We start from the raw sequence: 72089 nt of genomic DNA on the forward strand, positions 1-72089 counted from the left end.
AATTCCTAGTTCCACTCTTTTTTCATTTCCAATATTACTATTAATGACTTGCCCTTAACCCTCACCCACAGAGCCACAACTGAAAAAATTGAATTCGGTAATCAATTTGAGAAAAAAATGGAAAGTTACAATCCATAAGCTGGCGTGCCAAATACTATTCTTAACAATTTATTTGCCTCACCCATGCATTCAACAGGCAACAATGTTAAAATTTATTGATTTGGCTAGACCACAATTTCATGCAAAAACGGAGGTTCGGTGGCGGGTATCAATTCCTTTTAGCAAAGCTCAATACCGCCACAGATGACATTTTAGCCCAAAGCCACATCCGAATGGAACCATCTTCCCGTGGACGCTGGCTCGGCGACATCGTGGGACGTCTTGGGAACAGTGTTGCCCCCCTTAATGGGAATAATTCAGGAAGAAATAGCAACTAAGTGTAGCAGATTCATCGGCTTGTTGATGTTGACAAGCTACAACAAAGAACTATAGTCAATAAACTCAACCTATTTTCAACTTTGTTTCACACGGCACTAGTCTTAATGCATATGCCTGCCTAATTCATGATGATTACGCCTAATTCATATGGCTGCCAAGAAACGCATAGGGAAGAGCCGAATCTATTCAAAACTTTGCGGTTCTCAATACCAGCCTTAAGGTGTTTGAATAATTTTGTGTCCAATAAATTGAGATACATTCATTCGAAAATATTAATTGTAGGAATAGAATGATGCGAGTCGAGTTGAGTGCATTTTATTTCAGTAAGGCAAAGTTAACATCGAAAGAATGCAAATTTACATAATGCTTTAAAATATATCTAAACAGGCTAACACGCAAATTAGTAACTAACATTCGTTTGTAAGATAAATAAACGTTTCATTGCACGTGATTAATACAAAATATAACAAAGAAATTTTTTTCAGAGAAATTAACTTACCTTCGAGATTTCATCCGATTTTCAAGAGTTCCAGTTAGCAGTACGGTTATCTGCGAAGACGCACAATAATTTCACACCAATAATACTGAAATCAAAACTTCACAGGTCTCGCACGAAATTAAATCCTGTCTATAAGGTAAACTTGAACCCTACTAAAATATGAGCCTACATTGAAGACGTAATACAACTCTAAGAAGTTTGAAGGTTTTCATGGCAGCTGAGCTCGCTGCCTGACTCCATAGCTTGAAACTGCGTTCATTCCTTACACATTTTTACTCGGCAAAATTTTACAACAAATTCACGATCGTTTCATTACATATTTCAAGAGCAAATCGAGATGGACGTTGAAAGAACAGCAGGGATTAATGCGTGGCAGTGGGCTGTTCCAACTGTCATATTTTTAAGAGCAGTTGTTAAGAGATAACACAAACTTAACCTCTACACACAATCAACGCTGCAAAAGCAGACAAAATTACACAATGAGGAATGTACGTCAGGCAGGGCCAACCATTTTTAATTGTCATTAAACTTTTCTTCAACAAGAAAACAGCAGGGAATTGAAATTCACGAGGGCACAGAAAATGAAATGGCAAAAATAAAAAAAACGTCAGACCTTCCAATGTACGCAAATAAACCAAAACCTTTGATGATGCAATACTCCGATGATCTCATGTTGACGTAACACGACTCGACCGCTGCACACAGCAACGCGTTAATAACCTGCAGATCAGACCAGGAAGGATTAGCCAACTTTGAAATTATCAGCTAACCATAAGAAAAGTTGCAAGATATCAGAAAAGTTTGTTTATAATCAGGAATTTCAGTCCACGTAGGTAAATCATCATTAGGTGTGAAATATGACCAGCAAATTGCAGTACAAAATCTAGCTAGCAAAATATGATAGTTCCTTTACCATTTCCATCGAAAAATTGTCATTAGATGTTTAACGAATCTCGATCCTTACGCCCTACGCACCAGAAAGGAAAGAAGAATCCGAAACCCCGAACTGCAAAGCAACGAGAATAAAGTGTAAATATCTTGTTCAAAATAAACGAGTGGTGAGAACTTAACAGAATGTTCAGTGGCAATAATTTGATATCATGGTGATCATCGGCCAACACTCTAATGGGAATCATCATAGAGAACCATATCAAGTTTAATCGAGAGATATAGACACCGGATTAGATGGGACTGGTCATCAAGACAAGAAATGGAATTGCATTCAACCTTGAAAAATGAAAATTATAAACCACATTTTAGTCTATATCATAGTTGATGAAGAGGTCTGTTCTTAATAATATTGGACGCATTTTGTAAAGAGTGACAACTTCCTCCGATCCGTCAATAGAGACGCAACAACAGCGGCCCTCACCTTGCAGTGGAGGCCGCACAACAGAGGACCAGCTTACAGTTCTGGGGAAGCAAAGTCACAAATTTTAGACGATGGTACAGAATTAAATTTACGGAAGGAATAGAGCAGAAGTCATAGAGCTGGGGGTAGTTTCATGAGGTTAGTCAATTAAAGAACTAATTGTAATCATGTGAGGATATGCCATCACCAGACAACAGGATTCATCATAATTATACGTATCTAGATGAAATGTCTTACCATCAATGAACGTTTACAGTTGATAAGAGCATAAAAGTTGCGCGAAAATTTCGCTGAGGCTCTTCTCTTGTAAGTCAAATCCAAGTTGATAACTGAATATCTGCAACAAAAAATACTTGTTACTCATTGTTCAATCGATTGGTGCACAATATCCCTAGGCTCTCAAGGTAATAAGTAAATGTAGCTCTGGTACTACGGCGTCGCCTCAGGGCGCGCCGACTCTCTCGAGCGTTTGTTCTCTCATTGTCGTAGCTCGCGTGCAGCCTCGGCCGTTACGATACCTCGACAATGAGGGACGGTACCATGTGTGATAAGTCTTAAAAATATCATCAATAAGAGGCTAAACCAGCATGATACTGAATAAATGGAGTGATATTTGTTCTCTCATTGTCGTAGCTTGCGTGCAGCCTCGGCCGCAACGATACTTCGACAATGGAAGGCGCGTGAAGAACCAATTAAAACAAGCGACCATTTACAGCGACGTAATGCATCACAGCTCAAAATGAGGGGTGAGAATGTGGTAAAAGGAAAGGCAAAGCCGTTCTCTTGAGAGTAAGTGTTCAAGTTAAAATGCAGCAGTTAATTCTAGAAGATACATTTAATGTTGAACTCTAATCCATGAAAGAAGGTAAAATATGTCCTCACCTGGCCACTTTTCAGGATTGCTAGCCAGGCCACATCCTGCAAATCAGTAAGAAAATCATCAATATCAAACGTCTTGATGAGATATAAATGTGTTGAATTCCATAATCATCCAGGCAAGAGATTCTCAGCATCGTGGTAAGATTATAAGAACCCATTTGTTATAATCATGAACGCAATCACTGCTAGTGATTATTAGCACAACATAAATCAGAAATACTCGATTAATCTCGCGCACGTGAACTTGCACGTTTTTATTTAGGTAGCAAACTGAGACGCAGACAACAATACTGTTCATATTGAATTCAAGATTTGATTTTATTATTGTGCAAGTTTGTAACAGAAGGGAAGAAGACATTTCAAACTCACTACGAAGGGAGATCAGGAGCGTCATTGTGAGGACCTGCGAGAATGAGGCAGCGTACACAACTGCGATGCAGAGCTTCCCGCAGGGCGTTGTGACGGCCGCCTTCCACCAGCTGCCCGGACGCTAACTATTAGACATGGACTCGCATTTGCTGATATCGATCTTAAAGCATTAAATCATCAGTGAACATGTTGGAATCATATGATTCATTCAAGAGGTATCAATGTGGTATTCATCATTAATACTTCAGTTTTTACAGTATGCATCGGAGCGAGGATGCGAAAATACTGGTTCAAATGAAAGAAGAATGAAATGCGTTGCTGAAGATCTGGAATTTGTTGTAATACGGAAAAAATTTTTTGAGAATAGTCTATATGCACAAACTTCATCATTCTCAATTGTTTTTGCCATCCATCAGCTGCTTTAAGGAGAACAAAACCTCATTAATATATGACTTGGCCCGAGTGAACGTCATGCAATTTAATGGATCCAAGTTTGAGGTTCTGAGATAAATAGGTAGCTGAGGAGCTGTTATGCAGCACCGCTACCTGGCACAAAACGGCACGGAAATTATTGAGAAGCAACTCGCAATAAAATCCATTACACGCAGCTGATATCGTCGCAACACCAGCCGCCTGAATTGAAAAAAAACACGCAAGCTCACGATGACCGCTATAAGTTAAAGTTTTACCAATAAGCAATTTGTAGCTGGTCCATCGTAGCTGCTTGAACATCTTGCATCCTCAAGCAGCGTTGGCTGGTTACATAACTTCGTCGTACCCTCCACCTTATCAGGACCACCACAGTAGCCATTCAGACGTCGGTCTCCGTCTGAACAGATTTACAGTATATAAGAATAAGCAATTCAACACTTCATTGAAGACAAACAAGAGAATAATACATATAAGCCCACAAGACAAGACACAGAAAATAGAACCAAAAAAGACTTATATCCATAGCACGTCAATTGTCACAGTCATCGAGCAACCTTCGGGACAAGCCGAGGCTCAACGATCAAGCAAGGACTGCAGTTAATCTCGGCATCTGGTGAGCTGCAAGCGACAGGCGCTACAGCATGGAAGTAATGCCGGGTTAGTTTAATGTCTTATGAGCCGTTGAGAACAAACAGCTTTACGGGCCGGATAGAAGAGGTAGGAGTGGAGGGAATGATTCGTAAATGCAAGTTTAGCAGGTAGTACAGAGAAAATTCATTGGTGGTAATTTAGGAAATGGTCCGTTGGACGAAAATCTTAATTAATTCATAAATTGTTCGAAGGAGACCAATTAGAAAAAGCAAATAAACCCACATGGGCACAAATTCACTCGCATAAAAATTAGATAACGCGTGGGCATTTAAAGGAGAATTTGCCGAACAAAGCAATTGTTCATCATTAATAAGTGTCACGCGAGTCTATGTATTTGACGCCATTGCATTCACTAGCTAAGTAACAGCAACTCGTCCACATATTGATTCGAGACACACATTGAGTTTCTCAGTGAGTAACATTATACACACAAACTAACAGGGTTTAGCTAGTGCGTAACAACACAAGTCTTGTCGTCAGCTTAGGAAGGCCCAGAGGGCTGTCCAAACTGTCTGTTGTTCTTGGCGCCATTGGATCACTCGAGCGAATACCAAGCGAAGGGTTTAGCGCCTCAGTATAAAACAGCTTATGTCAAGCAATGGGCTTAGCGCCACTGCATCCAGCCGCAATACTCGTCTACAATACCTACTCACGAGAACATCGCTATAAGCACATTAAATTTAGAGTAAACAAAAGTTGCAAGACAAATGTAGTCAGCGCGGACAACCCTGAGGCTACCGACGCCGTCAGTTACTCTGGGCGCGTGTGGAGCACTCGTACCGACAGCAGGTGCAGGGTTAGCGCCCTTGTATATATTCTCAGTACATTATAAATACAAATACATTACACATGATAGGTTTGGCATGGAACTGAGCTTCGAGTAACAGTTGCAGTGTTGACAGGTTAGTATGAATGTCGTCTATTGTAGTGTCTTGTATACTGTCGACAGAGCGAACACTCATATCTAACCCATTCATTCTAAGGGAAATATGTTTATTCTGTGGCAGATGCGACATAATTGTTATAATCATATGATGTCGAGGAGAGGCAACCATGTGCTGCTCGCAGCCAATGGTTCTTGTCTCCATCTTTGATCTGGCAACCAACTGAACTACAGACCTAGAGAAGGCTGAGTATGAGGAACAGTTGCCGACAACGAACCAACCAACTGAACTACAGACCTAGAGAAGGCTGAGTATGAGGAACAGTTGCCAACGACGAACTGGATGATTTATTGATGCTATTCTTAATCAGTGAACATTTGACCTCAAACAAAATATGGAGGTAGATCAATAGCACGCAAGGCTCATCGCCTTTCAGCCTAATCTCCGTTTAAATGTACACCGGGGTTCCCAAACCACTCAAGCTGAGCGATCTTATCCCTCAGTACGAGACGCTGCCAGAGCGCCGCGCTTCTCCAGCACGGAGGGCGCGACACAAAGGGCGTCTCGTTGCTCTGCCGTCACCGTAACACGACCAGCACCGCGGTGCAGGCGCTGACTAGACGAGGGCTCAAAATGTTCAACTTCAATGTCCGTGCAAAGTTTATAACAGAAGCAACAGAATTCGAATAAATAAAACTGACAAACTTCAAAATATTTGGAAGAACAGAATGCCGAGTAATCGCAATAAAATTCAGTGTCTCAAAAGATCTTTATACAATGACAATTGACACATATAACGTAAAAAATGTAGGCTTCCTCGCAACACATGGACGTTAGTCCCGCGAGCTCGGCTGCCCGGGACCGCGCGGTCCCTCGCTCTGCCACCGCGTGAACACGCGAGACCGTTAATGCCGGACTGCGATGCCTGCACGGTGAACACCCAACACGATAGTTTGTGAAATAGAAGTATAACTAAAACAACAATAGCAAACCCATGCAATGTTTTTTCTTTTCAATACTCACCATAGACTGGCATCACTCCATGCAGCCAAAGTTGCGACGCTGTCCAATCCTTCCCTCTGCCTTCCGACCCACTGCCTGCCAACGAGAATACAAGTTAGGTACAAATAATGTGCGCATCGCCTATAAAATTGAGGCATATAATCAGATACATCTTTTCCTCACTCACTGTCAGTACAGGTCTGTGATGTATTGCGTTCATCATGCATGATTGCACGTCGTATGAAGAAATGCGACCTACAGAATCTACCACAGATGTTCCGTCATACTACGACCGCTTGGTTAGCATCCAAGTTTAAAACGCTTTTAAATTCAAGCCTTTTCTTGTGTGCTTCAAATAATTAATTGATAGATCTTCGAACTTTCCACGTACCAACAAAAGCTGGCACGCCCGAAGAGCTTGGGCTGAAGTCGAGGCCCAAAATGAGCTTGGATCTGCAAAAGAATCGCACATTAGAAAGGAGCTACAACCATTGGGCAGATTTCTCGTCAATGTCAGTTTCAGAAGTTGTTTTCCACACGATCATTGAGACAGGGATAACTAGAATTCATCATAGTCAATTATTTTCAAACAAATACACAGCATTTCATTAAAAGAAATAAATAGTTAAACTCGGTATGCAATAGTTTAAAGATACGTATACAACTGAATGACTAACCACATATAAAAATCTTAGGTAGACGTAAGATGGCGATGGCCCTGAAAAGAAGATGGCTCCAAGACTGCAGCAGCAACGGCCAAAGTTCTGTATAAATGAAGACTGATGACCGGATTGCAATAAATAAAATGCACGGACAAATGAATATTATACTTCAGTTTATATGATAGAATCATTCAATTTCATTAGAGGTATCAGAAAAAATCATCATATGTGGGAAACAATTATTATTCTGCAATCTTCGTTTTTAAAAACTAATCCAAACTACCTTTCGGATCATGTTCGAGGTCGGTTACCACATTGAATAATTGGAAAGTTTGTCTCAATTTTTTCTTAATATTTGAAAGATATATTGCCAGTAAGTAACAAGAAACAGCAAAGAAAGGCATAAACACAGAGAAGTCTCGTGATTACGTTGAACATATACATGATATAGGATCTGTAATATAAAAATGGTTGCCTTACTGGAATGGCTCTTGCTAGACATCACAAGCTAACAGTACCAGCTCATGTTTGGCCCCTATTTAAAAGCCTCACCATGCAGCACTTCATAGCTTGCTGATCCTTGGAGAGGAAATTTTGTCCACTTGTGTTGCCGCAGCAGGAATATGTTGAGCCAGCACGTCTGCTGCCTACGCGCCAACACAACGGACACTCGCACGAGGATCGCCATCTGAACACAAGAGATAGCGGAATGTTGAGTATTTATAATCCAGGACAAGACGACCTCACATGACGATAAATACCATGCACAGCATACAATGAACATGATCAAATGAAAATAGAAGTGTAAGGCAAGTAATAGAGCCTGACATGTGAAGCATGGCAAGTAATAAAACCTGACTCTTAGCTGCTTTCGATATACGTCACTAAAAAATAGATAAAATATGAGCAATTACGCACTACACTAACAATTCAACTAACACATTAAAGGATCGAACTGGATTCCTAGGACAATTTCCATATTTCATTGTAGCAGTCATCATTAGAAGCTGGGCTTGACCAGAGGCTTCGTTATTACCAACAATAATAAGAACTGCTTTTATTATTGGCATCTGATGGGCTGCGAGCGACAAGCGCCACAGCATGGAAGAGATGCCGGGTAAGCCTAGTAGCTTATGAAGTAGAAAACGGCAGCAGTGGAGCTTATAATTCATAACGACATCAAAAGAATCATTCATTTAACGTTAAGATAAGTGACTAATGGTATCAATGTGTCATGAATATAGAGCGGTTATATTCAGAGAAGCAATAAGCGACACACGACAGCACATGAATCACTCTACTTTGAGGAGACCCAGGCAAAAGCTGTTGCTGTCGCATCAATTCCGTTCAGTTGCAACAGTCGATATAAATAAAATACCAAATGAAGTGTTGAGGAAAATACATCTTCAACATTTAATCGCGGAATAATTTCGAATTAGAATGATGAACTTCAAACTAGCGTAAAATTCAGAAAATATAAATCTTTACTTACAACTCAAAACCGTTCACAAGATCCATACATGGAGGAGCAGCAAGGTGAAAAATCTAGCTTATAAGTGGAGGTTCAATTTCATAATGCCCACAACCACCACCATGCAATCCTCAACGGCAAATGCCACAACGAAACATACCTTCAATAAAATAAAACTTCCAACGCAACAAAGACAAGAAAAAAAGGCAATTACGCATTGAAAGCAACTGACACCAGACAATTTGAAGAGAACGCAGAGTAGAACACAGAATGGTTTTAAAAATCGCACTGAACACCGACGATTGATGAAAAGGTAATTGAAATTTCGAGTTGTTCCAATCATCAATAACCACGAATATATCAGCGACATGAGAAAAAAATTGATCAATAACAAAAACACTTACAAGCTGCAATCGTTTTGTTAAATCATTAAGCAGGCAATTTGATTTTGAAAAAGATGTGATTTACTAACTTGCTAAAGCATTAGATGATGCAACACTTCGACGCTCTGACGTCGCATTGACGCGACGCGCCCGGCGCACAATCTGCAGGTCACAGGAAGCATTAGACAATTTAGAAATTATTAACTGACCAAAAATAAAGTATCATGATATCAGAAATGTTTGCTTCAATCAAGGATTTCAGTCCACGTAGGTAAATCATCATTGGGTGAAAGATTCAAGACCAAATCTAAGAACAAATGCACGCTTCTTGATTGCAAATAACAGGTGACAATTTGCTTCTCAGGTTTCAATGGTCAACGAATGCAAGCCGAGACAAACGCCGTTGATCACTCACTTTTGTTGCTGGTAAAATACTACTATACAAATATGACTTTTCGATTAATAATCAAAATTAAAAAGGATATTAATTGAACTTAATTCGATTCATACGCAATAGAAAAGGAAAGAATAGCCCGAAACACCGAACTGCCAAACAACGAGAATGAAGTTTAAACGTCATGTTCAAAATGAACGAGTGGTGAAAACTAACTGAATTTTCAGATGCAAGAATTTAATATCGTGGTGATCATCGGTCAACATTCCAATGCAAATCATCATAGAGAAGCATATCAGTTTTATTGAGAGGTTGGACACAATATGAGATGGGGCCAAACTATCGTACTCGAGCAGCGTCACACCGACAATTTGCGACAAATATTCTGAGACGAAGTCTAACCGTAAAAAGGACTGGTTAAATGGACCTGAGATGAATATGCATGCAACCTTGATAAACGACTTAATTACGGAGCACATTTGAGTCGAAACTATAGTTGAGAGAAGGAAAAATATTTGTTTGTTCCAGGAAACTTACGCTAAGAGTAGCAGCTTTTTCGAAACCGTCAATAGTGACAACAGCGGCCCTCTCTCACCTGGCAGTGGAGACAGCACAGCAGAGGACAGCAAGTTCAGTTCTGGGGAAACAAAGTCACAAATTTTAGACGACGGTCATGAATTAAATTTACGGAAGGAATAGAGCAGAAGTCATAGAGCTGGGGGTAGTTTCATGAGGTTAATCAATTAAAGAACTGATTGTAATCATGTGAGGATATGCCATTGCCAGACAACAGGATTCATCATAATTATACGTATCTACTTGAAATGTCTTACCATCGATGAACGTTGCCACTTGGTGTGACCAAGGAAAACTGGTAAGATTCTCGTGAAGGCCAGTAGAGGAGAAATGAAAGTAGGTATGTGAAGACCTGCAACAAAAAATAGTAGTTACTCATTGTTCAGACGATTGCTGCCAATACTTAGTTATGCAATTCGAAAAATGTCATCAATACGAGGCTAAACCAGTATGATACTGCAGCAGCATGTGGTAAAATACAAGTTAAGGCTCTGCTGACAATAATGACTCTCCTGAATTAAAAATTTGTTTTCGTGGGAATAAGTGACGAGGTTAAACGAAGGAGATAATTATAATGACACCATAGATGATAGGTCCTGATTATGAAATAAAATCAAAGTTGTTCTCACCTGGCCACTTCTCAGAAGCAATCTTCATGCCAGATTCTGTAAACAAACAAATAAATTGTCAATATCAAACTTTAAGATAAGATGATAATTATTGAATTTCAAAAATCATCCAGGCAAGAGATTCTCAGCATCGTGGTAAGATTTTCAAGAACCCATTTGTTATAATCATGAATACAAACACCGCAAGATACCAATAAGAGAACAGAAATCAGAAATTGACGACTTATCTCTAGCAAGTGAGCTGTACAATAGTCTTCCAAGGTAGCAAACTTCGTCACATACAACGATACTGTTAACAATGAATGTTAGATGGACTTTTATGTGCGTCCAAGTTAGCAACAGAAGAAAAAAAGATGGTACAATCTAACCTCGGAAAACATTCTGGGAGTTCTTTATGAGGGAGCAGCTGTATTGCTTGGCATTGCGTCGGTGAGGCAGCAGACGGGATGAGGCAGCGGATGGTATGAGGCAACGGATGGGATGAGGCAGCAGACGGAATGAGGCAGCAGACGGTATGAGGCAACGGACGAGAAGAGGGATGAGACGGGATGGTCATGCCACGCTTTCCTCAGACAATTCTGACGTCCATCTTCCACCAACTGCCCAGACGATATATTTAGACATGGACTCGTGTGAAGCTGTTGAGCTCGAAATGATAAGTCATCAGTGAACATGTCAGAATCATTCTATTCATTCAAGAGGTATCAATGTAGTATTCATCATTAATACCTACTCAAGTTTTCACATAATGAAAAATTGATCAGAGAGAGGATGTGGAAAATCACAAGTACTCCAATAGGAAGGACAGAATGCGTTTCTGGAACACTGTAAGATTAAAAAATCTCAGAAAAATTAAAAGGAAATTATATACCCACCAAATCGATGATGTGCAGCTGTTGTTCCCAAGCAGATTATCAGCAGCTGTAGAGAGAAAGAGATGTCAGCACGAACGGAGATTACATAATCTCTAAATCTATACTAATGATATCAGTAAACAAAAATTCGAATCACAACCGTGGTTCATAAGAGGTATCAAAAGTACATCATGCACAGTAATAGTAATAGCATGGTCATTTGATATGAACAGAATGTCAATCTAGCAACACGAACTATCGCACACCACATCACGAAATAGCTGCCTCTAGTACATAATATAGAATCTCGACCCTAGGCCTTTCTTAACACGTTGACTACGATTGCTTCATCTTGTACTATTATTTCATTTTTGTACCGTTTTTAAACAGGGTTGCCAGACGGTCATTTTTTCCGGACAAATTCCGAGATTTAGTTTTTCTCAATTGCGCTGGCCGGCTAAAATTTATGATAGGGGTACTTCCTAATTAAATTTTAAATACTGAAAAAAAAAAAATAAATGGAATTTTTATAGCGGAACCTACAAATAAACTAGTATATATAGTCATTTGACTTTTTTTGTTCTCGGATTTGGCCGATTTTAGGCAACCTGAATTATGTATCACTACGTCCTGGAGAAATACATTTCGTGGTACGCATATGTACCACTTCGGAGTCAACGTGTTAATGTACATCTCCATACAGCAACACAAGCGTTTCAAGGAATTCATTGAAGCGAAAATGAAGAGCGCGGCAGAACCGCTAACAGCAGCCTGTGCGTGAACCACCAAAAGCGAGACGTGCAAACGCTTCAAGACAAGCTCATCACAACAAACATTTACTCACTCTTTTGAACACACTCTATGAGCATAAAAATTCAAACTCATAAGCATCACACGTTCGCTATTGCAATCGCGTTCCAAAACTGGGCAAGGCCAACTAAGACTCGAAACAGAAGTTTGAGTGCTTGAAAAAATCATCAAGAGCCGTTGTGCCGGGCAAGATGTGGGGCACTTGGTGAATGTGGGCTGCAAGTGCGTAGGAGCAAGTGATGACAAACCAAGCTAATCATATCAAAATACTTCACACGAATTTCTACGAGCAGTCTTGGGCCGATGTAACTGACACAGCAAAGTGCGGGACAATACAAGAGGATATAGACATGTGCTTTTGCACATGTCTAAAAGTTTTGGCATATTTTAGACATAAACAACAGAAATATGCTTTCGCTTGTGCCCATTATCTTCTTCAGTTCAAAGTCAATCTTATCTTGTTGGTTTTAATCAAAGGTAGTGATCGGGTGATAAAAGCACCATTGCGTCAGAATGAAGCCAACAAAGAAAAGCTAATATTGGCCTCAACCCTGAATGCCTCACCACAAAGCTCCATGTAGTTGGTTCATCCTTGGTGCTTCATCATTAGTATCGTCAAGTCAATCAACTTGTGTTGATTCTGCGTAACTTTGTTGAAGCTCCAGACGGTAACCTGGGCGACAGAAGTTGACATTGAGACGTCGACCTCCACCTGAATAGAATGGAAAAGTTAATAACGAGGCTAAGCATTGTAATTCAGCATGACGATCTCACTCGACCAACAAAATCGTAAATTGCACAGCATAAGGCAAAGGAGCTCCAGGAGAATTGCATGCACAGCACTTCAATAATCTGAATTATGCAAATAACCAGATGGTTGATAGACAAAAGAAAAATGAAAGCGAACAAGAAACAATCAATGTGATCAACAAATATAAAGAAAATCGTGATAGGACGTTTAAGTACTCAAGTGTCCCAGTCATGAGTAACATATCGCGACAAGCCGCGGCTCAACGATCATCAAACAAAGACTGCAGTTAATTTCGGCATCTTGTGAGCTGCAAGCGACGGGCGCTACAGAATGGAAGTAATGCCGGGTTAGTTTAATGTCTTAGGAATAGGAGCTGCTAAAAACCAACAGCTTCACGAAGATGAGGTGGGAGTGGAGGGAATGATTCATAACTGCGTGTTTAGCAGGTACAGAGAAAAATCCGTTTAAGGTAATTGAGGAAATGGACCGTCGGACAAATATCTTGATTCATAAATTATTTGAATGAGAGCAATTAGAGAAAGCAAATGATCCCACATGGTCACAGGTTCACTCGCATAAAAATTAGAAAAGGCATGGGCATTTAACGGAGAATTGTCTGAATACAGCAATTATTCATCATGAATAAGTATCAGGCGACTCATATTTGAAGCCATTGCAGTCACTCGCTAAGTAACCAACTCGTCCACATATTGATTTCGTTTCAAAATGAGGTAAGTGACTAACATTATTAGCAATAATTAGCACACATAACAAAGTGTAGCTAGTGCGTAACAACACACGTCTTGTCGTCAGCTTGAGGTGGCCCAGAGGGCAGCCCAAACTGTCTGTTGTTCTTGGCGCTATTGGATCACTTGAGCAAATACCAAGCGAAGGGTTTAGCGCCTCAGAATAAACCAGTTTATACCAGGCAATGGGCTTAGCGCCACTGCATCCCGCATCAAAACACGCTTACAATACTCACGAGAACATCGCTATAAGCACATTAAATTTAAAGTAAAGAAAAATTACAAGACAAATGTAGTCAGCGCGGACAACCCTGAGGCTACCAACGCCGTCAGTTACTCTGGGCGCGTGTGGAGCACTCGTACCGACAGCAGGTGCAGGGTTAGCGCCCTTGTATACATTCTCAGTACATTATGAATACAAATACATTACACACGATAGGTTTGGCATGGAACTGAGCTTCGAGTAACAGTTGCAGTGTTGACAGGTTAGTATGAATGTCGTCTATTGTAGCGTCTTGTATACTGTCGACAGAGCGAACACTCATATCTAACCCATTCATTCTAAGGGAAATATGTTTATTCTGTGGCCGATGCGACATAATTGTTATAATCATATGATGTCGAGGAGAGGCAACCATGTGCTGCTCGCAGCCAATGGTTCTTGTCTCCATCTTTGATCTGGCAACAACTGAACTACAGACCTAGAGAAGGCTGAGTATGAGGAACAGTTGCCAACAACGAACTGGATGATTTATTAATGCTATTCTTAATCAGTGAACATTTGACCTCAAACAAAATATGGAGGTAGATCAATAGCACGCAAGGCTCATCGCCTTTCAGTCTAATCTCCGTTCAAATGTACACCGGGGTTCCCAAACCACTCAAGCTGAGCGATCTTATCCCCCAGTACGAGACGCTGCCAGAGCACCGCGCTTCTCCAGCACGGAGGGCGCAACACAAAGGGCGTCTCGTTGCTCTGCCGTCGCCGTAACACGACCAGCACCGCGGTGCAGGCGCTGACTAGACGAGGGCTCAAAATATTCAACTTCAATGTCCGTGCAAAGTTTATAACAGAAGCAACAGAATTCGAACAAATAAAACTGACAAACTTCAACCTATTTGGAAGAACAGAATGCCGAGTAATCGTAATAAAATTTAGTGTCTCAAAAGATCTTTATACAATGACAATTGACAAATATAACGTCAAAAAATGTAAGCTTCCTCGCAACACATGGACGTTAGTCCCGCGAGCTCGGCAGCCCGGAACCGCGCGGTCCCTCGCTCTGCCACCGCGTGAACACGCGAGACCGTTAATGCCGGACTGCGATGCCAGCACGGTGAACACCCAACACGATAGTTTGTGAAATAGAAGTATAACTAAAACAACAATAGCAAACCCATGCAATGTTTTTTCTTTTCAATACTCACCATAGACTGGCATCACTCCATGCAGCCAAAGTTGCGACGCTGTCCAATCCTTTCCTCCGCCTTCCGACCCACTGCCTGCCAACGAGAATACAAGTTAGGTACAAATAATGTGCGCACCGCCTACAAAATTGTAGCATATATTCAGATACATCTTTTCCTCACTCACTGTCAGTACAGGTCTGTGATGTATTGCGTTCATCATGCAAGATTGCACGTCGTATGAAGAAATGCGAACTGCCGAATCTACCACAGATGTTCAATCATACTACGACCGCTTGGTTAGCATCCTAGTTTAAAACGATTTTAAATTTAGCCTTTCCTTCTGTGGTTAAAAGAATTCATCGAAAATTTTTTCAACTTTAGACATACCAACAAAAGCTGGCACGCCCGCAGAGCTTAAGCTGAAGTCGACGCCCAAAATAAGCTTGGATCTGCAAAAGAATCGCACCTTCTTAGAAAGAAGCTACAACCATTGGGCAGATTTCTCGTTAATGTCAGCATCAGAAGTTGTTTTCCACACGATCATTGAGACAGGGATAACTAGAATTCATCATAGAAAATTATTTCTAAGCAAATACACAGCATTTCTTCAAAAGTACCAATATAATCTCAACTCGGTTTGCACTAGTTCTATGGTATACAATTAGTGACTCACAGCATAAATATTTCAGGTCGACAGCAGATTGCAATGGCCCTGTAAAGATAAAGAAAAAGATAGTTAATGGAACCATACATAATTCGCTTCTCGACAGATACATGGAGCTGGGTTTAGTTTCAGTTAGGTCAACAATAAGATAATTCATTCATACTTATCTGCAATAGCTAAATCGAAATTTGAAAATTCGAACCCGTGAATCTAAAGGCTATTCATTCTATTATCAATCCCCACAATCACGACCAACATTGCATTAAAACAAAAAAGCTTGTGGCAACAGAAGTTCCAGTAAATGTAGCTCTGGTACTACGGCGTCGCCTCAGGGCGCGCCAACTCTCTCGAGCGTTTGTTCTCTCATTGTCGTAGCTCGCGTGCAGCCTCGGCCGTTACGATACCTCGACAATGAGGGACGGTACCATGTGTGATAAGTCTTAAAAATGTCATCAATAAGAGGCTAACCCAGCATGATACTGGATAGATAGTTATTTTGAATGGTAAGGTGGAAGGTAAACAGCTATCCTTTCAAATCATGTTAACCTCCTTGATAACAAATCATGCACGATCATGTTTAGGAGAAATTGAATGCAATACTTTGCATATTAATTTGTATGTAGGGCATGTACAATATAGAAGTTAAAACTTTCATCTCACCGTATCAAAATCCTCCAAGATTGTAGCAGCAACGACCCAAGTTCTGTATAAATAAAGACCAATTACCGCATTGCAATAACTAAATCTAACTGGTAGATGGATACTACTTTCAGTGGTTATATGATGGAATCATTCGATATCATTAGAGGTATCAGAGAAATCATCATTTGTTCAAACCATTAGCAGTACTGTATCTCTAAAAACCAATGTGAACAACCTTTCAATTCAGCACGTATCGCTGAGCATTTCCATTCTAATAATTTTTTTAATAAATTTGTATTAACTACGGGTTATTACTCGTGTCGGTCGACCCTATCACAGTGATGACGTTCACTCTTGGAAACTTCGCTACGAAACAAGACTATTTTCGCAAATGATATACTAGCTCACGACATAAAAGTTATAATTTTCAGAAGTTTCATATGCATCCCGAATCATGATCTATGGCAAGTTCGCACTAAGAGTTTCTTCCACGCAACTCACCAGAACGCTACTCGATGTCGATGCTGACCTCCTCTGCAGAAGTCGACACGGGAGCTCTAGTCGAGCTGCGTTAAAGCCACTAGTTAAAAACGCGTAATATATTCATTGAAAACCGTTCAAACGTTTCAAGATTCAGATATCTACAAGATCGGTCATGGGAATCGTACCTACGAATTTTGTCATCAGTAATTATTCACTTTAATAATAGTCGCTCGATGCTATAGGTGAATTTGCTCTATATTCATCGCTCAGCTCACCATATATATTCCACGTTAACTGTTCCGCCACCTCCGAACTAGCGCCGCTCCTGTCTTAAGATATTTTCACATGGGTGGCGCAAGGGCAGGACTACGGCTTCGTGCCACAGCTTCTCCAGTGGGGAGCTGCGTTAGAGCAATGACTTATAAAAATCGATCCACAAATTAAAAAGTACTGATCGAAGTAGAGCATTCAGATATCTACAAAGTTATTCATTAGGATCATACGTAGGTAAGTGTTCATCATTAATGCAGTTACAAGTAGACGAAAAATGAAACCTATCCTTTTCAATTAGTCCATTTCGCTTAGGTACTCACCGTTGACTAACGTCAGGGATCATCTTGCAGGAACCATTTGATTGATGCGACTTTCTCGACGCGTGTTAACCAAAAGGGTATAATTTCAACAGAGTTACGAGATTTCAAAACCAACTCTTGTGCAAATAACATAAGACCAACACTCATACTGTAGGAACTCAACACAAAGTATGAACAGCTGGCAACTAACAGGAGCGCAAGCACACCTGCTGTACGTTACCAACTGCAAGTGCAATGTAGCCCAGAGCATGGGCGGGATGAAAGCATATGAACAGCAACCAATATGATCATTACAACAAAGCTATGACGGCACTAGATGTTTAATATGATATCGGTGTATTAATATACAAAATTTCAATTCAGAGAAATCACCAGACAGATGCACAACCAAATGAATATCTGGAAAATAAATGGAGATCAAGTAGTGAGAGGAGCAAATCTGAATCATGTCGCTAAATAAGCAGGAAGTTGACAACCATTCATGATACCACATGCTTACAAAAAGGATAAATGAAAGACGCAGCTCATCGTCCGGCATTTATTGCAAAGTTACTGCTTGCCGCCTTCCTTCTTGGGAGCTTTTTCGGTTTTCTTCTTTGGGGCTGCCTTATCAGCAGGCTTCTTCTTCTTCTGCACCTTACCGTCCTTGGTCCTGGGGGTGGTAGCCTTCTTGCCAGCAGGCTTCGTCTGAGCGCCCTTCTTCTTAGGCTTACCAGCCACAGCAACTGACGTATCTCCCTTCTGAGCTGCAGCTGCAAGGGCGGCAGCAGCCTTACGCTTCTTAGCAGAATACGTGGTCTTGTGTGTCTTGACCTTTTTGGGCTTCCACGAGGTTGACAGACGCTTCCTCTTCTGTGACGCCAGCCTGAGCTTCTTCTTCAGTCCAGGTTTCTCGACGTGTTCAGGCTTCTCCTCGGCGATGATCTCGACGTGGCAAGGCGAGCTCATGTAGGGGTTGATGCGACCGTGGGCACGGTAAGTGCGACGCCTCATCTGGCAGGCGCGTTGCACAACGATGTGGCGGATGTATAAATTCTCGGCGTCAAGACCCTGAAAATAAAATTAGGTCCATTAGGAGTTAGCAGATGAACTTTATACAGCTAGAAGCTTGCAGTCAAATTATGTTCTACAATTTCTTAACCGTGACGCCGGCGGGAGTTAATCCTTTATTAACATGCTAAGCTACGGCACCAAACTTAGGTTAGCGAGTCCCTAGATTGGATTACTGGCTTACTGAATGGTGTGAATAGTGTATAGAAAAAACCCTATGACTCAGATCTATGAAATTAAGTGATATTTAGAGTTAATACATCAATCGAACAGAAGTTAAAAGCAAGGATTCATCGAGGCAACTTAGAAAACGGCCCTGGCAAAATGAGACCTTGAAACCCACCTTGAATTGAGCGTTGCTCTCAAGATTCTTCAGGAGATCGAGAAGGTAATGGACGCTTTTTGTGGGCCAGCGACCCTGAGTCATTTTCCATTGCTTTGCCTGTGGACAGAAAAATTCATCATATTACTATATAAATAGATAATATGAAAATCATAAGCTTACAACACTTGGAAGATTACTTAGTTTATATTATAATTGTATTTACCACAATAATCTTAGAAGCGCACAAATGCAATCACATTCGCAACTTCTTGAATCAATACCTACTTGAAGAATTCAAGTTTTAAAAGCTTGAGAACTGAAGCTTTATCAGAAGTAGTCGCACTATTAACCAAAAAGAGAAAAATAAAGCTATTACAATATGGAGAACACCTCAGCAGTTTAAATTTAATATGAATCCTACATTACCATGGATATCTGCTATAATTTATGATCAAGAAAACGATGGTTGTTCAGATGAGTAGTTAGATCACAGTCGGCAACTCGACCTTTATTATTATTACACAAAGCATTTATCGTGGCATCTGGTTCAAACAAACTTCGAGGGCAAACAAGATTAATAACCAGCAAAAAATATATAGACACAAGGCCTAACCCTCATACATCAAAATTCCACACCAAGTCTAACGTATGGGGGGAATAACAGTACAAATATATAGGCTCAATGGTAATAATATCCAGATGCAGTGCAACAAACCTGAGCACATCGCCCAATGCCTCCGTTGAAGCGTCTGAAGGGAACGCACTCCTTGTGTTTCAGGACATTGTTGAGGAAGGCCTTAGCCCGCGTCAGTGACATGCGCCTCAGCACAGCCGCTGTCTCGAACGTGTTCTGTAAATAATTGTATTATTTCATTACGAGTGTTAACAGAACATATGGGTGAATATGCATTTTACATTGTTGATTCAACTAATAGAAAATAACCTCCTGTTGTTACTCAGAGAGTCAAGCAAGTTGATAAAAATCAATGAGAAAGTTAGAAGAGCTGTCACTTACAAGAAAAAAAAAATTCTTGAACATAACCTCAACTATCAATTCAAAGCTGGAAATTTTGAAAAAAAATTGATCATCTGTTATCTTCAGCCTAAATTTCACTGAAGTGAGAAAATATATTTACGTGTATGAAAATCATGTATAATAAATACGGATACCGTAAAATGGGGTAACTTAGACCGGCGGGGTAACTTAGACCACTTTTCGTTTTTTTAACAAAAACCCATGTTTTTGTTAAATTTTTTTGTTAAATTAATTTTTAAACAAAAACCAAAAACACAACTCAAAAACTATTTGACATAGAAAAATTTTGTCAATGGGCATTAAAGGCCTAATACTGAGGCTACATAACACAATAGAAAGATTTGAAAAGTTTGCATATCTAATAGGTTAAAAAATTAAAAATGTGACCCACGAAAAAAAGCTATTATTTAAAACCTGTCAGAGTACCCCCTCCAATTTTTTCATTTTTTGGTTAAATAACTCCAGGTTTTGATGCATTGTAGTAGAACTCTTCTAGTTACATGTGCAAATGACAAATTTTAGGAAAGTGTCCTAGTTTGCAAATGGGGGGTGCCGCCTCCAAATGGGGTAACTTAGACCACCTAATGTCAGCCCTGACGGGGTAACATAGACCGGCTTGGAAGTTAATATAAAATTACCATATATAACAAATATGTAACTAGAAGAGTTCTACTACAATGCACCAAAACCTGGAGTTATTTGGAGTTATTTTACCAAAAAATATAATTGATTTTTCCACCCGGTCTAAGTTACCCCAAGAGCTGGGGTAACAAAGACCATCACTTTTTTTTAAATTACATAAAGACTATGAGAGACAGGAGCCAGCAATTTATTGCGAGTGAAGCTCGAGTATAGACCTGTATTTTACATGTTTCAATTCAAGTTTAATTTAGTTAGTAAAAAAATGGCATCATTTATAAAAAAAAAGTGGTCTAAGTTACCCCATTTTACGGTACAGCATAAAAAGTGAAATTCCATAAGCTTACTGAACATAAAATATTTGGGCAATTTATGTTGTAGATGACCTTATAGTTTCCTTAACTAGGCAGATAAATTTATTTCATATACCTATAAAACATCCTTTTTGCTTACCTTAAAGCTAACCCTGAGGTCAGCCCCCTTTGCCTTGCAGGACTTGGTGGGGTTCTGCGGTTGAGCCGTGTACTTCACCATCGTGCCTGAAAAAAATAGTAATGAGTATGATAAGGCCTAAAATTTATCCCTTGAGATATTGTAATGCTTGTAACATTCATCACTCAAGCACAAAGCCTGAAAGAAAAGCATTGCCATTAAACAAACCTGCACTGCTGCCAGTAATTTTTGACAACAACCAATCCAAACATCTAATTGCTAACAATTTCAATTTACACAAGATTGAGATAACTGATTTTTACTGAAGTATTACAGTCTGAACAAACAATATTGAAATTTTACTGAATTTATAATGTATCTTTATATTGCCTTGTTGAATCAAAATCTTGCAAAAAATGTTCATAAAAGAAAATGAGGAATTCTCTTCAGTAACATGATGCTGTTGTATCACAGGCCCAACACATTTTCATTGAAGTTTTTCATAGTTAGAGAAGCAAGAGAGCTTGTATCCAGTTACTAAGATACATGCAATGTATCAAACAAAAACAAAATAAAAAAGTCAGATCCAAAATTGTCTACAAATTAAAGGAGAATATTTGTGTTGCAATTGGCAGGGTAAGTGTAAGATTTGATATAAAACCAATGGCCAGGCAACTTAGCTTGCACAAATAAATTTAAAAATAAAATTTACTCAGTGGATATTTTTCACACTTGACTGAAGAGCCAGCAAACCTAACCAGTCGCAGAATTCATACATACCGTAAAATGGGGTAACTTAGACCACTTTTTTTATTATAAATGCTGCCATTTTTTTACTAGCTAAATTAAACTTGAATTGAAACATGCAAAATACAGGTCTATACTCTAGCTTCACTCACCATAAATTGCTGGCTCCTGCCTCTCATAGTCTTTATGTAATTTCAAAAAAAGTGGTGGTCTTTGTTACCCCAACTCTTGGGGTAACTTAGACCGGGTGGTAAAATCAATTATATTTTTTGGTAAAATAACTCCAAATAACTCCAGGTTTTGGTGCATTGTAGTAGAACTCTTCTAGTTACATATGCAAATGACAAACTTGAGGAAAGTGTCATAGTTTGCAAATGGGGGGCACTGCCCCATAATGAGGGAAATGTGACTACCTAATGGCAGCCCTGATGGGGTAATATTGACTGGCTTGGAAATTAAGTTAAAATTACCATATATAAGACTCTGTAGAGTCTGAAACATAAAGAAAAAACATAAGTAGGCTGTCAAACATAAAATATGTTATATATAGTAATTTTATATTAACTTCCAAGCTGGTCTATGTTACTCTGTCAGGGCTGACATTAGGTGGTCTAAGTTACCCCATTTGGGGGCGGCGCCCCCCATTTGCAAACTATGACACTTTCCTAAAATTTGTCATTTGCATATGTAACTAGAAGAGTTCTACTACAATGCATCAAAACCTGGAGTTATTTATTCAAAAAATAAAAAAATTGGAGGGGGTACTCTGACAGGCTTTAAATAATAGCTTTTTTTCGTGGGTCACATTTTTAATTTTTTAACCTATTAGATATGCAAACTTTTCAAATCTTTCTATTGTGTTATGTAGCCCCAGTATTAGGACTATTGTGTTATGTAGCCTCAGTATTAGGCCTTCAATGCCCATTGACAAAATTTTTCTATGTCAAATAGTTTTTGAGTTGTGGGGGTTTTTGTTAAAAAAACGAAAAGTGGTCTAAGTTACCCCGCCGGTCTAAGTTACCCCATTTTACGGTAATTATTTTGTGAAACTTCTATTGGAATATCTTGTATACATGCACTACAATACAGGAGTAAAACACTGCCACTCATTACTGAAATATCATTGCAACAAAGTACAATATAATGTAAATTTAGAATCTCATTGCTCAACCATCAGTTCTTTTTGTCCTATTTAAAATCTCATAGCTCAACCATCAGTTCCTTTTGTCCTATCTAAAATCTCATGGCTCAACCATCAGTTCCTTTTGTCCTATCTAAATACTCAAGGCTCAAGTCTACACATGTCAGCTGAACTAACTGAAACTTTCACTCTGGAAATGACAAGAGTTTGCACTGATGGCATATATAAAGTATAAAATCAGTCATGACTCATAGTTGCAGTTGAAAATGAAGACAATACATATTCTGTTATCAAAGTTTGATTTTAAAATCAGAATTAAAAAATTAGTTTTAGGTGACAAATTACCTAGTAACCATGAAGCTAGAAGATTTATATAATTAGAAAGAATTTTCCAGTCTTTGAAGTGAGCTAAAATGGAAAGTATCTTCTCTCCAAGCAACAAATAAGGTTTTTTTTTGAAGCTATAAATTTATAGATTTTTGAGCGGCAACTCCATATTTTTGATTCATGAATCCTTTTTCAAACTGTGGGAAGCAATTTCAGAGCTGCCAACTCAATTACCAAGATATTAGGCATATATCATGCCTAATTTCTTATTTTAGGCATTAAAACGCATTTTTCCTTCAATTCAGAGAAAATTAGTTGAATGATACTCCAATTCAGATTTTTTAAAAGAAGCAACAGTTTTAATGCAGTCTGATATAACTGCAACTATCACTGGATAACTGCAATCATCGCAGATGCAATCACCGGATATTATGGTAGGAGTGTGGTACTGATCAGTGGCATAGTGTTGAAGTAGAGATTTTGTAGAATTAGTTTATTCCTTACTTATATAATTATCTACTTTAAGATTTTTTAATCACTTTTGTTTGCCATATGAACTAAAGAAGTCAAAAATTTCATAGAATGACTGTCTGAACAAGGTTGAATTCAAGATGGTAAATGTAGGTACATGATAGGTAAACAATTCACATTTGATCTTAAAATGTGCAAATTGACCATTATTTAAAAATTTGGGTAATATTTAGGATATAAACCAGTGGCACATAAAAATCTGAAATATCTGGCTGAATTTTCCAAAAAATTTTGGCAAACGCCATTTCATTAGTAATTTTTGAAAATTGTAGGTAAATGTTTTTTCTCCATATCTCACCCAGTTTGCATGTGTTGTAAATACTATTTTAATTTTTTTGTGATTACTATTTTTTATTTTTGGCATTGGCAACTGGAATGAGGTAGCCGTATATCAGGTAATTGTGCGAGTGCTTCCATGTATTTCCATTTACATGATTCTGCTCGCTCAAAGCTCAAACAGCCTCTGCAGCCTAGTGGCAAGCCAGAGATTTTTTATAATGTTCATTTTTAATATCCTCATATAATCAAGATTTAAACCAATATCTTATGTATGATGATACTGGTGTGTGGTGCCCCAGGTTGGGAAAAGTCATACTTTATTCTGAAATATCGTGGCTAGGGTAAGTGCGGTATATTCCGACATCATGGGTAATTCCAACACTTCTCAACTTTTTTCCTTCATATTAAGCTTTGTCTTAGTTCCACGCATTCATTGATGGTAGAAATAGTGACATCATAATAATGCATGCCATACTATTGCCAAAACACTAGGTCTGAGCCATCTGGCGGGAAAATGTCAAGATCCAAAGAGAGACAGTGCAAGTCACCCGGCGAAACATCAAAAAACGTGACAAAGTTGATAGTTGACCTTGCTCTACCAAATAGTGATAAACTGTTTGTGTAGAAAGACTATTATGGTTTGAGACTTTTAAATAAGTCTGTGAATATATTAGGAATCCTTTAAGTATACTTGTATTTGCTGATTTCAAGTGGTAAATAAATTAATAGATGATTAAGTTAAGAGACAGTTTTAGACAAATAAAAAGTTAAAAACTAATTCCAACACAGCTTGGAATTAGACACACACAGCTCATTCCGAGCTGTGTGCAAAAATTAAAATTTTCTTAATTAAAAGCTTAATAGCTCGTAATTAAAAGCCTAATTAAGTAGTGTTCAATATTCAATAGTGTTCTAATTCCGAGCTGTCATATTCCAATACAGCTCACACTCACACAGTGATCAGAATTCAAACACAAGAGGATCGGAATTAGGAATTAGTAGTTTGATGCGCGACCAGAATTAGTCTCACAAAATGCCGAATTTAGTCACACAGTGTCGGAATATATGGATTTGGTAGGATTGCATTCTAAAGGCTTTTAAATAAATACGGCAACAGTTTGTGAGGTTTCATTGTTGCTGGCGTGTAGTGCAGTGTGTTTTGCGAGTGACGTAAAGCAAACAGAACTCGAGTTGCGCATACAGTGATTTTTTTATAGCCATTCATTTTTTGCTATGCCCTTTATGTGTCGGAATATACCGCGTTAACCCTATTGTATAATTTTATTAGGTATAAAATCTCACAGTTCAAATGTCATGTATTTTTGTTTGATTGAAAAAAATCAACAGTTAGCACTTTGCATAACAAGTTTTATAAAATTTTAAACTTCCACAACATGCAGTACTTCAATTCCATGCTCCTCGCAAAAATATCCTTCAGAACATAATAACAAGTCAATCCAACACGTTTCTTTGAAGTTTGCGTAGCTGCGGTCACGTCAGAGTGGTTTGCATAGTAGGACTTTATAAGTAACTTAGTAAGTTTGCAGCTCGTGAATGGCTTTTCATGGCCAAGATATGGAATTCATGGCTCAAAAAAATGGGATCACGGCTCAAAGTCAAAGCCCATAAGAAATAGAATCACAGCTGGCAAACCCATAAAACCATGGCTCAAAGAATTTAGTTGCAGCTTGCCAAGTAGATATAGGTATTTCATGCCTGTGGTATCCATGACACCTACTTTGAGCTGGTCTACTATAACTATTCTATCTAAAAATTTTAAACCAAAAAACTGGCAGAGGTGGCTCAAAAGTAATATATTGACCATCATTTCTAGAATTTTATCCTGCCTGAGCCAGGTTTGATAACATTGGTGCAGTGGTACCAAATCAATTACACTTGCTTGCAATATATTCACTGCATTTCACAAGTTAACAGGCTCTTGTAAGCTTATTCTATGAAAAAACAAACAATACATATTTGACTGTAAATGGAGTGAAAAAAATTACCAAAGAACATTACCAGTAAGATGTTAGCAGCTTAGATTTCTTTACTATCACAGTACCACGCAGCACTCAAAGCAATTTCATGTGTTTATTTGGCAACTAGGTATCGACATGGCTGTTCATATTAGCTACCTAGTAGCCTACACACAAAACTGATGGAGGTGAAAACGTCGGCTAAAATAATTGTGAAATTATCACTATTCAAGTAGTATTCACTTTTGATGAAACAAAACAGCTACTTGCAAGAATGACGGAATACCTAATAAATTCAAGTACCTAGCCTACTCAATTTCATAGATTATACCTAGCTATTGACCAAAAAAGATACCTAACTCAGTACTAACTGAACGTAGAGACGGTAGAGCCTGAGCACGAGCAATAGTTAGGTTAGGTAATTGAGTAATAGCAAAGGGATTAATTTTTTGGATGGGTCAATTTTACGACCAGAAAATAAGAAGACAGACTGAAGACTTTCCTATCATAGAAATAAAAAACGCACAGCATATCTAATAAGTTGTACAGCTCACGAAAAAATCTAAATTCTGGCTAGGTACTCGCCGATGACAACGAACAGGCTCTGTGACGAATGGTCCGGAACGGACAAAACTAGGCAGTGAGATAGAATTGAAAATTACCTTATAGACAATGATAACGCCCAATTTATATAAAAATTTCAATTATAAGGAAACGACATGACTAGACAAATATTCGATACATAAAGATCACCCACCTCACTAACAACGGCAAACACGGTGTACATAAACTGAACTAGGAATGTTGCCACAACTGCAGCGTGAAGTAAACACAACTCCTACTCTCAGAAAGTAGCTCATTAAACTTTTCAACACACTTTTGGTGCACCCAATTTACAAATGTCGTAAACACTATTTTAATTTTCGAATGATGAACTAAGATGAAATTTTAATTATTGATCGCGATTCCATGAATTATATGTTTTGAGCATAATACATATGATAAATTTTTGCTTCGACCAAGTCATAGACATTAATTCCAATGCCCAAGGACTCGTAAAAAATGAATAGACGTTTAGATTATACATCTTCGCATTTATTTCTTGATATTTGCAGCAATTTGAGCGAAATAAATAAGATTCCGCTTAAACAGGTTATGTTTGGATTTGAAACGAAGCATGTTCAATTTCGAGTGCTCAAAATCAAAGTTCTCCTTGAAATATATGCAGTAAAAAATATTTATAAAGTAATTTATTGATATAAAGCAGATAAGCATGCATTTGAGAACTATAATTATTTCAGGTTGAAATTAAGCGATGAATTAGAAAACTTATATTGTATTTACACTTCAAACATGGATTTCCTCATTTCTCTATAGGTAGAATGCTAATTGTTCATGTCTATTCCTAGACATGCGTACTTAATACTTATTACCATTATTTAGATCCTATCTAATAATTACCTTGGACAGCTTCAGTAATTCAAATCAGCACTCTAACCTCAGAGCATCTAGTAAAAAAATGCTGGCAGCAGCAAAAGCAATCTAGCAGCAGAGATGTGGGCCCAAAGTTGACCAGCGTTTCAGCTATCAAGGCGCACCGCACCAAAAGCCAATTATTCACTGCGTCTAAACTATGTTTTTAATTTCCTAATTATTGGTCACGAACTGAGGGACAGGAGCGTGCCAAAGCTACTGCCAAAGCTACATCTTCAAAAACAGACTAGACGAAGCTATGCAGGAGCATATGTTCAGTCTTAAAATGCCTAGCAAATTACGGACCAGGCAATAAGACTAGACGAAGCTATGCAGGAGCATATGTTCAGTCTTAAAATGCCTAGCAAATTACGGACCAGGCAATAAGTCCAGCAGCTATCTCAATCAATCGTCAGCTATGGAAAGATCGGATTCCAAAGGCCGGATCCCTTGTGAATCAAGTCACGAAAAATTTAAGAATCGGCAACAGGCCATGGGCCTATTTCTTCAGCGCCGACAATTCTATTCTATTCTACTGAATCGACACGTTTTTCCGTGTTAATTGAGAACGCGAGGAGGTAAAAATAATAAAAAAATCCTCGCCATAGCCTAATGGGAATTGAAATGTGTTCATTCAATTTCATAATTATTGGTTACGAATTATATGAATGGGGCGTGTCGAAGAGGAATAGCCCAAGAGTAGTCGACGGTAATACCCACGCACTTTTGTCGAAATGGGAGTTATTCATTAATATTTCAATAAATTTTTAAGTGGCCACATTAGACGCTGGACCTCAGCTTACGGCTAGTCAGTGTGTAAATGAGTGTCAGCAAGAGACTAACAAGGCAAGGAGTTACACCAGCAAGGAGTCGAGGTGCTCTGACTGCATGTCAGTGGCAGCTGCATTTTCAGAGGTATTTCGGTCAACAACTGACCATAATACGTCCCATAACTTCCAGTGACGCCTACAACTATTTTAAGAGTTACCTGGTCACATTTTTGATGAGACGGTCAATTGCTGACGAAACCGCGTCGATTTTCGATAATGGATAGCACATAAAGGTTTTCTTTATTATACGTTTTAAATTATTATAAGTTGTTTGTGACTGATCGCTCCTATTACTATAGTCGGCAAGGTGCGCACAATAATACTAACGGGTAAAATGAGTTTTAAGCATATTGGGCGTCTTTAGAAACCATATATCTTTACCGCTCCAAGTACCTACCTATACAGCGATAATAATAGAGCGAAGTCCAGACGTAGCTGCAATAGAGGGGAAGAAGACGAAAATAAAATAAGTTTTAAGTGGCTTTTTTGTCGTTTTTGCTGCCGCTCGAAGCTGCAGCTTTGACGACTGCTCTGCGGTAGGCTTTCCATTCTACCACGCAGAAAGCCAAGGTGCCTGCTGCGCAGAGAATCACCAAGATGGCTGCAAAGTGAGAAGACATATTGAATGTGAGAGACGAATATTTTTCCCCATTCTAATATTCCTTACATTTAATATGGTGCTTTCAAGCGTGCCTTTTTTATGGAGCGTGCCTAATCATAAAAAATGAATGCAGGGCGAATTTTGGAGCACCTTCGGAATTTTGGACCACAAGAAACTTTGGATACCAAGATTCGTATAGTACCGAGATGCCAGTGCAGGCTGATGTATGTGGAATAGAAGAAGCCGCAGGCGGCACTGAAGCTCTGCACGAACTTGAATACGGCAAAAGCAGGGCCAGAGTTGTCAGAGTACACGGAGCCCAGCAGCGAGTAGACTTGAGTGTTGAAACATGCGTCGCCGAAACCCAGCAAGAAGCTGCATAGCAGCGCAATCCAAACTCTGCCACAAGCAACGTAGAGGTCAATTGAAATTAACAAATACGTTAACATACAGTTGAATACTGGTGAACGTTTTTCGTGAATCAATTGAAAATTTGCAATACGTCATAATTAGAGTTTTGCAAGTTGCCTCACATGGGCTGGCCGTCAGAAAATTTAGAAGGTCCATAAGTGTCGCCTAGGGGGGAGTCCTTGGGGAGGTTCAGGAAGATGAGGTAAAAGCAGACCATGTGGATCAGGAAACCCAGCAACACAATTGGGTCCCGCCCGAACTTGATTGTCTTGCTACCGAAGATCCCGAACGTAGCGCCGGCTGAGGAAGTGAAGTAGATCGTAGAGAATCAGGCTTTTTGTGGCACAAACAACAGTTAAAATCTTCAAGTCGTTTTGATTTTTTAGTGAACTTGTGCAGTCAGCCGTTATGGGGTGGATACAATCAATGCTCTGGGGAAGTGTCTACAAGTGTCACAATTGGAAGTGGAAGCTATCTGTTCCACATTGACTGGGTTAAAATCAGCCAGTTACAAATTACAAAAGAAGAAAGAAAAAACAAGCAGTAATGAAGGCAGGAAGACAGTTTGGATGGACAAGAAGCGTAAAAAAAGCTCATACCAAGGATCTCTCCAACTCCAATTGAGATGCCGGAGAGTCCGACCAACATCTTGGGGTCAGGGAAACGTTGCGTGAAACTCAGGCAAGCGCTGTACACCCCGCTGAAGAAACTCAGCTCCAGGCCTGCACAGTAACATTACTATTAGTACCTAAAATGTTGTATTTGTATATATTGTAAGATGTTGTATTTGAATATGAGAGTTTACAATTATCATAGGGCATAAATATTCATTATCAATCTTACAAAGGGCTAGATCGCTACATATATTTTGAGAAATTGCATGTAAAATAAAAAAAGTGTTTGGCTCTTATAAAAGAAAATAGGACAAACCCGTGTAAAAGAACGTGACGGACAACAGAAGCATGTCTTTGGTAACAAAAAGCTTAAAACTTTTCATAAGCTCTTTAGCAGGGGAACTCGTGGCATCAGATCTGCCTGATTGTGATCCCGGTTTGGGCAGTAGGAGCAGCACGAGAGTCCCTGCCACAGACACGGCCGTCAGGGAAATGAAGACCACGAAGCGGGTGTCGGCACTTATAACTTCCTGGCCTCGGAACTTCACGAACACGAAGATGTTGCCGAACACCATGCTGCGTGACATAGATTTGGTTAGAACACCATGCTGCGTGACACAGTTTTGGTTAGAACACCATGCTGCATTCGAATTTGCAAAATTTTACTGGCCATATTACTATAATCTCAGACTGAACACAAACGAAATCTGCTTGTGAACACGATCAAACGATAGGAGACTTAAATATATTATATCATACAATTTGCAAAATTTTACTGGGCATATTACTATAATCTTGAACTGAACACTTGCGAAATCAGCTTGTGGACACGACCAAATGATGGGAGACTCAAATATATTATACCTTGAAATTTGCAAAAAATTCACTGGGCATATTACTATAATCTCAGACTGAACACAAGCGATATCTGCTAGTGAACACGATCTAACGATTAGAGACTTGAATATATTATCCGCAAAAATTTACTGGGCATATTACTATAATCTTGAACTGAACACATGCGAAATCAGCTTGTGAACACGATCTAACGATAGAAGACTTGAATCTCTTATACCTTCGAACTTATAAAATTTTACTGGGCATATTACTATATACTCAGACTGAACACAAGCGATATATGCTTGTGAACACGATCAAACGATAGGAGGCTTAAATATATAATGCCATAGAATATACAAAAATATTCTGAGCATATATTACTTTAATCTCAATCTGAACACAAGCGATATCTACTTCTGCAAACGGTCAAGCGACGAGGGACAACCCGCAAATTAAAATGATATAGACATAATAAATAAAATTAAGATAAAAATAAATCAAATATGAGATAAACATAATTTTTTACTATTACGGCTCTGGTAATCGGGCTACATGCCTGCAGCACTCTCTGTATCATGTGTGATACATACCAAGTGACATTACATTTCAATTTACATCGGTGTTTTTTGGCGGTAAACATTAACTCCAATGACAGACAAGGCGTTCTCTCTATAAAAATGCGAACAATTGCCTTTCAAATAATTAAACAGCTTAAATTTTAACGTAATAAACTGAGCTATTAATATAGTTACAAATTGAATACAAGCGACATCTACGTCTGATGACGAACTAACGATGGGGACTTGAATAATATATCACATCTTTTGAAATTTAAAAAAATTTCCGAAATTAAAAATTACGTCTGTAGACGACCGAACGATGAGGACTTCAACATTATATTACACCATATAAAAGAGAAATATACTACTGATATTACTACCACACATAGAACACAACCGATGGCTACGCATGAAGTCGAACAAGCGACGACAGAATCAAGTAATAATCAAATCATTTATAAAACAATCAACAATTGAACAAAATATCGTCACAAAATAAACACGAGCACTGGCTATGTCTGTATAGGAAAGCAAACAATGGAATACTCAAGTAACATATCACAGCACACAAGAGGAAGAAAAATTAACATCATATCATCACGAACTGATGACAAAAAAAATAGCAACGCCCCAACAGACGATGAGGACTCGAGTATCATATCTATAAACACAGTGCAGATACTCTGCACATCTGCAGCAGCCCGGATAACACTACAAATTCTCACAGATGGCAACGTTACATCAGACCGCGAAAACAACGCAAATTTAAGCAATTTATATACATCGGCTAGGAATTATAACAATCTTTAATGAAACATAAGAATGCATATCAGCAGCAGCAGCAGCAAAAACATCAGCTGTGAAAATTAAATGTTATTACAATAAAAAAATTCTGCGCCTACAGAGTACAGAGTTTAATTTGAACATCGTATAACGATTGGCATTAACATTAAGGTTACAGCCACGACACTGCTATCTCATAAGGTTGGAAGCACGACACTTCTGTCTCATAAGGCTAAAGGCACGACACTTTTATCTCATAAGGTTGGAGGCACGACACTTCTGTCTCATAAGGCTAAAGGCACGACACNTAAGGTTAAAGGCACGACACTTCTGTCTCATAAGGTTGGAGGCACGACACTTCTGTCTCATAAGGTTAAAGGCACGACACTTCTGTCTCATAAGGTTAAAGGCACGACACTTCTGTCTCATAAGGTTAAAGGCACGACGTTTTGTCACATGAATGGCAAGACAGGTGGTCTTGTAATTGTGTGGGTGACAGATTGAACATTCTGAACAACCTGGCTCGCTTACAATGACCACTGTACTTCCTGATTATCAGGACCGAAAATATTGTTAGCTAGATTGATTAACAATAATTTCAAATGATAGTCCGCTGGAGATAGCGCAGCTATCCTGGCAAGACGGATCCATGTGTTTCGGGGCGACTGTAGCTCGATAAGATAAGGATAAAAGGTCAAATAGTAGCAGAGGTTGAGCGTAATAGAGAAAGGAGAAATAGGCAAAACAAAGGTCTAGCTGGACCTTAAAAATTTTTCTTCTGATAGGAAGACAGGATCGCTATAATTATAATATAAATTAATAGTAATAAACACTGATGGACTTACGGTGGCGCCTAAGTCTACCTGTGTTTGCCAGCAATGCAAGGAAAATTAATAGGACAGTCTCGGCAATATAGCTCAATTTAAAATACAGTGTACCCCAAACTGAACTCCACAGACTACTAATGAAGGCCCATGATGGATGAGGACCAAGAAGATACTGTGCAGTCAAGTCCAGTAATCGTAGAGACGAAACTTTTGTAGGCATTAGACAATCTTTGTAGGTATTAATCTAGCTTAGACCCAAGCAGCGAGAGACGATCACGCTATAGAGGACGCCGATACGGGCGTAGAGGCACGGTAGACATTTCGATCCGAGAGCGCTCGGGTACAAGTTTAGTAGCCGGATGTTGGCAGAGTGGCCCAGTGGTTACAGTTCAGCAGAGTACCAAGATTGGAGCAGAGAGGCGTGGGTTCGATCCCAGCTCTGTGCGCCAGTTTCTGGTCAGAAGCGGCCAGGAGGCCGGGCGGTTAAGCACAGCAGAATTGTAGCAGCGAGTTGCGAGTTCGAGACCACAAAATGCTGTAAATGTTCTGCGGTGTTAGTAATCGGCGGCAGGCCTACGGCCTACTAAACGCTGACACCGATATTATTTTTATTATATATAAATAAAAAGCTTATCTAAGACTATAACTAGGGCAAGGAATTGAGGTCGAGCGAAACCGTTTACAGGCCAAAAAAAGCGTGATGAAGCTCAAGTAGCAATGGTATAATGGTTTGCTAGCTCTTCAGCTATCAAGCTATTTCGCACCGAAGGTCAAAATATAACATCGCCAAAGAGGCAAAAGGTCTCAATTATTCAAAATCTAAAGTTAATCATCACCCACAATTAAGGGACGGAAAGTCTCAATTGTCCAGCCCGCTGAAGCTGGCTCGAAAGAAGCAGCGTTAGCATCTCAAAGAGACGAAGTGACAAGGAGGGACAGGTAAAAAGCAAAGGAACGAAGACACTCGAACAAGAGGTCGTTTACACGGGACGTCGGCCGCCCGCACGAGAGAGACAGAGAAGGGAAATGCAAGGAATCCTGCCTACATAATAGCTTAACCTCACAACTGAGATCTGCAGTCTGACAATGCGAGCTCAGCGGTGGGATGCTCAGGAACAATTCCCCTCAAAGATGAAGCTCAACTTAATAATTTTTTGTCGAGGACAAAGAAACGCGTACTCAAAAATATATTCAAGTACACCGGACTAGCTTCAAGTGGCTTAATAGTCGCTCGACACACGGGAGGCACGGAAGCACATCAACGGTCAATGATGGTCACTACCATACATGGCATGCAGCACTCGTTTGAACACATGCAAGTTATTCGAAGAGAAGGCTAGCTCCGGCACCCATGATTTTACAGATTAGATTGCTAATTCCGCCTAGGCTCCCGTGTCGTGGTGGTATAGTTGACCATTTACTTGAAACTGATTCACAGTTTCTAAATTTTTCGTGATTACATCATACCAGACGTGATGGAGACAAGTGTGTACAAGAATGAATGGGGCTACGTTTTGGTTCGTTAACCTTTCGGGCTTGATAGGTAAAACTCTGAAGGCTGGATAACAGTTGCACTGTGACAGTTCTGTTCAATGGTCAATTGCGCAATCAGGGCCTCAAGTGGTCTCGGAGAATAGATGGATGGGGACTCTGGTATTAGAACTATTGGCTGACGCTTCGGTTCAATAGTTTCTGCTAGACTATGAATGATAGGCTTTATCTTCCAAGTTGCCTATCACCTAAAACAATAAAAGGGATCGTGTCTCATTTAGTACACTGACCTTTACGCCGGTTGTTTGGAGATCTAAGTGCTATTCACGATCATGCAACGATGCCTTCCTCGACAGTCTCAATACTCGGTTAGGGCCAATCGGCCGAAGTTTACTCTTCTAAAGAGTCCCCAAAAACGTGGCCCCGAACAAGATTGCTGTTCTACATTCCACTACATTAAACTCCACAAAAACTGTTAATAATCCTTTACAACTTCCCATATACCATCTGTCTACATCACGACTTCACCTCACTTGCAGCTGAGGTCAGCAGTCAAATGCAGCGATTTACATATGGGTTATAAAGTAGCCGCCATGTAAAAGTAGCCGCCATGTGCATAAAGTAGCCGCCATGTGCACAACCTTCAACGTATATGACTACACGCCAACCTTCAACGTATCTGACCACACGCCAACCTTCAACGTATATGACCAAACGCCAACCTTCAACGTATCTGACCACACGCCAACCTTCAACGTATCTGACCACACGTCAGCCTTCAACGTATCTGACCACACGTCAACCTTCAACGTATCTGACCACACGTCAACCTTCAACGTATCTGACCAACAAAGGCCGGGTCCCTTGTGAATCAAGTCACGAAAAATTTAAGAATCGGCAACAGGCCATGGGCCTATTTCTTCAGCGCCGACAATTCTATTCTATTCTACTGAATCGACACGTTTTTCCGTGTTAATTGAGAACGCGAGGAGGTAAAAATAATAAAAAAATCCTCGCCATAGCCTAATGGGAATTGAAATGTGTTCATTCAATTTCATAATTATTGGTTACGAATTATATGAATGGGGCGTGTCGAAGAGGAATAGCCCAAGAGTAGTCGACGGTAATACCCACGCACTTTTGTCGAAATGGGAGTTATTCATTAATATTTCAATAAATTTTTAAGTGGCCACATTAGACGCTGGACCTCAGCTTACGGCTAGTCAGTGTGTAAATGAGTGTCAGCAAGAGACTAACAAGGCAAGGAGTTACACCAGCAAGGAGTCGAGGTGCTCTGACTGCATGTCAGTGGCAGCTGCATTTTCAGAGGTATTTCGGTCAACAACTGACCATAATACGTCCCATAACTTCCAGTGACGCCTACAACTATTTTAAGAGTTACCTGGTCACATTTTTGATGAGACGGTCAATTGCTGACGAAACCGCGTCGATTTTCGATAATGGATAGCACATAAAGGTTTTCTTTATTATACGTTTTAAATTATTATAAGTTGTTTGTGACTGATCGCTCCTATTACTATAGTCGGCAAGGTGCGCACAATAATACTAACGGGTAAAATGAGTTTTAAGCATATTGGGCGTCTTTAGAAACCATATATCTTTACCGCTCCAAGTACCTACCTATACAGCGATAATAATAGAGCGAAGTCCAGACGTAGCTGCAATAGAGGGGAAGAAGACGAAAATAAAATAAGTTTTAAGTGGCTTTTTTGTCGTTTTTGCTGCCGCTCGAAGCTGCAGCTTTGACGACTGCTCTGCGGTAGGCTTTCCATTCTACCACGCAGAAAGCCAAGGTGCCTGCTGCGCAGAGAATCACCAAGATGGCTGCAAAGTGAGAAGACATATTGAATGTGAGAGACGAATATTTTTCCCCATTCTAATATTCCTTACATTTAATATGGTGCTTTCAAGCGTGCCTTTTTTATGGAGCGTGCCTAATCATAAAAAATGAATGCAGGGCGAATTTTGGAGCACCTTCGGAATTTTGGACCACAAGAAACTTTGGATACCAAGATTCGTATAGTACCGAGATGCCAGTGCAGGCTGATGTATGTGGAATAGAAGAAGCCGCAGGCGGCACTGAAGCTCTGCACGAACTTGAATACGGCAAAAGCAGGGCCAGAGTTGTCAGAGTACACGGAGCCCAGCAGCGAGTAGACTTGAGTGTTGAAACATGCGTCGCCGAAACCCAGCAAGAAGCTGCATAGCAGCGCAATCCAAACTCTGCCACAAGCAACGTAGAGGTCAATTGAAATTAACAAATACGTTAACATACAGTTGAATACTGGTGAACGTTTTTCGTGAATCAATTGAAAATTTGCAATACGTCATAATTAGAGTTTTGCAAGTTGCCTCACATGGGCTGGCCGTCAGAAAATTTAGAAGGTCCATAAGTGTCGCCTAGGGGGGAGTCCTTGGGGAGGTTCAGGAAGATGAGGTAAAAGCAGACCATGTGGATCAGGAAACCCAGCAACACAATTGGGTCCCGCCCGAACTTGATTGTCTTGCTACCGAAGATCCCGAACGTAGCGCCGGCTGAGGAAGTGAAGTAGATCGTAGAGAATCAGGCTTTTTGTGGCACAAACAACAGTTAAAATCTTCAAGTCGTTTTGATTTTTTAGTGAACTTGTGCAGTCAGCCGTTATGGGGTGGATACAATCAATGCTCTGGGGAAGTGTCTACAAGTGTCACAATTGGAAGTGGAAGCTATCTGTTCCACATTGACTGGGTTAAAATCAGCCAGTTACAAATTACAAAAGAAGAAAGAAAAAACAAGCAGTAATGAAGGCAGGAAGACAGTTTGGATGGACAAGAAGCGTAAAAAAAGCTCATACCAAGGATCTCTCCAACTCCAATTGAGATGCCGGAGAGTCCGACCAACATCTTGGGGTCAGGGAAACGTTGCGTGAAACTCAGGCAAGCGCTGTACACCCCGCTGAAGAAACTCAGCTCCAGGCCTGCACAGTAACATTACTATTAGTACCTAAAATGTTGTATTTGTATATATTGTAAGATGTTGTATTTGAATATGAGAGTTTACAATTATCATAGGGCATAAATATTCATTATCAATCTTACAAAGGGCTAGATCGCTACATATATTTTGAGAAATTGCATGTAAAATAAAAAAAGTGTTTGGCTCTTATAAAAGAAAATAGGACAAACCCGTGTAAAAGAACGTGACGGACAACAGAAGCATGTCTTTGGTAACAAAAAGCTTAAAACTTTTCATAAGCTCTTTAGCAGGGGAACTCGTGGCATCAGATCTGCCTGATTGTGATCCCGGTTTGGGCAGTAGGAGCAGCACGAGAGTCCCTGCCACAGACACGGCCGTCAGGGAAATGAAGACCACGAAGCGGGTGTCGGCACTTATAACTTCCTGGCCTCGGAACTTCACGAACACGAAGATGTTGCCGAACACCATGCTGCGTGACATAGATTTGGTTAGAACACCATGCTGCGTGACACAGTTTTGGTTAGAACACCATGCTGCGTGACACAGTTTTGGTTAGAACACCATGCTGCGTGACACAGTTTTGGTTGGACACCATGCTGCGTGACACAGTTTTGGTTAGAACACCATGCTGCTTGGCACAGTTTTAGTTAGAACTCCATGCTGCGTGACAGTATTTGTACGAAGGCTATGCTGCACCATACGTTATTTTTTAGAACACCGTACTGTACTACATATTTTTGGTAGGAACATATGGGGGCTCGTGGCCCAAGCTGATTTGGAGTTTTAGATGGTGAGGTTGGTCGCGTCGCCAAGTCAATTAAGATTCTCAGCTCGGAGGCTGTGGGTAGATATAGGGTGGGGTTGGACTGCATTAGTAACAACTCTTGTCGACCTGCTTAGGCTAAACAATACACGCACTCGGTACGATTACAAAGTTGTACAAATCATACAGTCAAATAAGGGTTAAGAATTAAATTTGTGACCCAGGAAAAAGCTTCCTAATAAATAACTCCCGATGTGACTTCTGAAAATGAATAAATGATATATTAATTCTAATTCATAAGTACAAGTTATCGTGAACATGCCAATTAATACACTGAAATGTATTCTGTTTATGATTTATTTTATCTAATTTACTTTATAAAAAATCTGGCAAGGAAACGAAATGCTGTTGATCTGTCGCATGTCAAGAATTTCAGAGCAAACGAAGGCTCAAAAGTAATTTGCCGCAGCAACTTCTGAAGTTGCCGCAGCATCTGCTGGTGGGATTAATTTTTTTCTTTTCACTGCAGCACTTGCCTGCACTGCAGCATAGACCAAAATATGCCAGAGTTCCTGGTTATGGTGGCGTCGTCGGACATGAGGGTGAGGTAGTTGCCCTGGCCGGTCCAGATGAGGGCAGCTCCGAGACCCACGACCACCGACACCAGGTACAGCAGCCACGTGTGCGGCCACAGGAACGACGCGATGAACAAACTAGCCATGAACAAACCGAGCGTCATGACAAATAAAACTTTGGCATGGTCACTTATTTATGTCGGGGCTATAAGTCCCAACACAATACCCAAGAGCCGTGGTGTTGGGACTTGTCATCCCGGACAGGGTGGTCTTGGAGTTACAGTTCAGAGTTCCACTGTTCCAGAAAATGTATAACAGCTCAGAAAAATTCAGAAATTTGAACTACTTATTAGTAAGCTTGCGGAAGATTCCTGTATTCGAATGAAGATCGGTAGGAACAGTGATGGAGATAGCAAGCCATTTTATGCCATTTAGAGCAATGCACCACAATCTCATATGTAATCGGCATTGGAGCAAAATGAATTAAGACCAAATAAAAGAAAGAAATTTATTGGCGGTATTTGATCGGGTGGTATTCGAAACGATATGGTTAGTCCATGTTTAAGAGAATAGCAATTGAAGGGCTTGCCGTGACATCTTTTAATTTATACTCCTACGTATGGCACGTGTACCAACGGACCGATACGAGGTACCGCGGAGGAAGTAAACTTAAGGATTGGTTAAATGTGCGAGTATAAGAAGAGTTAACTCCTTATAGGATAGGTACACACGTGTAAGGGATGGCCCCGGCCACCATGGTAAGTTTAGGCCCCAGGATGGCAATGAAGGATGGAGCAAACCAGTTGGTGATGGCAACCACGGTGTAGATGATGGCCAGGGACACGTAGCCTGAGCCTGTGAAGCTCGGGTCCTCCTTCTGGATGCTGTCGATCACCACTTGCTGAAACGGACGACAGTTGCTAACGAGGCTCGTTGCTCAATCCCATCATTTTCATAACGTGTATCAATGCAAAAACAGTAAAATGTTTCAGAATCAATACTTGTTCATGTTGTTTTACGATTATAAAGTTAATTGCAATGAAGATTACAAAAATTGTGAGCATTGAAAACGCTTCAAAGGCCAGCTACTAGTTAAAATTTTCAAGCAAGATTTTAAAGAATTTTCTTCTCTGACAAGACAAATGACATAACCGATAAGAGCCACGTTCAACATCCTGAACGATGGATATCGTGACCAGTCAGGCCTGCAAACAACACACCACACTGACAATGGCCAAACACCCTGGATGACGGAAGCAATGACCAGTGAGGCCTGGAAACAACACACTACACTGACAATGGCCAAACACCCTGGATGACGGAAACAATGTCCAGAGAGGCCTGGAAACAACACGCCACACTGACAATGGCCAAACACCCTGGATGACGGAAACAATGCCCAGGGAGACCTGCAAAAACACAACACACTGACAATGGCCAAACACCCTGGATGACGGAAACAATGACCAGGGAGGCCTGGAAACAACACGCCACACAGACAATGGCCAAACACCCTGGATGACGGAAATAATGACCAGTGAGGCCTGGAAACAAAGGGCAGCTGCTGGACCTGCATATTTCCCTGCGTCTGGAAGGACGTGAAGATCAGCATGAAGGCGAAGCCGAGCACCACCACCCCCAGCGTGCGTCGCTCCAACGCCATGGCTGCGGCGTCGAGTACTCTGCTAACTCGAAATTTCTTTTATTTCTTATGTTGGGAGCATAGATTAGAAACCAAACTAGCAAGTAAAGAATTGATTGTAAATGTTCAATATTTAGCAAATGCTATAATAATGCATAGAAGGGGCCAATAAAATTTTACTCTAGCTGTACCAGAAGATTTAAAAATAAATAAGCAAGAATTAGATGGCGGAATAAGCTTATTTGAACACAGGCGGTAATGGCGAGAGGATTCATTGATTTAAGAATATTATTCGACCCTGAAAATGAAGAAATATACTTCTCTGTAAATTTAGAGTTGAACTGTATAACCTGAAATATTTATTGGGAAATTGAATCAACTCTTTGAAAAAACTATATAAAGTTTGAGTGGAAGTGAAAAATTCCGGTATTTCGAGGCATATCATGCCTCAACGATAAATAAGGCTGTAGTAAATGAATCACTATCGTGCAAAATATTATTCATTGATTAATTTATTGATTACTATTGATTCATTGATTGATTTGAACTGATTGATGTTACAATGCTCTTGTGTGGCAATGCACGTTACTTTAAAATCCTATTTATACATAAATTTAAATAAGTTGTATCTTTTAAACAAGTAAATTAATAATTCTCTATACATTACGAAGTATAGTACTGTCATCATCACATAACTCAGCGTCTGGAAATTTCCGGCTAGAAAGGCATTGCACGGTTGATGAATTCCGGCTAATAATCACCAATCATCATAGAAAGCCTCTCGTATTAATCCATATTCTCGATGCATTTCAGAACCCAGAGGACAAAGAGGACAGGATTTACTTTGAGAAATTTGACGTGTTGTGATTGGCACCGTTTGCCAACACTACGAATCTGTTGACTGCTCACCATCTCCTATCAGATTGTCAACATGGTTTTATTGCCGGTAGATCCTGCACCGGCCACTAACTTATTATCTACGTTGAACGAGTGGACTCGCCTGCTGGACGAAAGGGAACCAGTGGATGCATTGTACCTCGATTTTGCCAAGGCATTTGACAGTGTTACGCATGAGCGGCTGTTACGTAAAGTGAAGTTTTTGGGAATTGAGGGAAACGTACTCCAATGGATCAGAGAGTTTCTAGTAGGTAGACGAAAACGTGTCAGTATTAACGGAACTGTGTCAGACTGGGCATCAGTGCGCAGTGGCGTGCCACAAGGAAGCGTTATTGGGCCTATTTTGTTCGTTGCTTTTATAAACGATCTGCCAGAAGCAGTGTCCAGCGTGTGCTCCATGTATGCCTACGACACAAAAGTTTATAATTCAGTGAAGAATGCGTCAAATAAAGCGCAATTGCAAGATGATCTTGACAGCTTAGTTAACTGGGCTGATACGCGGCAGCTGTGGTTTAATGCTGACAAGTGTAAAGTACAGTGCTTCACCTCGGGAAGAACAATGAACAGCAAGGTTACAGTATGAGAAGACATGGTTGCAACGAGAGGGTAATAGTTGAACAGTCTAGTGTGGAAAAAGATCTCGGAGTTTATGTCGACAAGGAGCTAAAATTTTCTAAGCATGTTGAAACGCAAGCTAACACATCCAACAAACTTCTTGGATTAATCAGACGCTCATACGAGTTCCTAGATGCAGAAGCGATGAAGCAGTTGTTTGTTGCTGTTGTGCGCCCGAATCTAGAGTTTGGAAACGTTGTATGGTCACCGAGATTTGAAAAGGACAAAAATTTAATAGAGAATGTTCAAAGGCGCGTAACAAGGATAATTCCAGGCTTGAAGGGCAAGTCCTATGAAGAAAGATTGAAGATTATGAAGCTTCCAAGCCTCAGTTATCGACGTCTGCGTGGGGACCTCATTGAAGTATATAAGTATACTCATGGTTTATCCAAGGTCCCCGAAGGATTACTAGAATTTGAAACAAGAACCAACACCAAGAGCCACAGCTATATACTAAAAAAATTGCGCTGCAACTTCTCCACGCGACAAAATTTCTTCTCGCTTCGAATCACCGACATGTGGAACAGCCTCCCCGATGACATCGTTGGCGCTCCAGGTATGAACGCGTTCAAGAACAGACTAGATAAAGCTATGGAATAATATATGTTCAGATTTGAAATGCCTAGCACCATATCGAACCCGGTGGAAGTCGAGTAGCTACTTCAAACTATCGCCAGTCATGAAAAAATCCGGTCAAATGACACGATTTTAGATCTTCAGTGAACAAGGCACGAAGAGGAAAAGAATCGGCGACAAGCCACATCAGGCCTACACTGCAGCGCCGAGATCACTATGTTATGTCATGTTATGTTACCGAACGCAAGCGATTGCTACGTCTGAATACGAGCCAATGATGGGCACTATCTATTTAAAAGGAAAATTTCTGAGCATATTACTTTAGTCACCTACTGAAAACATGCGATATTTACGTCTGTAGAAATCTAAACTTTAGATGACTTGAGAAATATATCACACCTTAAGATTTAAAAAAAGATTACTGAGCATACTAATATAGTCAAAAACTAAATAAAGAGATATCTACGTCTGGAGACGAATAAACGATAAAGTAATTAAGTAAATATCTCACAATGGAATATTGACAAATTTACTGAGCATTCAGACATGATCACCTACTGATGTCTACGTCTGTAGACTAGCGATGTATAGGGACTCAAGATATAGACTAGTATATCACACCTTAGAATATAAAGTAAAAACTAAGCATACTATGATAATCATAAATTGAACACAAGCTATATTCAAGTCTGAAGACGAACATACGATGGAGACTCAAGTATTGTACATTTTTGAATATAGAAAGATTTGCGGCACATACAACTACAGTCGCAAACTGAAAGCAGGCGATGTCTGTCTGGAGACCACCAAACAATTGTGGACTTAGGTTATATGTCACACTATTTAGTACAGAAATATGTCTTAAGTGATACGCGTACTATAATCTTAAACTGAACACAAGCGATACGAAACCCAAATTTATCATAGATTAAATTATAGAGAAATTTACTGAGCTTATTAGTATAATTTTAAACTGGACACAAGCGAAATCTGCTTTGAACACGATCAAACGATAGGAGACTTAAATATATTATACCTTAGAATCTACAAAATTTACTGGGCATATTACTATAAACTCAGACTGTACACAAGCGATATCAGCTTTTGAACACGATCAGTCGATAGGAGACTTAAATATATTATTTCTTAGAACATATAACAATTTACTGAGCATATTACTATAATCTTAAACTGAACACAAACGACATCTGCTTGTGAACACGATCAAACGATAGGAGACTGAAACATATTATACCATAGAATTTGCAAAAATTTACTGGTCATAATACTATAATCTCGGACTGACACAAACGATATCTGCTTCTGAACACGATCTCACATTAAGAGACTTCAATATCTTATACCTTAGAATTTACAAATATTGACTGGGCATATTACTATAATCTTAAACTGAACACAAGCGAAATATGCTTTTGAACACGATCGAACGATAGGAGACTAAAATATATAATACCTTATTATTTGCAAAAATTTACTGGGCATAATACCATAATATCAGACTGAACACAAGCGATATGGGCTTGCGAACAGGATAAAACGTTAGGAGACTTCATTATATCTTACCTTAGACCTTGCAAAAATTTACTGGGCATATTACTATAAACTCAGACTGAACACAAGCGATATCTGCTTGTGAACACGACCTAACGATTAGAGACTTAAATATATTATACCGCGAAAATTTACTGAGCATATTACTATAATCTTGAACTGAACACATGCGAAATTAGCATGTGAACACGATCAAATGATAGGAGACTTAAATATATTTACCGCAAATATTGCTGGGCATATTACTATAATCTTGAACTGAACACATGCGATACCTGCTTGTGAACACGATCAAACGATAGGAGACTTAAATATATTATACCTTAAAATCTGCAAACAATTCACTGGGCATATTACTATAATCTCAGACTAAACACAAGCGATATCGGCTTGTGTACAGGAAAACACGTTAGGAGACTTCAATATATTATCTCTTAGAATTTACAAAGACATACTGGGCATATTACTATAAACTCAGACTGAACACAAACGATATCTGCTTGTGAACACGATCAAACGATAGGAGACTCAAATATATTATACCTTCGAATTTGCAAAATTTTACTGGTCATATTACTATAATCTCAGACTGAACACAAACGAAATCTGCTTGTGAACACGGTCAAACGATAGGAGACTTAAATATATTATACCATACAATTTGCAAAATTTTACTGGGCATATTACTATAAACTCAGACTGAACACAAGCGATATCTGCTTCTGAACACGATGTAACGATAGGAGACTTAAATATATTATACCGCAAAAATTTACTGGGCATATTACTATAATCTTGAACTGAACACATGCGAAATCAGCTTGTGAACACGATCAAATGATGGGAGACTCAAATATATTATACCTTAAAATGCGCAAAAAATTCACTGGGCATATTACTATAATCTCAGACTGAACACAAGCGATATCTGCTTGTGAACACGACCAAACGATAGGAGACTTAAATATATTATATCATACAATTTGCAAAATTGTACTGGGCATATTACTATAATCTTGAACTGAACACATGCGAAATCAGCTTGTGGACACGATCAAATGATGGGAGACTCAAATATATTATACCCTGAAATTTGCAAACAATTCACTGGGCATATTACTGTAATCTCAGACTGAACACAAGCGATATCTGCTTGTGAACACGATCAAACGATAGGAGACTCAAATATATTATACCTTCGAATTTGCAAAATTTTACTGGCCATATTACTATAATCTCAGACTGAACACAAACGAAATCTGCTTGTGAACACGATCAAACGATAGGAGACTTAAATATATTATATCATACAATTTGCAAAATTTTACTGGGCATATTACTATAAACTCAGACTGAACACAAGCGATATCTGCTTCTGAACACGATCTAACGATAGGAGACTTCAATATATTATACCTTCGAATTTGCAAAATTTTACTGGCCATATAACTATAATCTCAGACTGAACACAAACGATATCTACTTGTGAACACGATCAAACGATAGCAGACTTAAATATATTATACCTCAGAAAATACAAAAACTTACAGAGCATATAACTATAATCTTAAACTGAACACAAGCGATATCTGCTTCAGAACACGATCAAACGATAGAAGACTTCAATATCTTATACCTTAGAATTTGCAAAAATTTACTGGGCATATTACTATAATCTTGAACTGAACACATGCGACACCTGCTTGTGAACACGATCAAACGATAGGAGACTAAAATATATTATACCTTGAAATTTGCAAAAAATTCACTGGGCATATTACTATAATCTCATACTGAACACAAGCGATATCGGCTTGTGAACAGAATAAAACGTTAGAAGACTTATTAAACGTTAGGAAACTTGAATATATTATACCTTAGAATTTGCACAAAAATATTCAGGGCATATTACTATAAACTCAGACTGAACACAAGCGATATCTGCTTCTGAACACGATCAAACGATAGGAGACTTCAATATCTTATACCTTAGAATTTGCAAAAATTTACTGGGCATATTACTATAAACTCAGACTGAACACAAGCGAAATGTGTTCTGAACACAAGTTGGGTGTTCAGTCGGGTGACTGAAATCCCCGACAATCACCCGACAGATAATCGAATTTATAGAACGTAGTAATGAAGAATTACGATTAAACAGATGATTCATGGCTTTACAGAATTGAACGCTAACCTTGAAAGCCGTGGGAGGCACTTGCGTCTCTGACGCAGAGTCTGGCAAGAAGTCGAACATTTGCTCGACAAGTTGGGAATCGTCCACCGGCTCGTCTCGTCGTCTCTCGACATCGTGGACGAGCTGACGTTTCTTTTCTAGGAGCTCTCGCTCCTTCTGCGTCCTGAGAACTTCTTCTTGCTCCATTTGCACCATTCGCTCCTGCGAAAAAGCGGTAGTTTGAAGTTAAAAATGTGGCTTGCGACAAAAATTAAGGAACTAAAATGAAGAACGCTATTTTTGATCGTCAAGTGCGACGCCTTTTTCTTTCGTATTTTTCGTCCGAATCCGCACATAACGTAGTAGCATTGGGCTTAGTGAGCAACTCTTTAAAGAAACCGAACATAATTCATTCATTCTCAGAATTAATTCCTGATTGATCTAGCCTTATGACAGGCCTGGTCAACACAACTAGCAAAACATCAAATTCACTGTTTCCAGTAAAGTCGAAAATTATGCAAGAAAATTCATGTAAAACACTCACCCTGTACTGAATTTCAGCTATTTCTTTGGCTTTCTTTTTGTTCATTTGTTTCCTGAGCGCCTGTTCCTCCTCTTCCTTGAGTCTCGCGGCTTCTACGCGTTTCTTGAGTCGCCGGTACTGCCGGCGCGCGATCAGCCCGCGCACCTGCGCCTGTATTCTCGTCGCCGCCCACATGCGGTGCGCCACTTCACGACGTACCAGGAAGCCTCGACAGCGGGCCTGGGACGCAACATTTGCGTTACCAATTCGTATTAGTTTTTACTCGACAGTGCTACAGCTGAATTTCATTCCCCTTAAATACAATTTATCAAAATTTTAAACTTTCTCAATCACAAGGATAATTATAGCAGTTATATTTTTATGAATTGTTTATGTTCAGTGGCTTGTATTTTTTCTTTAATATATTCGCACAGCTGATTTGCACTTATTCTAGATGAATCACTTCTTCAATTTCCTGTCATATGTCCCCAGATAAATTCTCCTAACAAATCATGTTTTCTTCAATCGACTGTAAACGTCTCCCTAATAAAACAAGACATGGTCCAAAATATTATAGTGATGATAAATTGTGCTCGAAATTAGTGCAAGACCCTTAGAATTATTATTTTGTGTACATTATAATATAATAATTTTTCCTCGGACAATAAACTTGGTACTGGCAATAAATTACTTTCAAGTGACATCTGATCACAAAACGAACTAAAGTTCACTTTATGTTGTACACAGAAGCCACCATGCAATTGAAGCTACCTGCAGGGCGACGACGTGGCCGCGCAAGTGTCTGAAGCGATGAGACACAACCCGCGACCTGATGAGCGCCTGCAGGCGCATGTAGCCAACACGCATGTTCTTGTAGCGCCTCTTCTGCGCCCAGGCTCGCCAGTTCTTCTGGATTATTATGACACTCTCACGCATTTTCTTGTACCTGTCAAACATAAAAGTATTTATTTTAAAGATATTTGCATAAAATATGGTTACGAACAAAATGTATGAAACGGGAGCGGGAGAGATTGTGCACTAGGTTGAGGAAATATTTTAATAAATATAATTTTCCACCAAACAAGAATTTTGATACTGGGGATAAGTGGTTCTTACTAGAATTCAAAATCTGTCCAGAACATAAAGATGTGATGAGGCTGCAAGTTTGCATTATAACGAAATTTTCTGTTGGGGATCGAAAACAATGAAAATCCGTGATGTAACTTCATCTGTAAGGTAAATCGTATTATTTTCTCATGAATAAATTCTTTTGGCTATAACTTATTTATTAAGTTCAAAAGCGTTAAAAAATGAGGAATAGGTTCCTCTTAAAAACTGACCTCCTCCTGTAGTACCAGCCTCGAACACATCGCTGCAGGATGGTAATCTTCCTCGTCAGGACTCTGTCCCTCTCCTGCTCCAGGAACAGATCGTGGGCATCCTTCAGGAAAACTTTAGTGTGGCCCAACTGATAGTCCGACTTTCCCAGCACCTCCCGGCAAATTTTTGTGGTCGCAGCAAAACAGTCAACCTGATTATTGTATTAAAATAGATAAGCTTGAATACAAAGATCGTCACAAGTTTTGCAATATTAGGGGAAACGCAGTCAACCTGAGGGTTCAATAATAGCTAGCTCGATATATAATAGAATAGAAGTGTCGGCACTGAAAAATAGGCCCATGGCCTGTTGTAAAATAAATCCTTAATTATTGGCTCTAATGATCAAAATCTATGAATTAATACCATGAAATTAAAGGTCAACGCAAATTACTCTGTGAGCGGGCGGGCATCCGTGGATGAGGAACCTGTAGCGCTCGACGAACTCCCTGAAGGTGTGGCGGATGGGGTAGCCCGCCCTGCGGATCCTGATGGTCTCCATCATGCCGGAGTAACGCAGCTGGCGGCAGCACAGCTCGCGGTCGAACAACTGAGATGAAACAGCAAAGTTACGAATCTCATTGTGAGATTCGATGACTGATACGACAAAAATCGAAGTACGCAAGATTATTGAAGAGAATGTGGACGGCTAATTTTGGCAAGTAAAAGGATCGAAGGAATAGTATCATGATTGAAGAATTGCTACTTGAATGGAAGATACAGCGTAACTTAATGTGTTCTTAAACGACTTTGGCTGGTAAGAAACTGAAAAAATATAACTCAGTACTCACTGCAGTGAGTGACAGCTAGAGAGCGCATTTTCTCGTCGACGAAAACGTGAAGTTACGGATGGACAGACAGACGGACGGAAAGACAGACGGACGGACATTCGAGCACAATAGTGAATTTTTTCCATGAATGAGAAAATGCGCTAAAAATATATCTTTGCATTTATCGAGATTTACAAACAGATTTGGCGATATAAATCGTTGCGGGAAAACCGTAAAAGAAGTTATATTGCTAATTTAAAATTTTATAAGCATGGATTTTAGATAAATAGGACATGGCAGATTATACGAGAAAAACTAAACGGAAGAAAACGCACAGTAAACGGAAGTAAAAGTAATGCAGATCATGAGGAGTGTGCTCACCATGGGCTTCTTGTACTCGTTGGGCTTGATACAGCGGATGAAGAAGGGCTGGCAGTTGGACAAGGTCTTCATGAGGGCGTCTAGAGACTTTTTGAACTGAGCCGACAACGTAGGAGCTCGCTTCCTCGTCTCTGAACCCATGCCTGTTAAAGCAAACCCATTAAATGTATTCCAATTTCATCACCTAATAAAATTTTTCCGAGTCTAACTTAGTAATATCAAATAACTTGGTAAATGGTAGCTAAAAAACGCAAATGAAGCTCTTTTCATTCTCTACCAATTTCAACGAAATCGATGGACCTGCGGAAGATCAAAACGCAAGAATTATTCACTGTGAAAGACTCACTGATGTCATCGATGAATAAATGCTGGAGAAATTTGTTGCTCGTGTTGTGGATTAGCTGCAGCAAGTCGGCGCTGAACGTGTCACGGTTCTTCTCTAGGAAACCTTTTTTAAAAACAAACGGTAAAACAGAAGCATTCGATCTTCCAGAAAATATATCTAAATCACACTAAAGTAAATATCGTAAAATATTCTACTACTACTATTTTAATAGATAGAAATTTGATGGGCGGATTAGGAGATTAAGGGTACGGATTGCAGACGGTAGGGATTAAATCTCACCTCTGGTATCGTAGAACACAACCCCGGCAAAATGATTGATGCCGAAGGAGTGATTCAAGTCAGACTTTGGTTTCAGGTATTGCTTGTTCCAGCCTTGCTGCTTGTGCAGCTTCAGCAACATCGTGTGATCAGTTCCCTGTTCATGAGATACAATTTACATACCGTAATGAGTGTAGTAAAACACATTTCTGGAACCTCCTATATTTTCATATTTATAGCATAAATTTCAAAATATATCAACAATTTGAACCAAGAGAAAGATTGTTAAAGAATATAGAAAGAATAGAGAAAGAAAGATTGGTAAAGAATAGAGAAAGAAATATTGTTAAAGATCAAATAGCGAAAGAATAGAGAAAGAAAGATTGTAATAGATATTACATGTAATATTACCTTGGGGAACTTTGATTCTTCGTCTATGAGAGCCATGATATTGAGCTGCTTGATGGCGATCATGTCGAGAGTGTCTTGGTTGTCGACAAACTCGATGTGCTGCCAGTTGATGTTCTCCGCGTTGTACTCCTCCTGCTCCAGCTTGAAGATGTGCTGCACGAAGAACTGCTGCAAGTTCTCGTTTGCGTAGTTGATGCAGAACTGTTCAAAACTGAAAAACCAGGAATTATTATGATTATTTTTATAACATTCTATAAAAAGTCAATCAATCTGGCGTAAAACATTTTATGGACTTTAAAACTTTCACTGTTAAAACATTTAAAACTTTCAATCATAACGGAGGTATTCGCATTGTAAAAACCGAATCGGGGCTCGTTTCTGGTCACAGGAATTGTTCCAAACACACCTGTTTATTTTGAAGTTTTCAAAGCCAAAGATGTCGAGAATACCAATTGACGTCCTAGTCTGAGAATGAGGTTTATAAATTGCGGCGTTGACTTTAGTGACGATCCAAATGAAGAGTCGTCCGTAGATACCTTTGACGAACGCATCTCTTACGTCCATCGCATGGCGATGGCTCAGAGTGGAGACCTGACAGAAATGTAGGAAATACGCTGTTCTACAATTTACTTCCTAGCATTCATTTTCGTCACATTTGAGTGAGCATTGCGAATTATCCAATAAACGATTATATAAACAGAAAGGTTTAATCATAATTTATTTTTGAGAAAAGATCTATGAAACAGAGCATATACAAAAAATACACAAATGAAATATCAAACGTAATCTTAGTTAATTACCCAAGTAACAAACTTTTTTTAAAAGCTCAACCTCAGATCACTACCCATGCACCTGGCACAGACGAATGTGAAATATCTTATAATTAAAAATGTAAATGCAGCACAGAGCGTGAACTCACGACAGTCTCGCCCTGAGCGAAGATGGTCTTCAGTGTGAGGGCCTCCTTCAGGTTACGGGAGTCCAAACCGAGGAATTTGGCGACTCGGATCAGGGATGTCATGTCTGGCACTTCCGTCGCGTCCAGGTTGTCTGCGAAGAAACATTTTAAAAAATCAACCGTATTTCCATGGAACTAAAATAGTTTACTTTCATAGCGAATGTTCACATTTTGACCTTGACGATTTTATTTATTAAATTCGTTTGGCTTAGACGAAGAATTTAGGCGATTAGTATAATGAGGTAAACTGTAAAATTGTACATTTGTAATCAAAGAGCATGACAAATGCCTTTGCTATTTACAAATTGACTCCTATTTTTAACAAGCTTCATAATTATTACGACTAAGCAGACTAAAAAATGTCCAGGTGCATCTGTCTAACTGAAAACATAAAATATTTCCGATTTAAGGACTTGACATTAAACATCAATTAATATAAATGATAGTTTTTGCATTTCTCAAAGGTCCAAGACAAATTTGGACTTTTAATTTATTCTAAACAGAACTTCTGGCAGTTTAAATGAATAATTTGCAATGACAGCATTATTTGGATTAAAAGAACGCAAATGACTGACCACAAGCATAGAATTGCTCATTCAGATCCCGATCTGTCAAAACTCACCGACAACCTTGCCCCTGAATTTGATGTTGCCCATGTGGAGGATAGACGCGAGCAGCTTAAGGATCTCCCAGACTTCAGAGTCGCTGAACATGAGGACCTTCATGGCAGATCTGATGTCGGCGAACTCCCTGGCATCGTCACGGCCGTCGCACGTGATGCTTCCGCCCTGAATAGGCGCACATAGGCACATTATTCTCGGATTGCCTCGAACATTAACCGATAGTTTAATATGTTAAATTGTATAATAATTATTATGATTCAGAAATTATTATGAATCGATCGTTTTTGAATTAGCTGCGGTTATTTTGAATTGATATTCATGTATGTCCAAGTCGTGCTTGAGCAGAGCGCACCGCGCAATCCTTTCCAACGAAGAAATCATCACAAATTCAAGTTGGTGAATGGACAGCACGACTGCGTCCAGCCCGCACTCTCTTCATGCTGTCAAAATTAGCGTAGTGACTACAGACGACGAAATTTATTACACTGTTCGAGAAACATATCTAATTTCATGAAGTTTGTTTTTGTTTTCAAACTAAATATTGTTTTCTCACAGCTTTTGGGCAATGTTGGCATCAAGCACCCAACACACAACACCGTGGCAATAATTCAATTCCACAAAGTGTAAGGAAATTGCACTTCTTTCCCACATTAATACGGAGAGTGCATCCGAGAAGAAGTCTTAACATTCTTGGCAACACACAGATGAATCTAGAAGTCAGCTGCAAAAGATACGCCGTTTATCTCAAAACATTACCGCATACATCAAAATATTACATCATACGCACAAAATGGCCCAATTAACTAATTTTATGCTCACCCCAGTCAAGTAGCTGTAGTTGGAAGCATCTGAAAGTTCCAGTTTCTGTCTTTCCTCCCTCGTCATGCCGGCAAGCATGCAGTAGAAGATGTGATAGTTTCTTTCATCAGAACCTTGGGACACAAGTCGGGACTTCTCAAGAAGGTATTGTTCTATTCTAGCGCCTTCTATTACACCTTCTTTCGAGAAGTGGATGTCGACGTACTTGCCAAATCTTGAAGAGTTGTCGTTTCGGATGGTCTTGGCGTTACCAAAAGCTGAATAGAAGAAGAAATTCATTAATTAATAATTTTGTGTACAATTCGTTCATTTTTGCTCACCCTAGGTAATTTGAGCAATGCAGCATTATTCAAAACTTTCTGCGTCCATCATATCAAGAAATACATGAAATGTCAATAATATTCAAGTAATTATAAGATGAACCAAAATACTCGCCTTCCAGAATAGGATTCGCTTCTAAAATTTGTTGTTCAATCCAAGAGTGTTTGCCGGAAATGGCGGCGAGGTATTGTAGGATGAGCTTCGTGCTCTCAGTCTTGCCGGCTCCAGACTCACCACTGGAAAAGTTGCCAAAAAACTCAATTGTTAATGTAGCACAAGAATCGAATTTATTGCTACGGAATACTTAATGAGCTTTGGACTACAAGACACCAAATACAAAACAATTGGTTGCTGCCTAGAAGAAAAAATGTAACAAAAATCGAAGTCAGTCAAATGCAAAGATTTATCGTCTTCTAGATATCCGAAAGCGACATTCTGCAGGCATTCCCTGACTCTCATTCAAATTACTATTGGACTCGAAGAATGAGTAAACGGAATATTTTACCTGATAACGATGCATTGGTCTTGTCTGAATCTCTTCATGTTGTTGTAGCAGCTGTCGCCAATTGCAAAGATGTGTGGCGGGAGCTCTCCGATCTTCTTGCCCCTGTACAGCTTGATTTGCTCGACGGTGTAAATTGGCAGAATTTGGTATGGGTTGACTGCAACCAAAATCGAGCCCGTGTAGGTCTGGAAAAATTTACGCACGCCTTACGAGTCTGAAGTTATGCATGAAATGCATGATGATCATATTCGTAATATGACACGTGGATGAATTTTTTGTTGAATACGACAAGCAAGCTATGAAGGCTGCCCACCTGTAGCGGACATGATTCACGTATGTCAATTGTCCATGTGTCTAATGAGCAGGTTATGAAGGATGCTAGTCTCGTGCCGTTTCCACCATTCCAAAGAATAACTCACATATATGAGGTTTTCGTTGTATCTGATGAGCAGGTTGTGCAGGATGTACACCTCATAAGAACCCTTAACATGACTCACATATATGAGGTTTTCGTTGTATCTGATGAGTAAGTTATGCAGGATGTGCGCCTCATAAGAACCCTTAACATGACTCACATATATGAGGTTTTCGTTGTATCTGATGAGCAGGTTATGCAGGATGTACGCCTCATAAGAACCCTTAACATGACTCACATATATGAGGTTTTCGTTGTATCTGATGAGCAAGTTACGCAAGATGCCAGCCTCGTGCAGGTCGCCCAGGCTGATCATGTCCTCGACGCCCTGAACAGACGTCGGGTGCATCGCCTTGATGCGACGCTCCGGCGTAAGCCATAACTCCTGAAATAAAACACGAAGCGCAAAATTGTTGTTTTTTCTTAGTTCTAAAAATATTAATTACATATCTACTTATTAATGATGGATGCATATGGATTTTTTAATATAGCTTCGTCGAGCTATATCATAGCCGAGTATATATGTGCACACTTCGTTTCATTAAAATGGCTACAAAATATTCATCTAAACAAAGAATTTTTAAATTTATTAATTTTTATTTTATTTTAAAGTTTTGTGCAACTCAAGACTCACATTATCATCGTCATCCTTGACTTGTATTCTGCGTCCTTCGGCGCTGACGACGCGAGCTCCGATGGCCACGTCGAACTCCCGGCGAGAGGTGGGCTCGATCCAGATGTAGTCTCCCTGCGCACAAACGCATCAGTCATAACAAAGCTTGTGTGCGAAGATTTTATGTGTCCTCTTGATAAACATTTTCGAAAGAAATCCGACCTGCCTTACTGAGTACTCGTGTCATCTTAGTAAATCAGTACCCAGTTTAAAATCCCAGATCTTCGTATTCGTGTCATTCATGTCGCGTAACAATTCCCCGCCGTTCACGTAATCGCTTACATGCAAAAATTTGGTATGCAGCTACAAACCCGGCTTTTTTGAGCAATTTTTATGTGCATATTTGGGCTTCAAGGTGCGTTACTTCAATGAATTTTTCCTTGGCTGAAACCATTTTTCAGAGGCACAAACGCGAGTCGATTAAATTCTTAAGAAATACCACGAGCAATAAATTTATTTGGTGTGATCACCTCTTAATAGATAGTCGTAGAAAGTTTTTGATGCATCGGTCAATCTACATTTGATTGAATGGGGAAATAAGGTTTAAAGCGCGGACCAAATCAGCAATCGTTCGTACTGTAAATTATTTAATTTGAGGAATACAAAATTTTTTAAATGCTTCCAGAACAAAAAATGTATCAGCTGATGTGTGTCTTAGGGGTTTCTATAACGACGCGAATGGTAAAGCTAATAAATCATAAACGCTCATTATGCATAGACTTACAATCGACGCGAATTCATCTTGTGGATATATATTTTCCTTCATGTTCTTTTCACACTTCAACTGTCAAACTTCATTATGTTAATTTGGAAATCAACGCGTTTCCCAACCGAGTCATGGGACCAAACCAAATATTTGATTTATAATTATCGGGATTAATCCTGGCGCTCTAAGCGATTAAAGCAATTCCTAACGAGCACCATGCAGGAGGGACAAATGAACTAGGGTCAGGGGCGATGTAACAGCAACAGCAAATAGAGATAACACTCACAGCGTGATCCCGTATCTTATTCGACGGCAATTTTTTTCCGATAAAGAGATAAATTTGTTAACAATGGTTTTGATCTGTGATTATTCGCATACAGCCAGCGAATATATATTTGGTGCAGACCCTGCTGACAAGCAAAGACTGATTTCATATGTATATGTGCATTTAACGTGAAGCTACCTATTCGAATTTCAAGTTTCATTTTAAGATTACAATTTTCAAATTTTACATAATTTCAATCAGAAAACGACTAGTCAACGGCCAAAATATCGGCAGAAACCATGGTAAACCTTTATTTTCTGATGAAAGACCAAAGATTAAAACTACAGAATGAACCGGAAATAGTTTTTGGAACTAAACAATAATTCCAGCAGGTAAGAAACGCACCGCGGTGGCCGTGATAAACTCAACGCTCTTGCCATCCGAGTGTCGATTATCTCTCCAGTTACCGTCGTGTACTCCTGCCTCTGGGTCCACAACAAGAACCCTGGAGTCAGACGCTGCAGTGAAGTACCTGAAGGCTTTATTCTTCTTTAGCTCCTCAGTCTCATAAATATTACACAGCGCGCTTACGCTCGCTCGTTCTCGAATGCTCGAATAATGAGGCATCGCTAGTTCTACTGTCAACGATTCTCCTTAATTTTCATACTAAAGCGTTGCTCTTCATCAGCACAGCTGTCCAGAATTTTTAATGACGTTGAAATATTTGATTCACTAACAATAAATCTTAAGTCATGACCAAAATCGTTCACTTTGAAAACACTGCATGAGATTATAATGGCACGTCTTCCTTACTTCGCGGCTCCAATTTTGGACATATATAATTTGTTACTTGCTATATTCCTATGTAATTCACTAGAACACACTCATCTGAACATGTCAACAATCGACATAGTAAAAGCACTAAATAACCCACGATAACAAACCGATCAATTTTTGCGAGCACATATGAAAACACATACAACCAATTTTCGTTATGCACATCGAGACATGAATTTATTTTGAATTTGTAGCTAAACATCACGGAATTTTCTAACACAAGTTAACTGGAGGCAGCTTCCTAAGTCCATTGTTTAGAAGTCGCGTTATAGCGAGGTATGCCATGGGATAAAGTCAAGGCTTGCGATGCAGCTCAAGGACCGTTCACGTGACTGGGCATGCGAGCGACCACCAAACAACTTCTTCAGCATATATTGCCCTGAATACGTGGAAACCAAGTGAAGCTCACATATTACGAGTTAATTTTCACATTAACGATGAAGATGGTCTCCCGATTGTTATCAGTGAACAAGTGGTGAATATTGTGAGAATTTTCATCTGTATTAAATTATTTATATATTTGCATTTACTGTATAGCAATCAAATAAATACTAATGATTGTTTCTCCCTTTAACCTATTAATTATAAATTAAATCACCAGCATTGAACCATGATTACAAATGGAAACGAACTCGTACCCTAAACGAAGTAGGTGCGACAGGATTCATGAGTGAATTCATCATTAATTCACCACACGAACCAAAAACTCGAATCGAATCATATTCCCGAAGCAGCCAGATAATAGTATTAGGAAAGTTATGGGCGTATGTGTTGCGGAATTTATAGCTCACTTCTAAGCCATGTTATATTTTAGTTTCAAACTAGCAGCTAGTGTCCGTTTTTGCTACGTGTACGATCAATATCTGAGCTCGACGCTGCGTCTACTGCAGCAAAACAGAGGTAGATCGCGTGATCAAGAATCAACCCTACAGAATTACCCCTACAACTGATCCACGCGCAGATTCCGGGCGGTCACGAACATTAAGGGCCAATTCTTGCACATTAGATGAAAAAGACAAAACTTTTCAAAAAAATTTCTATAACTATACGCTCGAAAGGTTTGATAACACAGTGTCTGCATATAGAGTCGTATAAGAAAGGTGTTAGGATACTCGGAAAGGTGAATCCTCTCATTACCGAGAGGATACTTGGAACATAATGTCAAAGAGAAAAACTATGTTTAATCTCTTCATACAAACTCTGAGCTACCAGCTGCAGACAGGAACAAAAGCCATCTATGATTGGGTCACACAGGTTAACAAAGAGAAACAAAGAGTGAACGCAGCTATCGACATGAACCGTATCTCCTAAATATTTAGTAGCTTCCTGTGCTGACAGGAAGGACATCTATCAATTGCACGACAAAAGGAAGAGGAAGCAAAATGTTTCAAGACAGTTATTAACACGATAAAAAGAGAAAATATATAGGATTTCTTAGAAAAAGTCGAGACATTAGGCAGCTATCGGACAATCCTAATAAGTCTATCATCGCTGCTTTGAAAATAGTTCGAAACACTCACTCACTTGAAGTCCTCAATTTTTAAAACTATAATAACACACTCGAATAGTTAACAATCTGCAATATTTATTAATTGAAAACTGATCCGCGAACGATGTTGGACATCGGTACTAATTTAATAATAAAATTATTCAATCACGAGATCTGCACAAAACCTGATAATAACAGTTACACAAGACCAAGTTTTCAGTCATTTACGTGCTGGCCTAGTTTCACCGCAGCTTTTCCAATAAAGCAGAGTTTTATACAACATTGTTCTACAGGATATAGTGCGTACACAATTCTTTTGAACAATTTATGCGCCTGAAAGTAGCTGATATTACACATATCGTGTTTTCAGTGATGATTACTTCGCACCAGGTCCGACAAGACCTACCATGACGACGGCGCTACTATGACTACCTCAGGGCCCGGTGGGTGTAGCCGGGAAGCTTCACGTCGCCCTCTCGAGCATCCGGTCACCTGCGAGCTACGCTAGGACAGATACTTTCACGCTCAAGGCCTCTTAGATAATCATTTTATTTTTACGCAATAATTTTATTTTATAACCTTTTCGAAAATTATGGGTAGGTAATTTCTAAGTTTGACCAAAGACAAGCTTCGGCGTCATAATGAAAAGTTCTGTTCACCTTCATGCTCATCGCTGAATTGTTTCATCGATTGCATAATACATTTATACACTTCATTTTCGATGCAAAGAAGTTATCGTAAATGCATTACTAAATTTCTGTTCGTGAGTTGAAGTCGTGGCGTTTTCCACAGTATTTCGTAATTGGTTATTTATTGAGCTTCTCGATGAAGTATTAATAATCAGGCGTAAAATTTGCAAAGTCTGTTCAAAAACATTTTACGTCTTTTGGTGCGGGGAATGGAGGATTAATACAGCCTGCTTCCTGATGCAATGCATGAATGTTTAAGGCCATTCAACATAATATTTTTTATTTCATTGTAAATTATTCTTCATTATTATGCTGTGAGAAGATAAGATTCTACAGACTTCTGCAAAAATTACCCAAAAGATAACGAATTCCCTAAAAATTTTTCATATCAAGTTTGCAGACCCTCTGCAGATGGCAGAAATTTGACTTTTCTTGATAAAATTCTCAATTAATTTTATTCAGTACAAACTCGGGCAAATCTTTCATAGTTGAACGGACGAACACTAATTTTATTGTCGCAATAGTTTTAATATTTTGTTAAGAAATTTATTACAGTAGTATAACTTTGAATCATGATCACCATTCCCAGCTCATCACGTCTGAGACGAGGCGTCGTGCACAGATGTAATCATGAGATTACGCTATATAGTCTGTTTTTCCAAAAAAAAAAAAAAATTCAGCATCATTCACGAAGCATATGGAAATAATTATAAAAAAAAACTTGTATTTGTTAAATATATGTGAATATTTCAACTTCAAATTGAAAATTACAGAACTGAAACAAATACTTGCTGCAGAGATTGGGGCCGCCTATTAATTAGTATTCTGATGTAATTCGACCGAGACGTGCGTTGGGCAGGACAGTTGCTCAAGTAGCTAAGCAAAATGTTGCCTAAGTAGCTAAGCAAAATAGCTCCGTAAATAGTGCCAAAAGCTTGCTAAAAGTGAAAGATGGCTGTGAAGATCAACCTGGTGCAAGCTAGAAAACTAAACAAAATATTTTGTTATTGATGATGGACATTTTGCGCAAAATATCGCACCATCTTCGGAAAAAAAATAAAATTTTGGTCAATATGACGGAGCAAAAACAAAACTGCTAATGAAATTAATTGTTGTTTTACCATTTATCCAGGAAAATATGAGCACACATGTAGCGGCTCGCCGGCACTAAAATAGCTTTTCCATAACCTATACAATGCATATGCACACACTAACTAAAAAATCCTTAATTTATTCGCAGAGGCGCAAAAACGTAATGCGCTCATCAGTGCAATAAGCACCTCATAATTGTGAGCGGTTTTTACGGCAGCGCTGCGTAACAACAACAAACAAGCGGCCGTGCGAGCGCGAGTTGCGGAGATCACGAACGCTGTACGCAACCATCGGAAGTGGGCGGGGCTCTGAACCTTCAAATGTGATTATACATTAGAGCCATCACTGGCTAACTGCACGACCGAAACTAGAATGACTACGCGCAAAAATTATGGTTTCACGCGGAAAAATTAGTAGTATACTGTCTAAAAATGGTTTCACGCGTAAAAATTAGTAGTATACTGTCTAAAAATGATTTCACGCGTAAAAATTAGTAATAAACTGTCTATTATTACCGAAATTAATTTTAAAACTTTTTATTAATCACTTTTGTATCAGTGCGTGTTGCAAGACAAACAATGTTCGCTTGAAGTGAATGTTTTGTTAGTAACTACATAAATTAAATTCCCGTTAGCAAATGAACTATACGTAAATTCTAACTGACTCAGCTCATGTCGACACGGCTCAAATGAGGCTAAAGGATCGAAAGTTTTCGGGTTAATCGTACATTCGGATTCGCGTTCATTGACAAGTAAAAATCGCTACATTATGGCCGAAAATCGTGATTATTTATAATTATCCGATCACCGGCAGCGCCCGAATCTGTTTAAAGGTGGTTGATAATACGCCCGCTGGATCTCGACAAGTTGTGGTCAACCGAGCATAGCCCGTAGCACAACAAGGAGCGATAGCAAATAGTTGAGAATACAACAGGTTTAGTCTGGTTTAAATGTGATCATTAGAGTGTTAAGCTATTTGCATAACTTCAGGAGAAGGCGAGTTGGACTAGCACAACCGGTTTAAGCGGCGATCACTATATCGACTTGCGTGAAAACGATGTCAGATGAAAGCGATTAGTTAAGTGAAATTATTCAGTTAAAGGTATAAATTGAATGAAAATAATTTACATTAAATCATACCAGGGTTTTCAGTTTTCTTGGTAATTTAAAAGTCACGGACGAATAATATGAAGGGTTATTTCCTTATTCCTAAATAAATCCCTTCACAACATGAGGAAATCAGATAATTAATCAGATTAGATAAATAATAGATGTTATCAGTTAATTTGCATTACAAGGAGGGGACCTTCAATGAACGCCTGATCTAGAATTTCTAAATTATGTTGAGCGAGTCAAATCACGTAACGTCAACGATCAGAAAGTTTGAAAATCGAAGCCAGACTACGAACTGAATTAATTAGAAAACTTGAGGATACTTCTAATTCAGGCACCGAAATTTATCGTGAGTTTCGACATAATTAATTTTCCATATTTTACCGACACTTTGCCGACCATTATTGTTGGACATCCAAATTGTAAAAGCAATTATTACAATGAGTAATACATCTAAATTACTCGGTTAGGTAAATAAATCTGAAGCTTTACTCACCCTGGTGACGATAACCATGATGGCGACGAGGCAGGAAGATCAGGGACAGCGATGCGTAGGTAAGTGGGACCTGAAAAACAAGTAGCTTCTATAAAGCAATTCCACGTGATTTGTGATTGAATTTGAATGGCAATGATATAAAAGTGAGTTAAATCATCTGTAGCCTATAGGCAGCTTTATAGCCTATAGGCAGAGCTGGGCAGCGCTACTTTGAAATGTAGCACCGCTACCGCTACATGCTCTAAATGCAGCGGGCGGTACCGTTCCCGCTACACCCACTAGATTGTAGCGAGCGCTATCGCTACTGCTACAGTAAAATGTAGCGCCGCTACATTAGCCGCAACAATGGCCAAAATAATTGGAAATCTCTAAATATTTATTGTTCTGCTATTGGGATTTACTCATAAACTTTTAATGATATTAAAACATTTTCAAAACATATCAATGCAACTTTATTGCAATTAACCTAACCGAACTAGTACGGGTTAGATACAGTAAATAAAAGTTACAGTTATTTTTATGTTTTACCTTCCCTACATGGTTGTCTACTTTAATCTACCAATCTCAAAAATTATCCACATATACATATAAAAAATCAGTCATTTATTTGTATATACAGTGTGACCCAAAAAAAGTTGCTAAAAGTAAAGGCTTATAACTCGAAAAGTATTAAACGTAGAAAGATGAAATAAAAACCACATGAAAGAGTATAACTTCAAGTTTTATTTGATATCCATGTTACTAAAGTTCTCTATATGTTTCATATTTAAAACTCATTATTTTTTCAAGATCAAGATTCCCCTACAATGCAGCTAAATTCTGAGCAACGAGTTTTCATTGTCGAACAATTTTACCTGAAAACTTCACCAATCAAAATAAAGAGAGGTTATTCCACCAAATACAGACAAGAAGTTAGTCTCAATACAATCAAGGAGTGGATATGTCAGTGGAAAGATAAAGGAACGATCTTGAATCAAAATAAAGGTCATTCTGGACGGCAAAGAACTAAAAGATCAGAAAAAAACATTGCCATGATTGAAGAAAGAATTAATGAATCGCCTTTGGATTTCTTCCTATGGAGTTACGTGAAAGAAAAAGTATTCAGTACAAGACCAAGCAGCATTGACAATCTGAAGATAGCAATTAGTGAAGCTCTCGCACTTATTGACCAGGATACCTTGTCTGCACTAACCGTAAATTTTGAAAAACGTATTAAGCTGCGTATTCAACAGCAAGGTCATTTTGAACATTTCTTGTAATCTGAATAAAACTTGAAGTTATATTCTTTCATGTGGTTTTTTATTTATTGTTTCTACGTTTAATACTTTTCGAGTTATAAGCCTTTACCTTTAGCAAATTTTTTTGGGGTCATCCTGTATATGTGAATTATTTTTTGAGATTGGTACATTAAAGTAGACATCCATGTAGGGAAGGTGAAACATAAAAATAACTATGTGAAAATAATTGTAAGCAAACTGAAACATGAAAAAAATACCTGTAAGTGGTAACTGGTAACAACTTAACAAGTAACAACTAACATATTGACACTAGTAACAGGCTTAGGTTGACAACATTACGCCGAAATCTTTCGTACAGCTTTATTCTGTAATTTATATTATGTATGTATCATGCTGGTTTTTAAATAATATTTAATACTGTTAAGTAAAATCAAAAGGCTTTATCTATAAATGTAGCGGTAGCGCTGTAGCGGCAAAACCTCGTATTGCTACTTAAATATGTAGCGGGCACTACCGCTACCGCTACAATAGCTTAAATGTAGCGCCGCTACATGTAGCGCGCTACTGCCCACCTCTGCCTATAGAAGTTGAGAACTACTCTGTAATTTCTTGACTCACGAAAAACAAAATTGGTCGTTAACGTAAACATGATATTGAACACATTTTACGTGAAGCCTCAAATTTTTCGATTCTTATAAACAAAAGGCGTTCCTAGTCTAATTCACATCTTGAATAATTTTGTTAAATATATCTACCCCCAAAGTAAATTAATTGATGACATTACTCGCACTCCCTATATAGTTGCAACATGAACTGGCCTATCGGCTCAGTGCAGTTGAGGCTTGTAGCTTCACGTTCTTTACAACCGAAGAATTTTCTATCCAGTCAATCAACCAAAGAGCTACCTAAATGTTTATTTTGTGCTCAGGCTGGGGGGTGTGTTATTTGCATGTGCCCAAAGCCTTCAAATTGTTGGGAAAAATTCCCAGACCGGCCTCTTGAAGAGCGATGATTAGGAAGTAGTGCTGCCACGTCTACGTAAGACCGGGCCGTAGCTCTCGTCGAACTTACATTACATTATTTGAGTCCTTAACATGCGGTAATGGCACTTGATTAAGCCTTAAAATTCGCGCCTACTTACCAGTTTCACTGATAACTCTTGTTGTCCCGAAGCTACCATATTTTTCCTTCTCTGCTAACATTAGTATTTCAATTTCTGTAACTCTCTACCCTTGATAATTTATACTTTAATTTTGGAATGCTTGCGTTTTTTCACTCTTATGAACGCTTTGACTCGCCCGTCAATCGTGAACATAAGTTTCCTAAGTTCAACCTCAAATTAAGCTTAATTCTCCTTGCTAATATAAGCATCAATAAGTGCTATTTAAACGGCACATCTCTCCATTATCTTTTGGAAACTTTATTCAGTTGACGGGTCACGATTCTTGCCTTAATTGCCGAAGTGTTGGAGCCTATTTCTGTGGTGACCTTTAAATTCCGGAACTGTGGCGACTTTTAAATAAGTGAACTATCGTTTCAGATGATCGAAGTGTGGCCGCAATTGTTTACTGTGTATTATTTTTTCTTGCGATCTCACAAGTATGTATCGCCTCAGAAAGCATTCCACTGAGGATGTGCAATTAGTTTTGGTTAAATAAAGTAAGCAGCTTTCTTGAAATTTATGTGTTAAATTTCCTTAATTGAATATACAGTATGAGCAGTGTTCGATCTTGACACGTTCGTAATTCAGTCCATTTCTCGTACAGTATATCGTCTCCTGGTCGGCTTCCGTCCTGCGTGCCCACCTGGACCTTTAAATCGTTCTAATCGACCTACGTTAAAATCTGGGATCTTAAAAGCTGAAGAACTTCATGTAACCATTAGGGGCGGGGCGACCTGCCTAGCGACGACTGGGAGACGGCGGACGACGAAGGCGGCGCATCAGCGTGACCGGGGACGAGGAAGTCCCGAACTCATCATAAGGTCATAAGTTCATTAAATCTGATTAAATTACTTGAATCATCCTCGATCTGTTTTGATCCATGTGAAAGAATAGCAGTTGTTAAATTCTAGGAGAAGTTTACCTACAGAATTGGGAATAATGCCCTGCAAAATCAAATTATAAATAAGCAAAATGTACCCGTTATCTTCAAGTAAGCTCGAAAGACCACATGTAAGCAAAAAATGTAGCAATTTTTCAAATGCATATTATATTATAAATTAAAAAATTCACTCGCGTTCTTGAATTAGCAATCAATTTTCATCAAATCATGTTTCTTAATTAAGCTAACATTTCTGAAAGCAACCCATAATGCATTTGCATCAATATTCTTTTATGATTACTGTAGATCTCAAAAAAACTATCAGCTGGATTCACCATTTCTACAGTGATAAGGAGACCTGCAAATTCGTCCTTTAGATTCCCAAACTTACAAGAAATAGTAAAAATTTTCATACTTAGAAGTACATAATCTGTGGAATGACATGGATTTTATTGAGAAGAATAATTATAAAAAAATTTGTGAAGAATATATTCAGAAATTATCTCAAAATATAATTTCCTCAGGATAAACATTAATTTTCATATTATAGTAAACTATATTAGAATCTAGGCTAGAGCCATGCCACGCAGACTATATAAAAAATTTTTCAAGAAGCTGTCCAATTGAATAGCTCATAAAGAGTAGGCTTCTCGATGGACTCACATTTCTCTTTCATCTTGTAAATCAGAAGATTGAAAAATAAATTTGCAATTTTTCTCAATCGCTTCAAGCCAATCGGGGGTGTTGCAAAGCACTCGTTTCGAAGAGTGTCCGGAGGTAACGACCTGTTAGTTGCTCAATGATCTCGATGATAGAAGAAGAGAGAAATTGTACTTCCAAAGACACATAATCCAATTACAGTGTCTACACATGCAAATGTTGTTGTTTCAATCCCAATTGTAGGCCTCAAACTTGATCATACCAAGAGCATTCTATATTGAAACGAAAGTAAGCATTTAATTCAAATAATGAAAATCTCATCACGCGGTTATTGACAAGAGAAAGTATTGCTCTGTGAGCAGTGGACACGTACGAAGCGTTTGTGTGATTCACTGCACGTTCTAACACGTACGAAAGCAAATAAATCATAGGACTCTTCTCAAAACGAGTGAACACTGGTCTACGACCGCCCGCAATAATAAACATCACTTGCTTTCAGATGTTTTTCTTAAAATAAAATTACATATTGGTAACCATTTTATGAAGGGACAACAAATAGACATGAATCAGCAACGTTATATCAATAAAAAAAACACGATGTCTGAATCATGTGCAATCATCAATGAGTATATGTTGTAGCTTCAAACTAAATTAATCCTCTGTTTAATTAAGCAGGCGGAATTTGGTCCCATTATCTTGATTGTTCATCACAAATAGCAAAGAGTAAGAATAATGTATTATTGGGATTATTGTTCATCGATCTGTAGGGAATGGATTTCAGACCATCTCTCTTCAATTACTAAGCGTTTACGCTGCTTTCGTAATGGATGTAATGTTTTGGTCGAAACTTTCATTTCATCATTCAGAAGCCGTTGTGCTGAAACAACACGATGAATATAATGCAGCGTTATACGATGCGAGCAATGCGTACAATGCGAGGGAAAGTGAAGCACGATGAATGTGGGACGCCGAAAGCGTTTCCAGAATGAGACAGTCACGCTGGACGGAGCAGCTGCTGTCTATCAAGATATATCACCAGACTCGTGTTGTAGATCGAATACAAAACCAAATTGTGCCACTGTGATCATCAATGAACTCTCATTTAATATGTTTTATACTCTTAAATATGTTTTGCAATGAATAACTCTGTGATTAATAGAAGACACTGCAGAATCGAAGCATGTATCACAATTGGAAACTCGAGACTCAAATGCAAGAAGTAAGAATCAATCAACAGTTAACATTTAATTCAATCAATTCGAAAGAGTCACTTGACGTTTTAAAAATCAAGATGAATACCTTGAATAAATCAGCACCACTATAACACACTAAATTTTTGTAGAAAATGCAACACACACACACACACTACAATGAGTTGATTTTAATGACTGCATTTATCTCGAAGAGACACGCTAACGGAACCAGGCTTTGCAATCATTCCATTTAAAATTCAATATCTCAGAGCGATGGTCACGGAGAAAAAGAATAGAACAAAACCGAAACCGCATACATTTTTTGGTAATGCGTAACTCAGGTACGGAGAGAGCTCGAAATAAAATTTTAGCTCTTGTCAAATTTGAAAGCACGGAATGCTAACTCACGATATTAACTTAGTTAGTGATTAAATTTGTAACGCATCAAGCGAGGAATTTTAATCTAAACATGAAAATATCAACAAACCGTCTCAGGAAAACACTAAATAGGCAGCAGGACCGACTAGCCCGCGTAGTCGCAGCGCGTCAGTAATTCATCAGTCTTGTAGCAGATCGATACCAAATGCGTGCAATGGGTTTAAATAATCAATGAATGCGATATGCCGAATAACAGGGCAATTTATTACTTGATTCATTTCACTTATCAAGTAATAATGCCAAACGAAAGACAGGTTTAGTTTATTTTCCGTTTGTAAAGTAAGCAATTATTACAAGCAGGGCCAAGTCTTAACTTTAAAATTTGTTTCATTGTGATATTGAAATGCCGTAACACGTGCAAATCAGGCTCATCAAAAGCGTTATAGTGAAACTAGTTATGGTCATAAACTATGTAGAGCATTTAACTGTTTCAAATAATCACGTGCGAAAATGAAAAGACCGAGCCCAAATCTTGTGGTTCTCAACGATTAAATCCACTCTGGTAATCGAATTATAGATATCACTTTTCTATTGCGTTTTTACCTCTAATTTTACTATAAAAGGGCAACATTCAAAGACTATTACATTCTAACTCCCAATTCTTTTTTTGGAGATTACGATATTCATGAAGTGTAATATTATACGTGAGACGTAAGATGATGCTGTAATTTTAAAATATCACAATAAAATTAACACAAAGATAGCGCTTAATCATGGAGCATAATAAGATTTTTTTATTCAACTAAATGAAGTTAGTGGATGAAGCATTACAAAATCCAAACCGACCGAAGAATTCCTTAAGCTATCATTAATAATGTGTTAAATTACCTCTACTTTCGCAACCACAAGAAAACTTTTCCGCCCCAAGTACAGCTGATACCAACCTTTGTTCATCGATATTTTAGCCTTCTTTCTTCGAGTGTAGGTATCGAGTAGAAACTCGTCGATATCCAGTTTCGTTGCAACAATTTCATCATATCCCGTTTCATACTACAAAATAATTTAAATAAATAAGAATTAGAAGTGGATACAGAAGCTTCAACATTGATGCGTCATTATAGCAAGTGGCTATTCTCATTGAAATTCTGTCCGTATAAGGTGGTATATTCTCGGAATGACCAACAGTCAGTCATTAGTGAAATTTTTCTGTGGACAATTGTTCGAGATGCAGGCAAGTAAGCATTTAGTTCTTGAATGGGCGGGTAGTAAATTAGTTCATTTATGAGCATGCTCCATACAACAGAGCATACTCTCTATATCAACAAAAGAGAGTATTCTCTTTCAGAGAATATTCTCATCATCATCAAAATTTTTACCGGAATGACACATTTTTGTTCCAAATTAAATATTGATCACGCGGTAAAGAACGCAGGCTGAAAATGGCGCAGGAAGGATGTGGCGCGTCGAGTTCATCATGCAGCCAAGGAAGTCGTCGAGTCAGTCACCCTGGCTGCCAACAAGGTGTGCATGCAGCGGCGCAACACCAGCGACGGCCGTCGGCAAAAACTCGTTACCGGCTGCGTGTGGCACGACTCGAGTCAGCTGCTGCGCTCGCTGCCCTGCAAACGGGACTCGTCTCCCCCAAGCAGAGGAAGAATGGCGTGCGTGTTTGCCTAAGACGACCGAAAACTTATGTAAACGGAGGAGGATGCTGTTCAGTTTCACACAAGGGCTGTGGGTAATAAAACTAAAAAAATCGCATTCGGGTATATTTGTAATACAATGAGGTACTTGGACAAAAAGTCACGTAGAAGAACAATGCTGCGAAAATTATTTCATTAGAAAAATATATTTTAATTTTAATGAATGAAAAAATGTTGATAATAATGCAGTAAACAGCAACTACAGGTGAACCTTCTATAATCACCTATTTTTGCTTTATAATATAATCTCAACTTGTCTGGTAAGTGACATTTATGCCAGAAGAAATTGCAAAGTTATGCTATACATGGAAGATATTATTGTGAAGCATTATTACTGAGTATCCTCAAGTCAGCACTCCAGCACAGATAAAGTATCTCTTGGACGTGACCGCAAGGAAAAATTCTGGTCCCGGCGTATCAAGTCAATGACGCGCGGCGTCTATACGGGCCTCAGCTGGCGGCTGAATGTCGCAAGCGAACAAAAATTCCCATTATGCTGAAATTCAACGATGATCTCGTAGGATGCAAGAAAAAATTGTGATTCAAGTTCGCTATTATCACAGGCCAGCAACCAATAAACCATTTGAGTCTTGAATGTTCTATTTGCACGTATATTGATGCATATACACAGAAGAAATAGTACTATTGCAGAAAATACTGTAAGAAAGGATTTGTTAATTAAACATGTAAAAAATTATTTTAAAATCTAATGCGAATTTTGTACTTTGATATCTTATATTCTTTAACCAAATTCAATGTGTGACGATTAAAATAAAGCTTGGACGTCTACTATTGGAGTGCAAACCATGAACGGTGTGTTGAAGACCTCCGAAGTTAGTTTAAAATTGACAAAAAGCCCTCCGGCATGGGATTCCTAAGGTATGGCAAGAGTAAAAAAATCAAAGTGACAATTCTTACTTTAGTTCCTGCAATGTTAAGGGTTATAGTTTAAATAGAAGCATTTAAATTATAACACTTAACCTCAAAACCTCACTATATGCAATTAGTCCTTCCCCCCATGGCACAGATGCTATCCCCCATGGCACAGATATACCTGCTACCTAGGATAAGGTAATAAGCCCAAAAAAGGTGGAGTCATGTCTGAACATGGGTAATAAATTAAATTCTTACTTTGAAGATGATACGAGACCAAATTGCATTCCCCAGGGAAAAAGGAGTTCGTTACCTGCATAATTTGTCAAGGAGAACGAGTTGGTTTATTGCATTGATATGGAAGGCTTGATGGGTAAATACAAAATCCAATATAGTTCTGCGCAAAGGCGTCATTATATTCTGTAAGTTATTCTAAAATAATTCTATTATTATTTATACAACATAACACAGGTTTTTAGACTTTTATTTCTACAGGTGTTTCCGTACAACTTAAAAAAACTACCAAAAACTTGGATTGGTTCTCGTAAACTCAAATATGAAAACCACTGCCGGCAAGAGTGGTGGAATTTGAAAGATTTAATTATTATTTAGTAATTCCTGCAAGACAAACTGCCATCAACATCTAAATGTTTGCTTTAAAACCATCCACAGAATTTATGGAGCACGATGTGCATTGCAATATTCAGCAGTTATCTATCGCAATCATGATGCAGGATCAAAATACTAATGTCACGACCTCCATAAAAAGTTGGCCAACTACTTTCAGGCAGCAGGAGACGTTACCTAAGAAGATCGTTAAGCAATCGCCATACGTCGGAGCAGAGCGTGCTCGCAGGAATACGTAAGGTAGGAGTTATTCACTCCTAGTTAGTTTATTAGATTACTTAGAGTATACCGATACTTTTCGATACTCAAAATTTTGCAACCTGTTTTCCTTGGTCGATGCAATTCGGTTAGAACACACGACCTTGTATATTCAACCTTTTCTCCAGTCGAGTGTAATAGACCTCTCCTCCTGTAGACTGAAACGAACAGATTATCGACGGAAAAGTCAAGACTCCAGCCGTCTGAATACCGTGCAGGTGGCAAAATTTGAAAATACTAACGCAATGTCAATTTGTACTGAGTAACCTTCACAACTGTAATTGATTTTTGATTGATGAATCATGGTTCCACTTTCATGGTAATCTCATTATGCGAATGAACACCAATTTTCCCTACCATTAACAATAAACTCAATTGAACGTACTGCATGGGGTGAGTGTTGGAAAGAAATTGAAGCGGAAACAATTGGGTTAATATTATAGGTAGACCTCACAAAGTAAGTAGCGTGTAGCAAACATAAACCATTATTGATGTCCATAAGGATATCAAAACGTCTCCAAAACTCAGCCAGGAAGCGGAGTCTACCTTACAAAGGACTTATATTTTGTAATTAAAAATAAATCATAACCTGGATCATGATATTTGTGATTTTCATGACTAGGACATCATTGTACAGCTTATACTTTGAAGGAGTTCATTCATCTCTCGTAGGTATAAAGTAACAGCCGCTTAGAATTGGGGTACATATATCGTTAAAACTGCAAGGAGCTGAAATGCACGTCTAGTCAAAAATCAATAAAAGTGACAAACTTTTGTTAGCTATTTATAAACAGGATTGTTTCTTAAAATATGCAAAATTATAAAAACACAAGATCACTTATTAAACGTACGACAATGTGACAACGAGGCGTCAAATAGATTTATTCCGAAAAATTCCCCTTATATTGTAACAGCGTAGAACGAATGTTTCCCCAGAGAAGCCACAACATTACCTGTTATCAGAAGACACGATTCACACGGGACAATCGTCTTGAACCAGCCTGACAGTGACAAGGTTCAAGCAACAGTGACTATCAACGCAATTGACTAGTTCAGTGAGGCTAATGTGTAAAGTTTGTTCTTTAAATTTTGTAATTAGAGTAGCATTGAAGCAATAAATGCATTAGTGAAATAAATTTCCATCTGATCGATGTGTACAAAATTATGAGCGTCAGATTGCACTGAATTAAATTTTCAACGTGATTAGATAGAATGGCTTTCAAAACGCATCCTGAATAAACCATGTATGTGATTAATATACATGAGGGGGACGGATCGCATTTTCAATGAGAATTCGTTGCAGCTTTAGCTGATCCATTAGCGTTGTTTTTCGCTTGTCGCGCGGGATCGATTGTAGGTCAGTTCACAAAGACAGGCGTGTCGCTCCAGCTAAAACTAAACGATAAATTCATAGAAAATGTAAAAAAATATTGGATGCAAATTTTTAGCAAGAAATTGTTTCCTGAACAACACGATGGACTGCAATTTTATCGCTGTAAACATATATTACAACTTATAATTTTTTCTAATGGTTTTGTTTACATCTCGTTGGAAACGAAGGTTTCATCTCCACAAGCCATTGAATTAATGGCATCGTTAATAATTTGAATATTTTATTCAAAGAGAATTTGTTAGACAAGAGAAAAAGTGATTTGATGCAATGTGAATTGAGGTACATAATATAATACCAATCCCGAGGACAATGAGCTCCAAGGTTTTTTGGTAAAAATTTTGCATGAGACTCGTAAAATACG

At 38.9% G+C, this 72089-nt stretch overlaps 4 protein-coding genes and 1 long non-coding RNA gene across 7 annotated transcripts; all 5 read right to left on the minus strand.

Annotated features, from left to right (window-relative positions):
- Nucleotides 1-737: 737 nt before the first annotated feature.
- Nucleotides 738-17862, minus strand: LOC108672174. Of its 3 annotated transcripts, none has more exons than XR_001930880.2 (25): nt 17595-17862; nt 17277-17402; nt 17020-17084; nt 16537-16579; nt 15886-15924; nt 15600-15661; nt 15231-15305; nt 12870-13017; nt 11517-11562; nt 11010-11240; nt 10642-10677; nt 10270-10364; nt 10032-10073; nt 9132-9204; nt 7741-7876; nt 7204-7290; nt 6918-6979; nt 6548-6622; nt 4247-4386; nt 3558-3667; nt 3192-3227; nt 2547-2646; nt 2310-2350; nt 1913-1943; nt 738-1657 (listed from the first exon to the last, which is right to left on the minus strand). It is a non-coding gene; the product is annotated as an uncharacterized LOC108672174 (long non-coding RNA). The 3 variants fall into 3 exon arrangements; XR_001930879.2 differs by having other exon boundaries at nt 1851-1943; XR_001930881.2 differs by lacking the exon at nt 1913-1943.
- Nucleotides 17863-18118: 256 nt separating this feature from the next.
- LOC108672173 (60S ribosomal protein L17) lies at nt 18119-26916 on the minus strand. Its single transcript, XM_018159801.2, has 5 exons — nt 26835-26916; nt 21098-21183; nt 19685-19819; nt 18988-19086; nt 18119-18644 (listed from the first exon to the last, which is right to left on the minus strand). The coding sequence occupies exons 2-5, from the start codon at nt 21176-21178 to the stop codon at nt 18144-18146; spliced, it is 816 nt and encodes a 271-aa protein (XP_018015290.1). The 5' UTR covers nt 21179-21183; nt 26835-26916; the 3' UTR covers nt 18119-18143.
- A 1900-nt stretch (nt 26917-28816) lies between these two features.
- On the minus strand, nt 28817-30581 carry LOC108672153 (UNC93-like protein MFSD11). The gene is made up of 5 exons (XM_018159779.2): nt 30323-30581; nt 29992-30114; nt 29515-29692; nt 29184-29380; nt 28817-28981 (listed from the first exon to the last, which is right to left on the minus strand). The coding sequence occupies exons 1-5, from the start codon at nt 30579-30581 to the stop codon at nt 28854-28856; spliced, it is 885 nt and encodes a 294-aa protein (XP_018015268.1). The 3' UTR covers nt 28817-28853.
- A 5600-nt stretch (nt 30582-36181) lies between these two features.
- LOC108672154 (UNC93-like protein MFSD11) lies at nt 36182-40782 on the minus strand. The gene is made up of 8 exons (XM_018159780.2): nt 40393-40782; nt 39554-39723; nt 38784-38960; nt 37694-37953; nt 37363-37485; nt 36886-37063; nt 36555-36751; nt 36182-36352 (listed from the first exon to the last, which is right to left on the minus strand). The coding sequence occupies exons 1-8, from the start codon at nt 40483-40485 to the stop codon at nt 36225-36227; spliced, it is 1326 nt and encodes a 441-aa protein (XP_018015269.1). The 5' UTR covers nt 40486-40782; the 3' UTR covers nt 36182-36224.
- A 5011-nt stretch (nt 40783-45793) lies between these two features.
- On the minus strand, nt 45794-56470 carry LOC108672155 (myosin-VIIa). The gene is made up of 19 exons (XM_047879477.1): nt 56054-56470; nt 54639-54752; nt 54243-54389; nt 53590-53774; nt 53199-53320; nt 52764-53020; nt 51944-52109; nt 51283-51413; nt 50770-50954; nt 50364-50574; nt 49974-50109; nt 49695-49796; nt 49349-49491; nt 48592-48747; nt 48161-48351; nt 47592-47766; nt 46842-47060; nt 46319-46519; nt 45794-45823 (listed from the first exon to the last, which is right to left on the minus strand). The coding sequence occupies exons 1-19, from the start codon at nt 56273-56275 to the stop codon at nt 45794-45796; spliced, it is 3093 nt and encodes a 1030-aa protein (XP_047735433.1). The 5' UTR covers nt 56276-56470.
- Between the last annotated feature and the right edge of the window lie 15619 nt (nt 56471-72089).

Source organism: Hyalella azteca, unplaced genomic scaffold, assembly GCF_000764305.2.
Source record: "Hyalella azteca isolate HAZT.00-mixed unplaced genomic scaffold, Hazt_2.0.2 contig3150, whole genome shotgun sequence".
NCBI classification, from domain to species: domain Eukaryota; kingdom Metazoa; phylum Arthropoda; class Malacostraca; order Amphipoda; family Hyalellidae; genus Hyalella; species Hyalella azteca.

Bases quoted from the DNA above. Each gene is read 5' to 3' on its own strand.
- LOC108672173 (XM_018159801.2), bottom strand. From the start codon at position 21,178: ATGGTGAAGTACACGGCTCAACCGCAGAACCCCACCAAGTCCTGCAAG. The intron at 19,087-19,684 runs GTTTGTTGCACT...TTCTGTCCACAG, and splicing joins GCATTGGGCGATGTGCTCAG to GCAAAGCAATGGAAAATGAC. The intron at 18,645-18,987 runs GTGGGTTTCAAG...TTTTATTTTCAG, and splicing joins AGAGCAACGCTCAATTCAAG to GGTCTTGACGCCGAGAATTT.
- LOC108672153 (XM_018159779.2), bottom strand. From the start codon at position 30,581: ATGGTGTTCGGCAACATCTTCGTGTTCGTGAAGTTCCGAGGCCAGGAA. The intron at 30,115-30,322 runs GTTTGTCCTATT...GTTACTGTGCAG, and splicing joins CGTCACGTTCTTTTACACGG to GCCTGGAGCTGAGTTTCTTC. The intron at 29,693-29,991 runs GTATGAGCTTTT...TCACTTCCTCAG, and splicing joins TGGAGTTGGAGAGATCCTTG to CCGGCGCTACGTTCGGGATC.
- LOC108672154 (XM_018159780.2), bottom strand. From the start codon at position 40,485: ATGGCGTTGGAGCGACGCACGCTGGGGGTGGTGGTGCTCGGCTTCGCC. The intron at 37,486-37,693 runs GTTTGTCCTATT...GTTACTGTGCAG, and splicing joins CGTCACGTTCTTTTACACGG to GCCTGGAGCTGAGTTTCTTC. The intron at 36,752-36,885 runs GTGAGGCAACTT...TGCTTGTGGCAG, and splicing joins TTTTCTGACGGCCAGCCCAT to AGTTTGGATTGCGCTGCTAT.
- LOC108672155 (XM_047879477.1), bottom strand. From the start codon at position 56,275: ATGCCTCATTATTCGAGCATTCGAGAACGAGCGAGCGTAAGCGCGCTG. The intron at 53,775-54,242 runs GTGAGTCATGTT...AAATTTTTCCAG, and splicing joins ACAACGAAAACCTCATATAT to ACCTACACGGGCTCGATTTT. The intron at 53,321-53,589 runs GTAAAATATTCC...CAACTTTTCCAG, and splicing joins GACCAATGCATCGTTATCAG to TGGTGAGTCTGGAGCCGGCA.